This window comes from Scyliorhinus canicula, chromosome 17, assembly GCF_902713615.1.
Source record: "Scyliorhinus canicula chromosome 17, sScyCan1.1, whole genome shotgun sequence".
NCBI classification, from domain to species: Eukaryota; Metazoa; Chordata; class Chondrichthyes; order Carcharhiniformes; family Scyliorhinidae; genus Scyliorhinus; species Scyliorhinus canicula.
The window spans coordinates 41,041,260-41,113,348 of record NC_052162.1 but is presented as its reverse complement, the minus strand read 5'-3'; the positions used below and the strand labels follow the sequence as shown (position 1 = coordinate 41,113,348).

General features: G+C 49.2%; 1 long non-coding RNA gene across 3 annotated transcripts; it reads left to right on the top strand.

Annotated features, from left to right (window-relative positions):
- The first annotated feature begins 20,861 nt into the window (after positions 1 to 20,861).
- Positions 20,862 to 71,706, top strand: LOC119952345. 3 transcript variants are annotated; one of them, XR_005457833.1, is made up of 3 exons: positions 20,862 to 20,876; positions 67,112 to 67,358; positions 70,064 to 71,706. It is a non-coding gene; the product is annotated as an uncharacterized LOC119952345 (long non-coding RNA). The 3 variants fall into 3 exon arrangements; XR_005457834.1 differs by lacking the exon at positions 20,862 to 20,876 and adding an exon at positions 25,088 to 25,102; XR_005457832.1 differs by lacking the exon at positions 20,862 to 20,876 and having other exon boundaries at positions 66,564 to 67,358.
- The last annotated feature ends 383 nt before the right edge of the window (positions 71,707 to 72,089 follow it).

The window sequence follows — 72,089 nt, the reverse complement described above, 5'->3', positions numbered from 1 at the left end:
AATCCCGCCCCAGATCTCTCCAGCAAGATTGGTTACCCAAAACTCTGCAGTCCGGAACTGAGGTCGGCACCATCACACATGGTGACGTGGGGTAGCACAAACGGAAAAAAAATAGCTGGTCCAGGGGAAGGAATTGAAAAAGTAATGTAAATAACTTCAAACAAAGCCGTTTTTAACAGCTTTGCAGCATTTATGAAATAATTATAGAGTCTAGCTGAGAGTTCCCCAGGGAGAGACAATGACCACAGCAGGTTTCAGTGGGGGGCTGAAAGCATTGAATACTGGCAGGAAAACATCTGGCAAACCATCTAAAAGCTTAGGAAATTGAAGAAGAGGAGCAAAAATATTTAATTGATCTCAGAGCTCAGTTTAGATAGAAATCTCGCCGCAAACTGTACGGGATTCTGGCAGTGCTTCACACTGTACCTCACAGCAATGGGCAATGGAAGAAAGATCCGCAGATACAGTCTTCCCTCTTTCTTCGTTCAACAGAGGAAGAAGCCCAGGAGGTTTATAACACATTGATCTTTGAAAGGGATGAAAAACAAAATGACTGAAAAGCAATAATGGAGAAATTCAAACCATACTGCAAGCCCAATGAAAAACATCACCGACTGGAATCTCCGCACCCCGTGACAAATCGCGGCCGGCACCGGGGCGGAGAATCCAGTTTGACGCCAAAATCGGGCCCGGTGCCAGTTTGGCGCTTTTACAGGCACCGAAAAGCAGCGTCACCGGGGAGTACGGTGTGCCGCTGGGGGCCATTGCCAGAGGGCAGCTCCGTCATCCTCCGCCCCCGACCGGCCAAGTTGCCGACGGCGTGGAACTAACCTGGTATTGCCGGTTGGGGTCCTTGCGTGGCGGCTGCAGCCTCAGTCCATGGCCGCCCTGGGTGGGGGCAGGACGATCGGAGGCCCGGGGGCCTTACAGGCGGCCGGGGAGTGCTTGTGCGGGGTTTGAGGGTCGGGCGCGCGGCTGATTTGGGGAGGTCTCTTTTCTGAACGAACGGATTTGAGAAGAGTGGATCTCATGCAGGAGAAAGCAAGAAATATCTGCAGAGTGGCAGAGATAAGAAAATGCCAGTTTAGGCAGATGACGGAAGATGATAAAACTCCACTGGGTCAAGTAGCTCCATGCACTTGAACAGAAACAGTGCTGGGGAAAAAACATATATAGACAGCTTGAAGTAAAGGAACAAAACTGTTATTAAAATATTTAAATACAGTCGATGCAAAACAGAGCATTTACCACATAGTTGTCCACTCTATGGACAGCAATGTAAGAACTGCGATAACTAAATAATTTTGCTCCGATGTGTTAATTGAAAAAATGCACATGATGCAGATGATGACACAAACACATGGGCCGTGATTCTTCAGCCTCATTACGCTCTCGCTTGGGCAGAATAAGGCCAGTAAATAGCGGGAGAAGCCAAAAATGAGAACCGTACCAGGCGCCAATAAGTTTGTGACGCCACCGGCCTGCTCCCGTAGGCTAAATCGGGATCTCGCCCTGGTGAGACACCAAATATCACCACTTAAGCCCTATTTCCATACAATTAACAGGAGTGACCCCTTACCCAGTCTCCCGTGGTTCAGTGGCCTTCCTAACAAGTGGTCCTTTTCAAAAATGTGAACCTGGCGGAAGGGTTTCTATGGGGAGCCAAGAAAGTGAGTCGCCTTCTTTGGTGAAGTGAGCAATTCACACAACACTGATTCCCATCGGTGGGAGTGGCATGTAGCACATGGGAGATATTGCCTAGCATCCTATTCAGACCATGATGCCTGGACACTGTGCCTGAACACTGCAGAAGGCAACACCATACAAGCAGCAATCAACATCAGAACACCCAGAGGATGGGACACAGCTCCGGGGACATGTCCATGGCTAGAGGGTGGATGAGTACAATGGGGAGGGGAGCAGCACCCAGTCCAGGTGACGTTATGAGCATGTGTAAGGGGACAGGGGCTGGGATCCTGTGCGAGGGGCCATCTGCGGCTGGGAGCGTGTGGGCAGGGCAGTCCTGGTGGGGGGTGTGGGGGTGGGAGGGGAGGAATCAATGGGGGAATGGTGGGAGCCATTGTTTGTCAATCTAACACCCTCTCCAAATGCCTCACAGATATTGAACACTATAGCAGGAATTTTGGACCCAATACTTGCCTTCATGATGCTGTGAGGCTGGGCACAGACTCCAGAGATGGCAGTAGCAGCAGTAGCAGCGTCAGCAGATGCCCGAGGCAGTGGCCCACATGCCAGGCCGTGCCCCACACCCTGAGGACCCGGACACCCATCAGGCCAGAGAGGGACCCAGAGGATGAGTCTCGCAACGGCCCAGGGTGTGCAAGCATTGTCATAGATGAGGGTCAAGGCCCAGGGTGTGCAAGCGTCGTTGGTCATTGAAACAGATGATGGACAGGGCGTCTGCAGGAGGCTCCGCCTCAAAAAGGAGATGGTGTGGCTCTGCGCTCACGCAGACATGGAACCACATTGAGGAGCAGGATACCCGCCCACTGTCACCGTCAAGGTCACTGCAGCCCTGAACTTTCACGCCTCAGGATCTTCCAGGGCTCAAGCCAGAACCTGTGTGGCATCTCGCAGGCCACAGACCACAGGTGTATCCAACAATGGAAAACTACATCAACTTTGACATGGACCAAGCCCAACAGGATGTCCAACAGGTGGGCAGAGTTTCCGCCATCAGGATGCCACAGGACTAGGGGTTAGTGGATGGCACGCATGTTGCCCTGCACTCACCGGGCTATCTTGGAGTGCCCTACATTAACAGAAAGGGGCTCCACTCCCTGAACATACAGCTCGTGTGTGACCACAACATGAAGATTATGCACCTGTGTGCTCACTTCCCGGGGAGCGTCCATGGCGACTACTTCCTGGGGCAGTTGGTCATCCCTGGCCTTTTCGAGGGCTACCCCAGGATGGGCGGCTGGCTCTTGGGGGAAATGGGGTACCCGCTGAGGACCTTGCTAACGACACTAACAGGGAGGTGGGAGGCCAGAGACCGAAGGTGAGACCTGGTAAAACGAGGCCCATGTGACCACCTGGCCTGTGATCGAACGGTGCATCGGATTCCGCAAGATGCGGTTCCGATATCTCGACCGCTCTGGTGGTGCACTCCAGTACCTCCCCGGAGGGTTGCCCGCTTTGTGGTGGTCTGCAACCTCGCACAGAAGCAGGGCGATGAAATGGAGGTTGGTGATGAGGAACATGTGGCCACCGAGGAGGAGGAGGAGGAGGTGGATAAGGATGGTGAGGCGGCGCCAGACCTGCAGGGGCTGGAGGATGAACCCAGGAAGGAATTGGAGGACCAGCCATAGGCCTCCCCTCCCCACCCCCATTCCTCACCTCCACACCACCCCACCCCCTACCTATCCCTCTCCCCCGATGCCCTCAGTGATCCTCGATGTGCTTAGCTTTCCTAGCTCTACTGCTATGTCTAGGTGTCTCGCCAGGGTACACATCAAAGGTGGAGGCAGCCAGCTGCTTACCTCACCCTTTGGCCTTCGATGCCCCTGGCGGGCATCCTTGGGGGGCACTGGGGCCGGAGGGCCCTGCCCTGCGCACTTGTTCGCGTGCTGACTGTGAGACACGGCCTCATCAGAGGGGTGTAATTGAAGGGAGCTCGTGCCCTCTGTTGCCACTCCATGGGATGGGTCTGGATTGCCACCCAGCGCCCTCTCCTCACGATCGGTGCCCATGGGGTGCTGGGTTCGCCTTGGGACAGAGAGGTAGCTGGTTCAAGTACCGGCTGCTCCAGCCAGCCCTGGTGGCTCCCTGATGTCTGCACCATTGCGTTGACACCTTCGGCAATGCTCCTCAGTGACTGGGACATGCTCTGCAACACCTCGGCAATGGCCACCTGCGACATGAACAAGATCCGCAGCGCCTTGGCCAGTCCTATCTGAGAGCGGGACAAGTTCTGCAGCACATCAAGGTCAGCCTGGTACTGGGTGACAATCCCCAGCGAGTCAGATATTCTGCCGAGGCCCTCAGCCATGGCCGTCACCGATTGCACGAGACCTTGAACACCTTCACAAATGGTGCCGACATCATGCTCCAGGCTCACCACTGCAGTGTTGACCTCGATGACACAGATTACTGGTGACATCTCCTGCACCTGTATCCTCTGGGACTCCTCCAATCAGCTATGGATCTGCTGGAGTGTCCCTGACATCTCCCTCTGAATGTCCCGTTTGCTCCCTATCATCTCCATCAGCTCCAGGATGATCTCTTCCAGAGACTCAGCATCAGGCTGGGACGTAGCTGGATCCTGGGATCCAGCAGATCTCTGACTGCTGTCTCGCCTTGGGGTTCCTTCTTCCACCTGATGTACATCAGCAGCTGTGTGGTGCTTATCAGATTGTGCCACAGAAGTCTGACCACTAACATTTCCAACAGAGGTGCATGTATCTGCACTGGTGAGGATGGGAATGACAGCTTTGACGCCTCAATCATGTTTTCCTCTGAGCTCCTCTGCAAGTGGTCTCCTGGGAGGCTGGAGAGGGTGCTGCCCGTGATGGGCCAGCGCCATCGGCTGGAGGACCTGCGGGAGAATGGACATGTGGATAGTGGGAGGGATGGGTCAGTCTGTATGGCAATAACAACTCACATTTCATAGAGAGCATCATCAGCCGCATGTGTGGTTCACAATGATGGGAGTGGGGGTGTGAAGGTTGGGGGTCGCATGGAGAGTTGGGAAGGATGGGTGCTCACGTGGAGACAGAAAGGTCGGGGGGGGGGGTGTTGGTGTCTTCTCACTCGTGCTGCCCAGCCATTTCTCTGGTCACACACCCAGAGCTTACAGCCACCGCCACCTCGTCCCAGGCAGCTCTGGCTGCTCTGTGGCTAACCCTCTGGGACCCTCTGGGGAACAGGACATCTCTCCTGGCCTCCATTATGTCTAGGCTACATCTCTCCTGGCCTCACAGGTCTGCATCACCGAATCTTGGGGCTGTTCTCCTGGGCACCATTGTTGCGAGCTGATGGGGGTGGATGGGCAAGTGCAGCTTAATTGCTGCTCAACCTTGTTCGCGGGGAGGGAGTTGCTGGCGAGCAAGGAGCTGGCGAATCAGCTGGCGGACCTTCATTTGCTGTGAGAAGCCTGTGGGCCCTTGTTAATTGAACCAATTAACGTTGAATAGCGTTGCCGGCCTAGCTGGGCCAAGCGCCGGGATCTCGCACCAGCTCTCGCTCACTACCACACTTAGAAATCTTTCCGGAAAATTGCGCCAATAAGCTGAACTTTTCATTGGTACAGTAACAGCAAATTCTAAAGAAGACTGTTTTAAAACAGCCAATATGCTGGTGAATTTCAAGCTTGACACTGGTGCACAATCAAATGTCATTCCCATAAGCCTGTATCGTAAGATAAGTAAAGCAAAACAGCTAACTAAACAAAATTGAAGCTGTCTGCTCACACAGGTGAAGAGATTGCAATAGAGGACAAAGGGACACTTACAGTGAATTACAGAAAGCAGTCTCAAGCACTTTAATTCACAATGGTGAAAAATGATGCAGCACCCATTTTGGGGATCAACGCGTGTGAAAATCGGCAGCCCAGCAAGAGAATCATGACTGTTACCTCTGATGGCATCCTGAGTGAGCACAAAGATATGTTGCCTAAAGAGAGAATACGCTGTCAAGATTTAAAAAAAAGAAATTTAGAGTACCCAATTCATTTTTTCCAATTAAGGGGCAATTTAGTGTGGCTAATCAACCTACCCTGTGAAACCCACGCAAACACGGGGAGAATGTACAAACTCCACATGGACAGTGACCCAGAGCCGGGATCGAACTTGGGACCTCGGCACCGTGAGGCAGCAGTGGTAACCACTGTGCCATCGTGCTGCCCTTCCACTGTCAAGATTGGCGAAATTGTGATACCCAAAATACACCCGCCCAAAAAGGTACCAGTAATGCTGAGAAACCAAGTTGGACAGAATGAGTTGGATAGTCAGAGACTTTTTTCCAGGGTAAAGGGGTCAATTATTAGGGGGCATAGGTTTAAGATGCGAGGGGCAAGGTTTTGAGGAGATGTACGAGGCAAGTTTTTTACACAGAGGGTAGTGGGTTCCTGGAACCCGCTGCCGGAGAAGGTGGTGGAAGCAGGGACGATAGTGACATTTAAGGGGCACCTTGACAAATACATGAATAGGATGGGAATACAGGGATATGGACCCTGGAAGTGTAGAAGATTTTAGTTTAGACGGGCAGCATGGTCGGCACAGGCTTGGAGGGCCGAAGTGCCTGTTCCTGTGCCGTATTTTTCTTTGATCTTTGTTTAATGGAGAAGGTCACATCATCAAGAAAATTGAAGAACAGATCAGGTGGGTTAACCCAATTGTAATTGTACAAAAATAAGATGAGGATCTGTTAGTCTGTCTGGATCACAGAGGCCCAAACCAGGTAGTTCAAAGAGAACATTATCAATTGCCCACAGCAGAAGAGATCACGTGTAAGCTAGTTCATAGAATCATAGAATCTACAGTGCAGAAGGAGGCCATTTGGCCCATCAAGTCTGCACTGGCCCTTGGTTACAGCACCCTACTTAAGCCCAGGCTTCCATCCTATCCCCCTAAACCAGTAACCTGATGGACACCAAAGGGCAATTTTCCATGGCTAATCCACCTAACCTGCACATCTTTGCTGATGTTAAACACTATTCAGTCTTGGATGCGAGTTCAGGCTTCAAGCAGGTCAAGTTGGATGAACGCAACTCCTGTCTCTGTACCTTCAACACACAACTGCAAGGCATCTGCAGCATTGTTACAACCATCTCTAGCAGATCTTAAACCTCAGGTCTGGTAAACCCATGAAGTTCAGAGTGTACCATAGTGTATCCAATACTGAAGTCCACAACCACAATCACCCTATTATCATAACAGTATATGCTTTCTGTACATAGAAACCAGAGGCATCCTATGAATCATACATTTGGAAGAACCAGATGTTAAGTCAGAAATTAATAGAGAACCAGAGACTGCAACTCTCATTGTAAATCATCCAAGTCAAGAAAAAGAAGTTTGAAGATTGATGACTGATCTTCCAAGTCTCACAAGAACATAAACCCATCTGGGTTCACTATGTCCTTTAGAGAAGAAAATCTGCCATCCTTACCTGATCTGGCCTACATGTTACTCCAGACCCACAGTGCGTGGTTTACTCTGAAATACCCTCTGAAATAGCCTAGCACTCAGTTTTAGGGCACTTAGGGCTGGGCAATAAATGCTGGCCCAGCCAGCGATGCCCACATTCCCTCAGCAAATAAAACAAATAATAATCATTAAGAGTTGTGAAGCCTCTTGTCAGATTGAATCTGTGATGTCAGAGACATGGGTCGGGGGTGGGGGGGATGGATAATATATTAAAATGTATGAATAAAAAGGATTAAGACCTGTAAGGAGATATAGTATTAGTTTTTATATCGGTTTAATATGTGGGATTAAATAGCACCTCCTGTTATTATGATGATGTGGAGATGCTGGCGTTGGACTGGGGTGTGCACAGTAAGTCTTACAACACCAGGCTTAAGTCCAACATGTTTGTTTCAAACACTAGCTTTCGGAGCACTGCTCCTTCCTCAGGTGAAACTGAGGAAGGAGCAGTGCTCCGAAAGCTAGTGTTTGAAACAAACATGTTGGACTTTAACCTGGTGTGTTATTATGATGTAAGAGAACACAAGGCAAGGAATTGAGGGGAGATTGTTCATGGTTCCAACGGTTAACACCTAGTCAAGTACTGCTGCACATAGTTGTAACTAATAAACCAGTTACTGTTCAGACATACCAATGTCTCAGCCATAATTCCTCAGCTAGACTAACCAACTCACAACATGTACCATCTACAAGATACACTGCAGCACCTCACCAAAGTTCCTGCTGCAAATCCTTTCAAATCCTCGACTTCTGTCACTCAGAAGGAGCAGAAGGCTGGGAATGGCACCAGCTGCAGGTTCCCCTCCAGTCCTCCAGACTCTGACCTTGCCTCGCTGTTGGGTCTCAAAATGCACTGGACTCTTTCGCTGTAGGTCAATGGAAAATAGGTCAGGAACAGGAGAATGTTGCAGCTAATCTAACCTGCTGCTTTTATGATGGATGGATAGGTTAAAATTACTCCCCCAGCCTTGGCTGGCGACTAAATATTTGGCTTCCAGCCAGTAAGCAGCCAGGTACAGCCAAATATTTCGCACGAATTCCAAGTGGAACTAAAGGGAAGAAGGGCTGCTGTTACTGCATTGATGCAGAGTAACACTGTCAGAAATAATGGAGATAGGGCGGCACGTGGCATAGTTGTTAGCACTGCAGCCTACTCTGCTGAGGACCTGGGTTCGAATCCCGGCTCTGGGTCACTGTCCGTGTGGGGTTTGCACGTTCTCCCTGTGTCTGCATGGGTTTCACCCACAAAACCCAAAGATGTGCAAGTTAGGAGGATTGGCTATGTTAAACTGCCCATTAATTGGAGAAAAAAATAATTGGGTACTCTAAATTTTTTTTTTAAATGGAGATAGCAAAAATGCCTTATTCAGCCTTGAATCGAGTGCTTCGAGTCTGCAGCCCTGGTAGAAACACTTGAAGTTATCTGTAAATTAGCTAACATTTATCAGTTTAGCTGAAAGACTCTTAGAGAGGATCTGTTAAATCAAAGTTAGTATGCTCAAACCTCCCATATTTAACTGAACTAATTGGATTAATATCTCTTTCTAATATTTAAAAAAAAAAGAAAATGGCACAGAAAGTTACTCAATCTTAATCGTACAAAAATTAGTATCTATGATCATGAGAAATATCAATCTCCACCGAACACAACAGAAGCCACCTGATAGTGGATTTGCTACATGTGTTGATTTAAATAACGATTACGACCTGTGGAACCTATATGGCAAAGAAAGAAAGAATGAATGGAAAAGTTGTCTACCCTTGATCTATTGGCATGAAGATCATGTCAGCTTCTAGTTATTAATTTAGGTGAAAATTCAGCAGAATTGCAAGTCAGTGAACCAAGAAAATACACCGCGAGCCCAAGTAAAGCAATCAGTAAATTGATGTGTAGCTCGATGAGTCAGTCCACCACATTGCCCTGGTATCCCTGTACAAAACTGAGCATCTCAATCTCCTGAGCTCCACAATGCCTCTGAGAATAAACTGCTGATTAACAAAATTAAACTCTATCAAATTGAAATGTCAGCTATGTTTAGTATGGCCAATGATGCAATAAGAAGCTTCTGAGAACTGACACTGTAGATAGAATATAGTGCTGCCTGTAAATGTCACACTGTAGTGGTTGAGATCCATATGTAGTATCAACTGAACTTCAATTTGTTTGATAATTGATATCCAATAGGTATCAAAATTCTTCGAAATAGATGAGTTGAGAAAATACAATCCATTAAACCCATGCACCAAGGTCCACCAAGTAGAATACACTTCATTCCTTGAAGGCAAAAAATAACATCACCCATTTCTTTCAAAATGGTAGATATACTAAATTGTTTATAAATATTTTTATATCAAAAGAGAAATACTAAGGGGGGGGGGGGGGGGATTTTCAGTGCAAAGTACTGGCTCAATGCGGTCAATGAAAAAAGTGAATTATTATCGATTATGAATGATCTTTTTCTTCAATTCTCACAACAATCTGTACAATGTATTCAGGAGCAGTAATGAATGTCACCATCTTAGGTAAACAGAGAGTTCATCATCAAGGCTTCCATGGCAGTAGCTTAGACAGGCTTTCTCATTTTTCTTGAATATGGAAGTGCCAGCAATTTAAAAAGTTAAAACTGAACACTGGCGGAGAACAGTTGAGCCTTTGGCCAGCCACTGAATTTTAAAAAAATATTTGCCACCGCCAGAATAATATCGAAGACCAAGAACAACATGGATTCACACTACTGCAATGGAATCACTAAATGATACCAAACAATTAGATTTTCATCATATTATCATCAAGCGATAAAAACAAAAAGAATTACCTTCACAGCTTGAAAATGCACAAACTCCTGTCCAATTTCTTAGCTGGAGCCTCTGATTGAAGTAGGAATAGTGCCCACTGGATGCTTGCAGTCCACTGATATGTAATGCATTTGACCACTTTTGATACCAAAATCAAGATAATGGATTGAAAAGGCTATTCAACTGCGTGAGGGTGCTGGCGTTGTCTCATCTTTACTGTAAGATTTTACCATTTTACATGTACACATTATTGAATAGCTGTAACAATCAGGAACACAGCTGAATATGTTTCCCCTTGCTAATATAGGGCACCAACACCAAATGTGACCAACTCTATTGCTGCTCTAACTGAGATTGGTTACCACGGCAGGAATTCGAGAATTCAAATGTGGTGCCTGTGGACCTTTACCCACAAAACTATAGGAAAACCTCTTAGTAACTACATGAGGGAGAGAATGTTCAGTGCTGAAAGTGCAGCAATGGACTTCTATTAATATCTTTTGAAAAATGGACAAAAAACGTTTGTCTGATTTGCATATTTTGAAATCTCCCGTCTTGTTGATGGTTCGAAAACAATTAATAAAAATGCAGATTTTAACACAGCCTACAAAGCCATGAGTACGACATTAATATTTGAAGCGGATATGTGAACTGTTTGCATAACTACAATTAGATTAATATGGAGAAAATTTTCATTACATTGCAAGATTATATGCTTCCATTTAAGATACAGCATTAGATTACTGAAGAATACAGTGGACCATTGAAAGTGCTGCTAATTTATATGGTAATTGGCTTCACTTTACAGAAGTCTTCCCTATTAAATATAAAATCCCATCTGGCTCTTTTGATTTTTGCCAGTGCAGTGTTCACATTAATTGCAGAATGCGAACCTGATGTCAGACTTACTTTATCATGTGTGACACTGAAAATGAGCAGGCTTAAGCTGTATTCTTCCATTTATAATACACATATTAAAATAATGCAATTCTTACTAACTTTGAGGGATTCTACATCTATCAAAATGGTTATATGAATACTCGTATTATTGTCTTAAATACCATTTTCAATTGGTATGTAGCCACTACATATTTAAATGCTGCAGTTGCTAAATCACAACATTAATGAATATCATTGCCTGGCTTTTTGCATATGAATTAAAATGTTCAGATTACTTTGAAACATTTTGTGAATATTGCAGCCATCAACCGTTATTGTCTGCCTGTCTTTTGCCTTAAGCTGTAAGAGCGGCACAAGATATAATATGTTCTGGGTAACAAAACATAAACATTGAACTAGAAGTCGTGGCCGCAATTTCGGGTTGTTGAAGAATGATTTTGTGTGCAGATTGGAGTGAAAGTGACAGCTTAAATGTGAAGTCAGGACCCCTTCTGACACACAATCCACTATTGCCAACAGATGCCCATTGGCAGACCTTCTCATGCCAGGTTAATTTCACCATCCTCCGCTGTCTGCAGTGTCCCTCCAATTTGTTGTGAAGCTGCCACTTAAAAGTCCAGCTGAATTTTCTGGGAGCCTTTAAACCTTATGTGAAATCTTTTTAATCTTAGGCGAAGATGAATGCTCCTGCCTACACTCTCCACATTAAAAATAAATTTCCTGACAAGCAGAGTTCTCTCATGTATTGAACTCACACAGTTCTTCTGTTGCTGACCTCAATTTGGGGAGTATAATTCTCCATCTGACGACTGCACATCACACTCCAGGGAGAGCAAGACAAGAATAATAGCGGCCGTGCAACAATCTTTGTTATAACATGTATTGTACTTACTCCCTTAGGTACACGAAACCCAATACAAAGCAACCTTTTAATAGTGTATAATGATTGTAAACATTTTCTTATGTAGGGCGGTTCCTGAACTAGTATAGAAGCTCAAACCTGAAAAGGGTTTGCTTGGATTCTGCCATAAAACAAAGCCTGCATTTATATAGCATCTTTTACAACCTCTGGAATCAGTATGGTGTGGTATGGGATGTAAAGGCTTCTGATCTTTGATTTTAACCAGTGGGGCACAATAAAACACTACAAAACTAAACATTTTGCAGTCAGTCCTTAGATCAGTGACAATGATAAAATCGCACAGAAGTAAAGAAAAACAGAAAAATGGTAAAGGGTGTGATCTAATGGCCGTGTCACACTCACGCTCAAGCGCAGCACAGCTGTTAGATCGCAGGATCGGCCAAAATCGGGAACCTCGCTGGGCGGCGATTGGTCCATTGGCGAGATGACAATCCTGCTGTGGCATGGTGAGAAACCAATGATCACCACTTAAAGCCAGACCCAAGGGGGGGAAATGGCCTCAGTCAGCGGGGCGGGGGGACCACCATCGGTGGAGGTGTCACCACTGAGGGGGCAGTGGCTGTGCCAATGCCCAAGGGTCCGCCATGCCATTATCTGGATCATCTATATCCATAACAGGGGCAGCTCTGCCTACCTGTCCCACCGACCAGCCTTAACCCCCACCGACCATGGCAGCCTCCACAGCACAGCTGCTAATAGGAAATTGGCAATCGTAGTAATGTGAGCACTTCACAGCTCCCAATTGGATTTCATTGTATATATGTGTCATGTCGCAGGTGAGAGTTATTGCCTAGCATTCCAACCAGACCGTGAGGCCTGGACACCTTGTTTGAACACTGGAGGCTTCAACATGACAGAGGCAGAAATTAACATACAGCCACTCAAGAGCTGAGCCTCAGCACTGGGGACACCCCTGCAACCCGATGGTGGGATTGGGCACCGGGGAAGAAACCAGCCCCTGGTCCAGTTAGTTACCAGCGGGTGTCTGAGGTACAGGATCTGGGGTCCGGTACCCAGGGGCTCCTGCTGCGGCCGGGGGTGCATGTGCAAGGTATACTGGATGGCATCCTGAGCGATGGTACAGGACGTGAGGGGGTAGCCATGGGGGACCGGAGGGTACCAGGCTGGAAGCTATAGCAGGTTCTGTATCCATCACCCTTGTCAATCCCGTACAGATATTACACTATGGATGACATCTTGGACCCTGCAGAAGCAGCCCTACAGTGTGGGTGGCAGACCAGGCGGTCAGACGCCAGAAAAGGCCATGGCGGCAGCAGCATCGACAGAGTTTCGAAGCATGTGGCCCATGTGCAGGGACCTGCCCCATACCCTGAGGACTCTGCTGCCCATCAGGCCAGGGAGGGACGCAGAGGGGGAAGTCGGCAATAGCTGGTTATTCGAACAGATGAGGGACAGCGTGTGCCACAGGAGCCTCTGCCTCAACAAGGGAATGGGCAGCAGCTGTGTCATGTCCTTGCGGTCTTGGCACCTCATGGAGGAGGGGGATACCCCTTCCTGGAGGCTGTCAAGGTCATCGCAGGATCATTCCAGGGCTCGAGCGTGGACATGTATGGTGCATACGAACCATCAGCGAACTATATAAAAGTTGACCTGTACTAAGCCTATCTGGAAGACTGGACCGCAGGATTCTTCACCATTGCCTGGATGTCCCAGGTCTAGGGATTAATAGATGGCACGCATGTCACCTTACACGCACCGGAGCATCAGGGAACACCCTTCATCAACAGGAAGGGGTTCCACACCCCAAATGTCCAACTTGTATGTAACCACCACATGAATCATGCATGTGTCTTCACGTTTCCCAGGGAGTGTGCCCAGCGCCGGCCCTAGGGTTGCTGGCGCCCCGGGCAAGCTGAACTTCGGCGCCCTTGGGGGGGGGGGGGGGGGGGGGCCGAGAGGGGGGCGGGGCCGAGAGGGGGCGGGGCCGAGGGAGGCTGAGGGGGGGGCGGGGCCGAGAGGGGCGGGCGAGAGGGGGGGGCCGAGAGGGGGGGCGGGGCCGAGAGGGGGGCGGGGCTGAGGGGGGGCGGACCCGGGGGGGGGGGCGGACCCGTGAGGGGGGGACCCGAGGGGAGGGCGGGGGGAGCGGACCCGAGGGGGGCGGGGCGGGGGGGGCGGACCCGAGGGGGGGGCGGGGTGGGCGGACCCGAGGGGGGGGCGGGGGGATGGACCCGAGGCGGGGGGGGGAGCGGACCGAGCGGGGGGGGCGGACCGAGGGGACAGACCGGGGGGGGGCCGCCCTGGGGGAGTGTGGCCGCCCTGGGGGAGTGCGGCCACCGCGCATGCGCTGGTTGGCGCCGGCCCAACTGCGCATGTGCGGGACCCGAGTCTGGCGCCCCCTAGCACATGGCGCCCCGGGCGACAGCCCGAGTTGCCGGTGCCTTGAGCCGGCCCTGAGTGTGCCTGACAGCTGCATCCTGGGGCAGTCAGAGATGCCCAACCTCTTCGAGGGACACCCCAGTGTGACTAGTTGGCTCTTGATGGATAAGGGGTACCTGCTGAGGACATGGCTAATGACACCAATACGAAGGCTGGAGACCGAGGCGCAGGCCCGATATACTAAGGCCATTTGGCCACTCGGGCTGTCATTAAGTCGTGCATCAGACTGCTTAAAATGCGGCATTCTCCATGGAGGAGGTCAGGGAGGTACCAGACCAGAAGGGGCTGGAGGATGAGCCTGAGGAGGACCCAAAGGATCAGCGGAGGATGGAAGATAGGTGGCAGCGGCGAGGGTGCTGCATGCCCAGAGGCCCTCATCCTTGACTGCTCCACATTGGACATGGCTATGTCCATCATCTCACCCCCCACCCCACTTCCCACCCATCATCCCACTATTTTTCCACGCCCCCCCCCTGCCCCTACCCATTTCCCCCCCCAATTGCTCTTTTCTATCCTTTCAGGATCTGTGCTACGTCTCTCCAGGGTGATGGGCCTATGTCAACACTGTCAGTACGTCAATGTCGAAGGCAGGAGGGTGATGATAACATGCTGTGAGCAAAGCACTGGTGCTCCTCACTCTATGCCATAATCTGATTCCTGTTTATCTGCTAAGTGCGTGCTCACGATCATCACTGCACATGGTATGCCTTGGGTGGGAGGGGGAGGCAAAATCAGGACTGCCATGCCCGGGGTCTGGGGCAAGGGGTGAAGGGCGGTCTGCATTGCAGAATAATGTGCCAAAGGCTTCACATGTCTCGGGTGCAACGTGTTCTTTTATTGCACAATTGTGACCCCTAACGGTGTTGCCTGCCCTTCCCTGCCCCCACTCACACCCCCTACCATGGTGGCAATGCCCTCAGCGGTGCCCCTCCGTGAGCGGGCTATGCTCGTCAATGCTTCCCCAATGACTACCTGTCAGTGACGAGGACATGCTCTGGAACACCTCAGCACTGTCCACCTGAGAGTGGGACATGCTCTGCAGCATCCGGCAAGGTCCACCTGAGACTGTCACATGCTCCGCAGCACCTTGGAAAGGTCCAGCTGTGAGGGACACTTCCCCCAACAACTCGGACATGCTATCACTGTCACTGACGGAGCTACTCCTTGGACACCACCACTCATGGTGCTGGCATTGTGCTCAAAGCTTTCCACTGCAGTCACCACCCTAGCAGTGTTGGCCTCGGTGCCACACATTGCTAGCACTATCTGCTGCAAACGCAGCCTTTGGGTCTTCTCCAATTGGCTGTGGACCTGCTGTAGTGTCGCTGACATCCCCCTCTGAATCTCTCGCCTGCACCCTATAGACTGCATCTACTCCGGATAATCCTGGTCCAGAGGCTCAGCATCTGACTGGGACTCAGCTGGGTCCTGGGATCCAGCAGATCTCCGACTGCTGTCCTCCCTGGAAGTTCATCAGCATGGTGCTCACCAGATTATGCCCCAGAAGCCTGTCCACTACTTTTGCGCTCCGAGCTGTGTGTCTCTACACTGGTGGAGGGTGGGGATGACAGCTGTAACACGATTAAGGTGGCACCCTCGGAGCTCTCCTCCGAGGTGTTCTCTTGGGAAACAGGGTGGGGTCGGGACCACCCCGGTGGGTCGGCACCCAAATTGCGATCCTGTGGGAGAATGTGGTCAGTCGGAGGGAAGGATCAACATGCTGGCAGGTCATCTGGGTGGGGGCAGGTGGATACTTATCTCTGCGGCGTATTGGTGACCGATTTGTCTTCGGCCACCCCCGGGGCCTCCAGGGCCCGTTTCTCTTCAGCGATGAGGACTTTGATGTATGGCATCCCGCCGCCCATCTGTTGTGGGCCAACATCTCCTGAGGGGACTCAGAGAGGGCATTGTGAGCAGCGCACATCATAGATCACGAGGGGGGCATGGGGGAGGCAGGCATAGGCACGACTGCTGGTCATGGGTGGGTTGGATAACGGTATTGTGCTGAACGAGGGCAGTGCCAAGCACATGGTCATCGGGGGGGGGGGGGGGGGGGGGGGCAGAGGTGACAGGTGGGACTGGTGCCGGAGGTCAATGCCAACTCACTCATGCGGCCCAGTAGAGGCCCTTTGGCTACTTGCGACATTGGGTGGCAGTCCCCCTTGTCACACATTCTGAGCTGACGTCCACTGCCACTTCTTCCCAGGTGGACAGGGCTGCCCAGTGGCTGACCCTCAGGGGAACAGGGTATTCCGTCTGGACTTCATTGCTTCCAATATTCTGGACAGGCCTGCATCTCTAAATCTTGGAGCTGGTCTGCACGTGGCATGACTGCGTGCTGTGTGCGATTTGCTCTGTGTATCCTCATTTGCTCACTGTCCTCATTAACGGGGATCTGCCAGGCGCAGTCCCAGAGAAACAGTCATTTGTGGCGTGGAGCCCATGGGGCCTCGTTAAGTGGACCACTTAGCGTCAGATACCCGGTGATGCCATCGCCGGGTGTTGGCTATCGGGAAACATCCGGCATTTCCCGCTTGCTACCAAACTCCAAACAAATTTGGATAGATCGCGTCCGACGATAATTTCAGATTTCCCCAATAACTTAGCAGCAAAAATTCTCAGCATGATCTAAAATTTAAATTAATTCCTGTCGGCACAAAGCACTTCACAGCCAATGAAGGTGTTTCAGGGAAATAAGCGTAGCCACTATTGCACTGCAGGAAACTCGCGGTAACAAATTTACAGACTGCAACATCGCACTAACAGGGATATGAATGCAGAGAATTACATTCTTACAGCTGAATAATTCAAAGAGGTTTATTTTCCTGAAATGTCTTTTACACACTAAAATAAATACTGCGACATGACATTTAATCAAATATTGAATTCACTCAATAACCTCATTGGCTCACTTGTCACACAATTGAACCATAGCGTTTTTTTAAATCCTAAATTTAATTTGCACTCTGCCAATTTAGTTGATTTCAGTCAGTAAGGCAGTAAGGGCGATTACACATTATTGATCTTCTGTGGGCCTGAGCTAGTGAATGGAAAAATCAGTATGGATTCTCACCCAGTGACCCCTGCTGGAACATTTGTTGGGGCAATGAATGAAAACAGGGATCAATTTGGCAGTGATGCACCTCTAATTGAATTGCCTAGCTGAGAACAGATAAAGAATGACCACTGTGATGAACAATACTAGAAAATGACTAGCACAAATGGAAAGGCACCATACCCCACAGAGAGGTAGTGTCATCAGAAGAGCCAGAGGGGAGAAAATTGTCAAAAGAAAACCAGTGAGAGTACGGTTGTCATAGGGGTGTTTCTCCCAGGCTTTTATAAATAGATGCCTGACATGAGACAGCTAATGGTTGTTTTTACAGCAGTTTACACAGTGACAGGTCTATTTTCAAACATTCAATTGCTAGTCTTTGTGTTTAATCCCAAGCGTTGAATCACAGTACAGTTAGAAAGTGAAAAATAGTGCCACTTATTCATTTACAAGAAATCACTGAAGGCAATAAAAAAATGTTTTTAAACCTAGTGTCGGAATAAGTTCATCCTCTTCAGCTAAAGTTGATTCAGTGACTGGAATCTGTATGGATGGTATGGGAGAGGGCAGGAGAATGGGAATGAGAAACATGTCAGTCATGATTGAATGGCGGAACAGGCTTGATGGGCCAAATGGCCCAATTCTGCTCCTGTGTTGTATCATCATATGGTATGGGATACAAAGGGTTCTGATCTTTGATGATAACCAATGGAGCACAATCAAACACTAAAACGGTAATATTTTTGCAATCAGTCCTTATTTTCATGACACTGATAAATTCTCACAGGAATAAATTCAAAAAGATAAAGATAATTTCCGATTTCCACAATATCTTGGCAGCAAAAATTCACCAGTCTGATCTAAAATTTTAATTAATTCCTGCCGGCACAACTGCACCAATAATATCATGAATAAGAGATACATTCTTTTCTAAGTCTATGTGGTTTTGTTCTGATTTAAACAAATCTTGCACCAAACACCAGTACCGAAGCTAAATAATGTGGACGGTAGAAATCTGAAATAAAATCAGAAAATGCTGGTATTCCTCTGCTGGCCTGGCAGCATCTGTGGAGAGAAAAAGCTCAGTTCTGGCAAAAGGTCATCAACTTGTTTTTTAAAAATAAATTTAGAGTACCCAATTATGTTTTTCCTAATTAAGGGGCAATTTAGCGTGGGCCAATCTACCTACCCTGCACATCTTTGGGTTGTGGGGGGTGAAACCCATGCAGACTCGGAGAATGTGCAAACTCCACACAGAAGTGACCCGTGGCCGGGATCGAACCTTGGTCCTCAGCGCCGTAGGCAGCAGTGCTAACCACTGTGCCACTGTGCCGCCCAGGTCATCAACTTGTAAACTGCGTTTCTTTCCTCACAAATGCCGCCAGTCCGGTTGAATAATTCCGGCATTTTCAATTTTTATTGCACAAAAGACCATTCACTGGTAACAAAGCAAAATTTACACTTAAAGGTGGATGCTGAATGCTTAATAGACATTCATATGTGTCATCAGAGTTATCTAGCAGTTGAACAGCAGATGATGAGTAGACAGAATCACTCAATAAAATTGGGTGGCAAATGTTACACAGACAATTCAGTGCATTACAGTTAATCAACAGATGCCAGGCATTAACTTCAATAGTGACCAAGGGCCAAGGATATAAATTGGTGAGATTACTTTAAGGATAATTCCTTAGAGGTTAACAGTTAACAGTTTTACAATATCTATTAAATAGCTCAAGACTTCTCCTCACAAATAGTACATTGAGTCAATCTTCTTCCTTCCCTGGGACATTGATTTTAGCTTCTGAAGTGTTGAGTTGATGCCATGGTTTTCTATTCCATTTGTATCTTGGCTTATTGAACTCACCCTATGCTTGAACATTCTGAGTTGCCTTCACTTCCACCTTTCTTTGACTTCAGGCACATAGAACATTATTTTGCCCATACTTGTACAGCTTCACAGGTCAACTTAATATCTCCCCCCTTGTCCCACTTGCAAAGGCATCTTGTCGCTTCAAATAGATTAAAGTTCTCACAGAACAGAACATGCCTAATGAAGTAATAAAGAGACTGCTTCTCCTACAAAGAGAAAGAGAGATAGCTTTCTTTATCAGAAAGGATTTTACAGACTGTTATTCCTACTGACTACCAATTCTCAAACCAACCTGACGGGTACAGAATGCTCTATTTTAAGATATTGATTTTAAAGATAGGTCTTCCGACATTCACTTAACCAATCAGGATGGCACCTGTACTAGAATGTCTTGTACTACATCACCACCCACATCCCCCCACCCCTTCTGCCAATCAAATCTGCATGCATTCATTTGAAATCTGTGAAATGTAAGAACATGAGGACTCACAGCATTTCCATTATTAAACACAAATATAAATATCCTGCTAACAATTCTGCAGACCCTTCAAAGAGGCAGAGAGTGGTGTACGAGGATTTGGGGCCACCTTTTTTGCTGTTCTGTTAATTTGTCCCCTAAATCTTGGACAACGGTGCAACAGAAGCAACAACCACACAGTGGAGATGGGAATCGGAATGTCAGTGCTCCAGAAATGGCTGAAAGAATAATTGCCACAGATTGTTTAGCCTCATCCTCAGGAAGATGGAGGCCCTCCTAAGGCAAAGTCACAATTAACTCTTCAAGTTGTCTGAGGCCATTCTCCAGCTCAGTAAATGACCAAGCAGGACAAGTTCAGTTGCATTTCTGTTGTGTTTACCAGCTTGCTATGTATTTTATATCACAGAGAACAGCAGAGATGACACACAAGATTTTATGTGTCAGAAACTTATTTACAAGAGTTTCTCAAAGTGTGACAACTCAAAATGTCTACTTCATACTTCCAGTCAGCTTCCAATAGATTCTGCAGTTTGTTTACTCTTCTCCAAGTCACCACTCAAGGCTTAACTAATCAAGCACAGTGAGCATTAATAGTTACAGGCTTACATAATCAACCACAGAACAATTGAACCATTAACCACAACATTCTCCAGTCACACACCCAAAATCAATTTGTGGCATGAAGGCAAAGGCCTAAACAATGTATCCACCCCATCCACGCAATATAATTTAATTATAATAATAATCAATAATCTTTATTATTGTCACAAGACTTACATTAACACTCCAATAAAGTTACTGTGAAAAGCTCCTAGTCGCCACATTCCGGCCCCTGTTTGGGTACACAGAGGGAGAATTCAGAATGTCTAATTCACCTGATAAGCACATCTTTCGGGACTTGTGGGGGGAAGCCGGAGCACCCGGAGGAAACCCAAGCAGACACAGGGAGAATGTGCAGACTCCTCGCAGACAGTGACACAAGCCGGGAATCTAATCTGGGACCCTGGTGCTGTGCTACTGTGCCGCCCGTCCGAGGGGCAAATTTATTTTGATGCATGTAAAAATGATGCAGCGCGCTTTGAAGAACATAGAAGTGTAGAAATAAAACCTAAAACGTTAACATTTTTATTGCAGAGCAGTGAAACCTATGACTATAGATGCACTAATGTGTAATAGTGTGATTTGAGAAGGTTACATGCGAGATATTGGCCTGGATTGTTCTGCCCCACCCGCCGCAAGATCGCCACAAGCGGGACGCGGACCATGTAAAGGCGTACTGACCTCGGGTAGGAATTTTCAGTCACTGGCGGGTGCGGCCAGAGAATCCCGCCCATTATGTATGAGGTATGGAATACAACAATGAAGAGCCAATGATGAATCTATACGAGAGCCTAGTCAGACAACCATTGGAGTATTGTAGGTGGTTTGGGAAGCCTGTCGGAAACATATTGGGCCAAGACAGACTGGCCTCTCAAGGTTAATGAAGGGAAATTAAAAAACACGAGGCCTGTATTTACCAGAACAGAGAAATCTAGAGAGATAATCTAATTGTATTTTCAAAGTAATGAAAGAACTTAAATGTTTTAATTTTAAAAATGAGAGCAGATAGTGAAAGAATATTTCCGCTTGTGACAAGTGGCCATAAACCCAGGGTTAGTAATGAAGGGATAAAAGAGGAGATTAGCTTGATTATTTTCTTTGCGTGCGAAAGGTTATGAGGACATAGAATTGTGCTATCAATAGAAGACACAGAGCTATGGGAAGAGATCAGAGCCGTGGATTTGGTTTTAATTAGTTCAGCAATGGTTTAGCATAAACAAGTTGGTTCACATGACCTCCTTTGTTTCTATTCTTTTTAATGGTTTATTGCAACTGAAGTTAAACAAATCACAAAGTTAAGAGGGAATTAGATAAACACCTGTAGATATTATGGTGTAAGGCAAAAGGGTGAACACTTAGATTAGAATGCAAACTACTGGAGCAAGCACAATTGTGCCCTATTGGACTGATATTTTAGGAAGGGTGAACCTCAATCTCTACCGTTAGCTTTCACTGGAGGCTTGTGTTGAAGATCATTGAAGTTGAACCAGAAATCCTTCCAGGCCGTCACCTTAAAGCCCGAACAGCACCCTCTTGCGTTCATTGTTTTCTGCATTGAAATATAGGTTCATAGGCAATGATCATCACAGTGTGACAGGAGGGGTCAGAGCTTGCAGACCTAACCGTATACTCGCAAATAAGGTCAGAGTAAGACAAATTGTAAAATGATCGAATTAAAGGTCTTTATCTGAATCACACCGCAACCATAACACCATAATAAGAAGATGAATTAATGACACACATAAAAGTAAATGACTATGATATGATAGCATTTACATAGATATGGTTTCAAGGTGACCAAGGCAGGAGACTGAATGATCAAGGGTATTTGGTATTTCAAAAGGATGGGAATAAGGGAAAGGAGATGGGGTAGTCCAGTAAAGGATGTTATCAGTACAGTAGTGAGAACTTATCTTGGCTTAAAGGGTCAAAATGTAGCATCTTGGCCACACTTCGAAAAATTGGACCATAAGACGGTGCTCCTTCTCCCGGTATACAAGCAGAACCTTAAGCGGGAGAACCCGGTTAAGAAGGCTGTGCAATGCTGGTCTAAGGCAACTGAAGAGCTCCTATGTGACTGCTTGGAGTCAGTGGACTGGTCCATATTCACAAACTCAGTGGACAACCTAAATGAGTATGTCACCACTGTCACAGACTTCATCAACAAAAGTGTAGAAGATTGCCTTCCAAAAAAGGTAGAACATATGTTCCCCAACCAGAAACCATGGTTTAATCGGCAGATTCACTCCCTATTGAAGGCCAGGTCTGAGCCGTTCAAGACAGGCGACCCTGACCTACACAGGAAATCTAGGTACAACCTCCGCAAAGCCATCAGGGATGCCAAGAATCAATACAGTACAAAGCTAGAGTTACAGACTAACGACATGGATTCCCGTCGGTTGTGGCAAAGCTTAAACATAACAGGCTACAAAACAAAGCTGAGTATAAACTCCAGCAGCAGCGCACCCCTCCCCATGAACTCAATGCATTCAAGCAGGAAATCATTAAGCCGTTTTCAACTGCCCCAGCAGATCCGGACCCACCCATACCCACCGTCATAGTTTCCGAAGTCAGATCGGCCTTCACGAAAGTGAACACTTGGAAAGCAACAGCCCTGACAGAGTCCCTGGTCATGCACTCAGATCCTGCACGGACCAACTGGCAGGGGTGTTCGCGAATATCTTCAAACTATCCCTACTCCATTCCAAAGTTCCCATCTGCTTCAAGAAGGCAACCATCATGCCGCTGCGAAAGAAGAACCAGGCAATGGGCCTCAACGACTACCGTCTGGTGGCCTTGACATCTATCATTATGAAGTGTTTCAAGAGGTTGGTCATGAGACACATCAACTCCATCCTCCCAGAATGCCTTGATCCACTGCAATTCACATACCGCCACAACCGGTTCACAGCAGATGCCATTTCCCTGACCTACACTCATCCCTGGAGCACCTCGACAACAAGGACGCCTACGTCAAACTCCTATTCATTGACTACAACTCCGCCTTCAACACCATAATCCAAGCCAAATTCATATTAAAACTCCAAACCTAGGACTTGGCTCCTCCCTCTGCAACTGGACCCTCGACTTACGGATCCATAGACCACAATCAGTAAGGATAAACAAGAACACCTCCTCCACGAAAGTCTTCAATGATGGAGCCCTACAAGGCTGCATACTTAGCCCCCTACTATATTCCCTATACACACGACTGTATGGCAAAATTTGGCTCCAACTTCATCTACAAGTGCTGATGACACGACCGTAGTGGGTTGGAATTTGAACAGCGATGTTCAATGGCTTCACAGCTCCAGGGTCCCAGGTTTGATTCCGGCTTGGGTCACTTTCTGTGCGGAGTCTGCACATCCTCCCCGTGTGTGCGTGGGTTTCCTCCGGGTGCTCCGCTTTACTCCCACAGTCCAAAGATATGCAGGTTAGGTGGATTGACCATGATAAATTGCCCTTAGTGTCCAAAGTTGAGTTTGGTGTTGGGTGGGGTTACTGGGTTATGGGGATAGGGTGGGGGTGTTGACCTTGGGTAGGGTGCTCTTTCCAAGAGTCGGTGTAGACTCGATGGGCCGAATGGCCTCCTTCTGCACTGTAAATTCTATGATATCTATGATATCTATGTGTCACATTACAGGAGGGAGATAGAGAATCTAGTGGAGTTCTAACTACAACAATCTCCCCCTCAATGTCAGCAAAACTAAAGAGCTCGTCATTGACTTCAGGAAGCAAAGTATCGTACACACCTCTGTCTGCATCAATGGTGCCAAGGTGGAGATGGTTGACAGCTTCAAATTCCTAGGTGTACATGTCACCAACAATCTATCCTGGTCCACCCACGTTGACGCTATGGCCAAGAAAGCACAACAGCGCCTATACTTTCTCAGGAAACTGAGGGAATTCAGCATGTCCACATTGACCCTTACCTATTTTTACAGATGCACCATGCAAAGCATCCTATCTGGCTGCATCACAGCCTGGGATGGCAACTGCTCGGCCCAAGACCATAAGAAACTACAGAGAGTTGTGAAAACAGTCCAGTCCATCACACAAACCCCCCTCCCATCCACCTCCCGCTGCCTTGGGAAAGAGGGCAGCATAACCAAAGACCCCTCCCACCCGGCTTACTCACTCTTCCAACTTCTTCCATCAAGTCCCGCAAGACAGTCCAATGTGTCCCAGTCCCCCACTCAATCCCCGTAGCCCTGCAAGTTTATTTCCTCCAAGTGGCCATCCAATCTCCTTTGGGAATCATTGATTGTTTTAATTTCCACCACTCTGGTGAGTAGCATAGGTATCTTCATAATGCATTTGTGCGTTTGAAGTTTGAATTAATTTACACGTAAAAGATAGAGCAGTTTACCAAATTAGTGATGCATGTAGTAATTCAACATTTCTTCAGGACTTTGGCTGCATTTCAATTCATTAAAATAATGGAATTTATAAAATGGCTACACTAGTTCAAACTATATTGATTCAAATAATTAATAGTTGTCATTTGTCTAGCTTCTGCTGCTTTGGATGACAGCTGTTAGCTGTCCCAACCTTTTCAATAAGACACTCTAAAGTAATCTGGTGTGATGTTTTTGTTCAATCTTAAGAACGTGGATAGAATTTTCACCTCTAATCTAGACATTGAGACCAAGGTGTGATATAGCAAAAGAGTTTTCAATTATTATTTCAACTACTGTGTTGTCTCAATAGCTAACTGGTGTAAGCAATACTTCAATGCTCTCCTTTCTCTTACAATGTGTTGCAGAATTCCCTATTGTTGCTTCATGATCAGATTTTTTGTTTGTTTCAAACCAGCACTTGGTTCCTCATCGTAGCTATGGATTTGAGTTATATTTTGTCGCTGCTTTACTTTGGGTGCGATCTACCCGACAGGGTAACAGTCCCATAACAGGTGCGTTTGACCAGGTTTTTCCGGCACTCACAAAGGGCAACTCTGCGCTTGATATCCGTCACGAGGAAAATGCCAGCTTGCCACCTTAGAGCTGCCAGCCTGGCACCCTGGCAGTGCCACGTCAGCTGGCAATACCACCTGAGTACCTTAGCAATGCTGGGCTGGCACTGCCAGGGTGTCAGGCAGCCAGTGCAAAGGTGGCACCAGCAGTGCCCAGGTGCCAAGAGGCCAAGCACCTAGGGTGCTCAAATCCCCTAGGAGGTGCCCACGAGTGCCATTCTGTCTGCTTCCCATTTGTGAAGACCAACACTGAACGGTATTCAGTGAACACCCGAGATCTCCACACAGTGGTTAGATCATGGGGTCCATATTAGAATGAGACTAGTTGTCTCGCTCTAACATGCAAATTTGCTAAAATGTGATCCACCCACAATGATCATAGAATTTATAGTGCAGAAGGAGGCCATCCGGCCCATCGAGTCTGCACCGGCCCTTGGAAAGAGCACCCTACCTAACCCCACACTTCCACCCCATCCCTGTAACTCTACCCAACCTTTTTGGACACTAAGGTCAATTTAGCATGGCCAATCCACCTAACCTGCACGTCTTTGGACTGTGGGAGGAAACTGGAGCAACCGGAGGACACCCACGCAGACATGGGGAGGACGTGCAGACTCTTCACAGACAGTGACCCTGCACAGAATTGAACCTAGGACCCTGGCGCTGTGAAGCAACTGTGCTAAGCACTGTGCTACTGTGCTGCCCATGGGATGGGCGGGATTCACATTGTGATATCTTGCGAACTCGCACTAGATCTTGCGAGGCATGGAGAACTGTACAGACCCCAGAAGAGGGACCTCCCTGCATCTACCAGCCGGGTCGCACCACACTGCCTTTGGGCATAAGGTGTCTGGTCGGTTGCACCCATCGTTCCCCATATATACCTGGAACTAATTTTATAGTTCAGTCACAATGGAAACTATTTATTTGTATTGCTTTACATTTTTATCTTTGTTTCGCTGAACAATCTATTTTTTGATTCATATTTGGTTATATTTTTGCCTTTTATAAAACTTTGATCTAAGTTCTGGTTACTTGTGGGTTCATTGTAACACTGGGCGCAATCTAACAGAAGAATTTCTAACTGTGATAGCGAGCGGGAACTGCTTCCCAAAATATGAACCTCATTGATTTCCAATCATTTATTTTCTTCCCTCAACATTATAGTTTTGGAATGAACATCACCAGGCTTTCTGTTGGTGTCAGAATCTGGACCAGGATTCTCCCCTACCCGGAAGGGCGGGGGATCCCGGAGGGATGGTGTGGCGTGAACCACTTCGGCGTCGGGCCGCCCCAAAGGTGCAGAAGTCTCCGCACCTTTAGGGGCCAAGCCCTAACATTGAGGGGCTAGGCCCTCGCCGGAGTGGTTCCCGCTCCGCCGGCTGACGTGAACGGCCTTTGGCGCCATGTCAGCCGGGGCCGAAGGGACTTCCCCGGCCGGCGGAAGTCTGTGCATGCGCCGGACCGTCAGCAGCTGCTGACGTCATCCCCGCGCATGCGCAGGGGAGGGGGTCACTTCCGCCTCCGCCATCGTGAAGACGGAAGGAAAAGAGTGCCCCCACGGCACAGGCCCGCCCGCCGATCGGTGGGCCCCGATCGCGGGCCAGGCCACCGTGGGGGCACCCCCCAGGGCCAGATCGCCCTGCGCCCACCCCACCCCCCCCCCCCCCCCGCCCCCCCCCAGGACCCCGGAGCCCGCCCGCGCTGCTTGGTCCCGTCGGTAAGTGGTTTGATTCCTGCCGGCGGGACCGGCATGACAACGGTGGGACTTCGGCCCATCGCGGGCCGGAGAATCACCTAGGGGGGGCCCGCCGACAGGCGCGGCGCAATTCCCGCCCCCGCCGAATCTCTGGTGCCGGAGACTTCGGGACACGGCGAGGGCGGGATTGACGCCGGGTCCCGGCGATTCTCCGACTCGGCGGGGAGTCAGAGAATCCCACCCGTGATCTTCTATATCTGACCAATCTAATCTATAAATCTATTTGGGAGGCTGGAGTGTCTGAAGTGATTGTTTGATGATTGTTTTTATGAACCTCTTGGCCTTTGTTTTCTGTTGTCAGTTGGTACCTAAGTTCAGAGATGGACCGCCTGCAAGTTGCATCGGTCACGTGTATAGTTATCTGACCTGACTGGATAGGAAGGGATGTGCTTGACTTGATGTAATGAATGGCAATAGGATCATATATAAGGTTTTTAAAAATTGATGAATGGAGATTTATCGGTTCACTTGTTTGCAATACCCCTGGAATATCCCGTACGAAAGGTCGGCCAGTAGGCACCGACCAGAAACAGACTCTGTTGGGATCTACCGGGATGTGTCTGTATCATAATTGTAAATAAATCAAAGTTCTTTACCTTACTCAGTGTATCCTTATTAGCACCCCCCCACCCACCCCACCCCCACCCCAGCATCCCCATCGTAAACCACATCAGGTCCTCGAGACTTAACCATATAACAAAAAAGAATACTGTAAATGATGTGTACAGAAAGTTTATTAACAAGTCAGAAAGATAAAAAAACAAAGAATCAATTAACAGCAATTAGCAGTAATTAACAGTAAGAGGAGAAAGCTTAACTTTAACAATTGAACAGTCATGAAGTGACAACTCCGAAGAACATTGAAAACAGCTCTCAGCACATCTCCATAAACATCACTCTGTTCCCAACTCTCCTCTTCTATGCTTCTGTCTTCCATAAACATCTCTTTCTCCCCCTCGTTTCCCACATCTTTCTGTTTACATCTCTCTTCACATCTCGCATCACATCTCTCTCTCTCTCTCTCCCCCCCTCTCTCTCACTCTCTCTCTCTGACTCTGCCCATCCTTACCCAAAATGCCTTCTCGGGCGCCCTTTCTATACATTACAAATTTAAAGCCTCATAACCAATTGTTGGAAAATAGCCAATTGGTCCATAACTTGTAATAATAATAATAATCTTTATTGTCACAAGTAGGCTTACATTAACATTGCAATGAAGTTACTGTGAAAATCCCCTAGTTAGCACATTCCGGCGCCTGTTCGGGTACACAGAGGGAGAATTAAAAATATCCAAATTACCTAACAGCATGTCTTTAGGGACTTGTGAGAGGAGACTGGAGCACCCGGGGAAACCCACGCAGACACGGGGAGAACATGCAGATTCCACACAGACAGTGACCCAAGGCAGGAATCGAACCCGGGACCCTGGTGCTGTGAAGCAACAGTGCTAACCGTTCTGAAGCGGGGAGGGAAAGATCGGGACTGCCGCACAAAATGTCAGTAATTAAATAAGAATTAGTCCATTATTTTTTAGTTAAATATACACGTTGTCTCAGATTTAAGCTTCTTCTCAAACGATCCCACAATTCAGCGGACTCAAGTTACATTCTGGTGAACGGCAATTTAGCGGTGTTTCTTGGCTGCAGTGCAGAGGAACACCCCTCTATCCAACGGCACTTTCCCATTTTCTTTGGCAGCGGGGAGTTTTTCCCCGCCAAGGCTGCACTTAGAAGGGTTTCGTGCGGAAAGACTCCTCACAATTGGTCGTCATTTGGTCCGGCAGCCACAATCTTTCCCATCCCCCTTCAGGCCCCCTCCTGCTTTTTTGAACCCCCTCCCGCACAACCTTGGCGCGGGCCCGGGCACCCCCCTCATTTTCCCTGTACTTAGCAAGGCACCCTCCCAGGCCAGACCCCTGGCACTGCCAACCTTCCACCTGGGCACTCTGGCACTGCCAGCCTGGCTGTGCCCCAGGCACCTTGGCACTGCCATATGGGCACCCTGGCAGTGCTAGAGTAGCAAGGGGCATGTCAGGGTTCCAGCCTGCCCTGTCCCCGACCACCCGGCCATCTCCAATGGCCTTGGGGGTCGTCCCCCCCCTCAGATGCCATTACCCTGGTTCACGTTTGTGTGGATCAGTATTAAACGGCGCCCTGGCTAGATCTCCCAGGCGTGACTGTGGGTTCCAGGTGTCAGGTGAATCCGATATTGGGTATTTAGAGGAGCCGTAAACAAAGGTGAGATCCAGATTACGCCAGACGGAGCGAGTCAGTTGACTCACAATCTGCCTGAGCCCCGGCGCAGAGCCTGATTTGGGGCTTGCGCACGACACACCGGATCTGCAACGTGCGCAATGGCATCACTGAATCAGCCCCTATATTTCTTATCTTGAGGTAGGCTTGAATGTCGACCAATAATTCATCAACATAGCGGCCTGTCATTTGTCGTTGAGGACCCTTAGACAAGGGCCTATTCAGTCCTCCTCCTAGTCAAGGTAACACTCATGTTATCTCTTTATCTGTGGCCTAAGCACACAATAGTCTTATTAAGAGTTTGTGTTAATAACAAAGTGTTAATAACATGGCCATAATCATAAAAGTTATAAACATTTGTGTTCCAAATTACATTTCCAGCCTTTCTAAAATATCTATTAATTAATCGTTTATTCTTTAATTGTCTCATAATTAAGGCTGTCTACTTAACTAATCTGGCTGGTTTCCAATCATGTTGGTTTAGTTTTTATTAAAATTGCTTCCATCAATTTTAGCAGAAAATGCTGAAGAACATATTAAATCAAACTGCAGAATGATAGTCACATTTAAACAAATGATTTTTCAAACTAGCAACACGTGTGAGCACCCTCCTGCTAGTGCCAGTAATACAGGCTTTGGGAGACCTTTACTGTGGAACATGAACCACATTTTACAATTAGATCAGTGAAGCTATGACTCATCAAAGTTTTGTGCAGCCGAGACATGACTTTACTTCAATGGTGGGTGGGGGGGGGGGGGGGGGGGGGTTGCTGTTGTCTCTTCAGCATTGGGTTACTGCTTACAAGCAACCATAAGGCAAAACTTCACTGAAATATTTTTAAATAGTTGGAGCGCTGTCCGTTTGTGGAAATGATTTTTGTATTCCAATGCACCATACACAGATGAAGCACCTTGTTCCTCTGACTAGCCCAGTGGTAAATCAATGGGAAATATGAAATGCTGCATCTGGTGTGCACTTCCAAACTGTTTTATTTTTTTATTTGCCGTCCAGTATTCTGAAAATGCCTTATTTAAATTTCATGTGACACTGATAAGACAAGACAACACCTGGACAACTGTGAGCCATTCGAGGCAGTGCGCATTTGAGGGGACACATTGGACTTTTAGGGAGTGCAGCACAGATGTAGCAACTTTCCTTGCTTTGGCAAAGTGATTGCAATCTGACACCCCCAAGACAGGGGGCGCGATTGTCCGATGTCACGCCGGTTCGGAGAATAGCGTGCCGTGCCGTTTTTTTCACGCGACGGCGGTCCGACGCCCTCCCGCTATTCTCCCCACCGGCCAAATGTCCGTGATCGGGTTCCTCGCGCAAAACCACGGAGGGTCGCCCGACGGAGGCAAAATGCCGACTCTCCAGCACCCCCGCTATTCTCCGGCCCGGATGGGCCGAAGTGCCAACGTCGTGACGCCATGTCACGCGTCGCCGTCCACACCTGCTTTTAAAAGTCGCCAGTCGTGCTGGCTGACGAGGAGTGAGGAGGTGAGCGGACCGTCCCAGGGTCTCCACGAATTGGGGAAGGCATCCCCGAGAACGCTGTGGCCAGTGGGTGGGGGGAGAGGGAGAAGTGGGAGAGGGGGGGGAGAAGTGAGGGGGGGGGAGAGAGAGAGGGAGGGAGAAGTGGGAGGGGGGAGAGAGAGAGAGGGAGGGAGAAGTGGGGGAGGAGAAGTGGGAGGGGGGAGAAGTGGGAGGGGGGAAGAAGTGGGAGGGGGAGAGAGAGAGGGAGGGAGAAATGGGAGGGGGGAGAGAGAGAGAGGGAGGGAGAAGTGGGGGAGGAGAAGTGGGAGGGGGGAGAAGTGGGAGGGGGAGAGAGAGAGGGAGGGAGAAGTGGGAGGGGGAGAAATGGGAGGGGGGAGAAGTGGGAGGGGAGAGAGAGAGGGAGGGAGAAGTGGGAGGGGGAGGGAGAAGTGGGAGGGGGGAGAGAGAGGGGGGAGAAGTGGAAGGGGGAGAGAGGGAGGGAGGGAGAAGTGGGAGGGGGAGAGAGACGGGGGGGGAGAAGTGGGAGGGGGGAAAGTGGGAGAGGGTGAAAGTGGGAGGGGGGGAGAAGTGGGAGGGGGGAGAGAGAGAGAGAGGGAGGGAGAGAGAGAGGGAGGGAGAAGTGGGAGGGGGGAGAAGTGGGATGGGGAGAAGTGGGAGGGGGGAGAAGTGGGAGGGGGGAGAAGTGGGAGGGGGGAGGAGTGGGAGGGGGAGAAGTGGGGAGGGGAGGGGAGTAGTAGTGGGAGGGGGGGAGAGAAGTGCCCCAGGGGAGAAGTGGGAGGGGGGAGAAGTGGGAGGGGGGAGCAGTGGGAGGGGGAGGGAAGTAGTGGGAGGGGGGAGAAGTGGGTGGGGGAGGGAGACGTGGGGGGGGGGAGAAGTGGGAGGGGGAGGGAGAAGTGGGAGGGGCCGGAGAGTGAGTAGTGGAGGGGGAGGGGGGAGGGAGTAGTGGGAGGGGGGGAGTAGTGAGTGGGGGGAGGGAGACGTGGGGGGGGGGAAGAAGTGGGAGGGGGAGGGAGAAGTAGGAGGGGGCCGGAGAGTGAGTAGTGGAGGGGGAGAGGGCCGCTGCTCGATCTCCAACTGCAGTGCAGCGGTCCCAACCACTGCGCTGAACATAGTGGTTCTGTTTCAATACATTGTGCTAACCTACAGAAGGGTGGTGGGGGGGCAGAGAAACGACATGTTAGACGGAGGTTAGTCGGCACCTCGGCAGCCGCCTGCCACGGGATACCTGTGTGTCCCTGGTGGCCTGGTCGCGCTGCTGACACGCGGCCAGCCTAACCCCATGTCACTTCTCCCTCCCCCCCCCACTTCTTCCCCCCCCCCCCCCCCCCCCCACGTCTCCCTCCCCCCACTCACTACTCCCCCCCTCCCACTCTGGGACGGTCCGCTCACCTCCTCGTCAGCCAGCACGACTGGCTGGCGACTTATAAAAGCAGGTGTGGATGGCGACGCCGTGACATGGCGTCACGACGTTGGGACTTCGGCCCATTCGGGCCGGAGAATAGCGGGGGTGCTGGAGAGTCACCATTTTGCCTCCGTCGGGTGACTCTCCGTGGTTTTGCGCGAGGAACCCGATCACGGACATTTGGCCGGTGGGGAGAATAGTGGGAGCGCGTCGGACTGCCGTCGCGTGAAAAAACGGCACGGCACGCTATTCTCCGAACCGGCGTGACATCGGACAATCGCGCCCCCTGTCTTGGGGGTGTCAGATTGCAATCACTTTGCCAAAGCAAGGAAAGTCATTAAGCTATTGTGGCATTGCACCCAATATTCTGGACAACACTGCAGCTCGTGACATTTTCTGCACCTTCCAGCTAGAAGGTTATTGGCTGAGTGCCATTCCCCTGTCACCCTCCAGGAACAAGACTCCTTCACCATTGTGCCCCCAACACAATTCCAGTCCTCTGCCTCTCCTGCTGACCTCAGGCCCCCGTATAACAAAGCAAAACAGCTGCCGCAAATAACTGCTGTCAAAGACATGCGGGTTAGGTAGTTTGGCCATGCTAAATTGCCTTTAATGTCCAAAAAAGGTTAGGTGGGGATAGGGTGGAGGTTGGGGCTTTAGTAGGGTGCTCATTCCAAGGGCTGGTGCAGACCCGATGGGCCGAATGGCCTCTTTCTGCACTGTAAAATCTATGAAATATACCTTCAAATAAAGCCCACATTTTACCTGCCTCCATCCCAAGCCTCCAGCCATTTTGCAGCCCACCTCAGAGAACATTGTTAGACGGAGGTTAGTCGACACCTCGGCAGCTGCCTGCAACGGGATACATGTGTGTCCCGGTGGCCTATTCGCGCTGCTCACACGCGGCCAGCCTAACCCCTGGTCACTTTCTGCGTCCAACGGGCAGTTAACAACACGTCCTCCTCACCGGGGCGTCAGTGTCCTGTGACCATAAGCCACAGGGCAACCAGCGGACGTGTCCTCGTGACCGTCCTGCCATGGCAGGGCGGCTGACATGTTGCATCCGGGGGTGGACGACCCAATCCACTCCACTCACTGAGTAGTGTGGGGGGAGGGGGGAGGGAGTAGTGGGAGGGGGGGAGAAGTGGGTGGGGGAGGGAGACGTGGGGGGGGAGAAGTGGGAGGGGGGGAGAAGTGGGGGGGGGGAGAAGTGGGTGGGGGGAGGGAGACGTGGGGGGGGGGAGAAGTGGGAGGGGGGGGGAGAAGTGGGAGGGGGCCGGAGAGTGAGTAGTGGAGGAGGAGGGGGGAGGGAGTAGTGGGAGGGGGGGAGAAGTGGGTGGGGGGAGGGAGACGCGGGGGGGGGGGGAAGAAGTGGGAGGGGGAGGGAGAAGTGGGAGGGGGCCGGAGAGTGAGTAGTGGAGGGGGAGGGGGAGAGGAATTGGGAGCAGAGGGAATGGCCGTGGAGTTGCCCTTCGTCGAGCAGCATGAGGGTGAGGAGGAGGAGGCATTGATGGTGGAGCCAAGGCGCCAGAGGCGACGACCGAGGCCTAGGATTTGCCAACGTGGCCGGGATACCGATGGTGCAGGGTGTAATTGATTGTGTTCACGTCCCCATGCGCCCGCCTGCAGGCAACAGGGAGGTGTTCACAAACAGGAGGGGGACATACTCCATGAACATCCAGGTGGTATGCGACACCCACATGAAGACCATGCACGTGTGCGCAAGGTTCCCTGGCAGTGTGCATGATGCGTACATTCTTGCGCAGTCGTACATCCCTGCTCTGTTTGAGGGACGGCCCCCCCGGCTGAGGGGCTGGTTGCTGGGCGACAGGGGTTATCCGCTGAGGTCGTGGCTGATGACGCCTATACGGAGGCCTCAGACTAACGCGGAGACCCTTTACAATGAGGCCCATGCAGCAACCAGGGGTGTGGTGGAGCGCTGCTTTGAGATTCAGGTGCCTGGACCGCTCCGGAGGGGCCCTGCAATACCAGCCTGAGAGGGTCGCTCGCATTGTTGTGGTCTGCTGTGCGCTGCACAACATAGCGATGCAGAGGGGAGATGCCCTGGTGGAGGAGGCAGAGGGAGAAGTCGGTGGCAGTGGTGCCAACACGGAGGAGGAGAAGGAGGAGGAGGAGATGGAGGAGGAGGTTGGTGGAGTGGCGGGCGCAGCACGCAGACAGGACCCGGGTGCTGGTAATGTCCAGGAGATGGCACAACGGCACCGGCGAGGACAGCGGGCACGCGACACGTTGGTGGCAGCAATATTCACGCACCGCGCGCGATGTCACCGCTGACACCAACACAACCACCTGCATCGCCAGTCGCGCAGACGGTCAACACACAACTCCCACCATCATCCCCCCCCCCCCCCCCCCCCCCCCCCCCCCCCCCCACCACCCCCACCCCCGCTCTGCGTACACTGCTCCAGTTCTACATCACCCTTACCACTGTGGCCAGACGGTATGGCACGACATTGATGGCTGTGTCAGTGGGTGTGATCAGTGCCATGTTGAATGATGACGGCCCGCTCTGCGATGAGCTGTGAGCTCAGAATCGTTAGACAAAGTCTGACTCATGGCAATAGCTGAACCATCCATCTCGGTGGATGCTGAGTTCATCAGGGACAATCCATCACGTGTCAGCGTGGGCTAGCTGTGGGAGGGGGTGGGGGGGGGGAAGGGACTGCACACCCGGCACCGAAGTTTCACCGCTCGTCAACCCCAGCGACACTCGGTCACCATCACGATCCCTGTGGCAGCGGAAAAATCACACACAGTCTTACAAGTTAGGTGCAACAGTGAGTTTAATGGTTAACATTATGTACAGATGCCCTGGCCTCTACAACTAATCTGTGCCCTTCACCCGTGCCAACTTACTATGTGTCCCTCTTCATTGCCTTACTACGTCTAAGTGGATCCCCAGATGATACAGCAGGCGAGGGCAGCATGATGGCCTAGTGGTTAGCACAGCTGCCTCACGACGCTGAGGTCCCAGGTTCGATCCCGGGTCTGGGTCACTGTCCGTGTGGAGTTTGCACATTCTCCCCGTGTCTGCGTGGGTTTCGCCCCCACAACCCAAAAACAAATATGTAGATTAGGTGGATTGGCCACGCTAAATTGCCCCTTAATTGGAAAAGATAATTGGTTAATCTAAATTTATAAAAAAAAGGAGTGGAGGCGGACTGCTGAGAATTACCCCCTGTGACATGTCTCCTCGTCGGCACTCGTTTCCTGGGGTGACCTGACCTTGTTGGGCCAGGCTGCTCCGCGGGTGTTTCGGATGACGTGGTGCCACCCTGCTCTGCCCGCTGCCCACCTGATGCATCAGGGATGGGACGGGGGGGAGGCCAAGCGTTCAGGGACATCCCGTGATGGAGTTAATGGAACAGGCCCCAGAACCACCTCCTCCCACGGGGAGCCCGGTGGCCCCCGGGCCTCACTGTGGGACGGAGGTGCGAGCGGGGAGGTGCCCCATCGTTCCACCGACACCTGGCGCTGCCAGTCCTGGAGGCCTGCAACCGTATTGACCACGGTCCGAAGGTTCGCAGAGACGGAGTCCAGGGAGTGAGGCATTCCCGCCAGGGACTGTGCGACCTCAACCTGTGAGTGCGCGATGCCATCCAGCACGTGCGTCAGGCGGTTGATGCTCTCCGCGACTGACTGCTGGGACTGTGCCATGGCATGCTAGGACTGGGCCATGACCTGCTGAGACTCGGCCAGGGCCCGTAGCGCGCCGGCAATGTCATGCTGGCTCTGGCCCATTGCTGCCTGTGAGAGGGCAACCCTTTCCAGGGCCATGGATGACGCGTGCACATTAAGCCCAACGCCTTGCATAACCTGACCCATGGCCGAAACCGTTTCACCCATTGCCTCGACCGCGGACGCCACCCGTGCGGTGTCGGCCTGGGTGGCTGCCATGAGCGGCACCACTCCCTGCTCCTGGACGCGGTTTGACTCCTCTAACTGTGTCTGCAGCTGCTGGAAGACAGCCCTCATCCCGTCATTGTGTCCCTGGGTTTCAAAATGCATCGGCTGTGCGGGTGGGTCGAGGTAAATCAGGAACCCGGGAAACGTCTGGGAGCCAGCTGGATGCTGGGGTCTGGGCTGCCCTCCGACCGGCCAGCCCCTCGGCTGCTCCGACCTCCACCTGCTGTACCGGCTCAGCTGTGTGGGCACACCAGGCCGTGACCCAGGAGCCTCATCACTTAATTGGCCAACCGAGGTGAGTGTCTCTGGGATGGTGGATGGTGTGGGAGGCAGCAGTGCCGCAAGCTCTAGGTCCTAGTCTGTCATTATTCCGCAGTGTCATCGTCCCAATCATACCCGGCCGCAGGGCGTACGCGGCCCATGTCTTCTTCTCCCTCATTGAGTCTGTTGAAGGGCAGCACGGTGGCCTAGTGGTTAGCACGGCTGCCTCACGGCGCTGAGGTCCCAGGTTCGATCCCGGCTCTGGGTCACTGTCCGTGTGGGAGTTTGCACATTCTCCCCGTGTCTGCATGGGTTTCGCACCCACAACCCAAAAGCTGTGCAGATAGGTGGATTGGCCACACTAAATTGCCCCCTTAATTGGTAAAAATAATTGGGTAATCTAAATTTTTTTTTTTTTAATTTGAGTCTGCTGACTGTGTCGCCGTGTGTGTGTTCCTGCTCGACGGTTCCCGGGTTGGGAGGATGGCATTCCTTGTTGACCTCTTGCCACCCTCTGGCGTGCGGCCCTGGGTGTGGTGGTGGTGGATGTCCGGCTGGGTGTAGCAGCAGACGTCCCTGGATGTTCGGCAGCACGCCCTAGAGAACAGAATAAGACGGGGTTATTTAGACACGCTCGGCCGGGCGTTGGATGGTCCAGTGGGCTGAGTTTGAGGGGAGAGAGGATGGGGGTGTCCAGTGGGCTGAGTGTGAGGGGAGAGAGGATGGGGGGGTCCAGTGGGCTGAGTGTGAGGGGAGAGAGGATGGGGGGGTCCAGGGGGCTGAGTGTGAGGGGAGAGAGGATGGGGGGGTCCAGTGGGCTGAGTGTGAGGGGAGAGAGGATGGGGGGGTCCAGTGGGCTGAGTGTGAGGGGAGAGAGGATGGGCTGGGGGGAGGGGGTTGTCATGCAGGGTTGTTTCACTTGGTTCTGCACCTCCAACCTCGCATTGCGCGACCTCCTGGGTGCCAGATCCCCCAGCAAGGTCCAGTGCCCTCGCTCAAAGGCGTTCAGGGGGTGCATTATGGGACAACCCCCTCCGGTCTTGTAGCGCTCCCGGTTGTTGTGCGCAGTCTTGTCCTGTTGGGGGAGGGAATAGATAGATCAGTACAATTCCGCAGGTATCAGCAGGCGGTTCAGATATTGGCACAGGTTGGGGGGAAAGTTGCAGCTAAACCATGGAATCTCTCCAGGGGGTCGCAGCACTCATGTGGGTCTGTGACAATTTGGATAACCACCCTCCACTCACTCTCGCCCCCACTCCTCCCCCTCGTGCCCGGGGGGGGGGGGGGGGGGGGGGGGGGAGGTGGGTGACGAGGGACATGGGGGGGGGGGTGGTATTGTGACCCAGGGGCACCCTCTTGGCACTTACCCTGGCAGCCCTGGTGAGGTCGTGGAGCTTCTTCCGGCATTGCTACCCAGACCGAGGGGTCTGCCCCACAGCAGTCACTGCCATGCCCACCTCACGCCAGGCCCGTTGCACAACGCTGGCAGGGTGGCGATGCCCTCTTCTAGGGCAGATGATGCCCCTCCGTTGCTCCTACTCATCAAGGAGGGTCTCGAAGTCAGTCTCTCCGAATCTCGGGGCAGCCCTCCGTGGCTCCGTCATCTTCTCTCCGTCTGTTGATTTTGTCGCCCGCGCCTTTTTACGACGCGGAGCGGCGTCATACTGCCGTCACTCAGGCGTCGCACGCTTCTGGTGTCATCGCCCACGTGGTTCCCGCGGCCCCGCTCCTAGCCCATTTCCGGGGCCTGAATCGCTCGAGAACGGGGCCGTGGGGAGCCGTCGTGAAACTCAGCTGAGTTCACGACGGCCTTCCTGATTTTTCGCGGGAGCGGAGAATTCCGCCCAGGGTTCCAGGTCTACAGACATCAACAGACACTGAACAGCCTGAGGCCATATGGTTCTTCTGAACCTGGAAGATATGTGTGCCCAGCATAATTATTAATTTAAAATAAAATCCTTTGGATTCTGGAAGTCTGAAATTAAAACAGGAAATATTGGAAATACTCAGCAGCTCTGACGGCATGTGTGAAGAGAGAAGCGGAGATAACAGGCAGAATGACTAAGGCCCAGATTCACCAGTTACTCCCACTGGAAGCAGGATTCACGATCAGGTGTGGAATAGAGTGTCGACCCAAAATCAGGATTTGCACCGGGCGTCAGGTCCATCGTGAGTCTCTAAGCCTGCCTCGCCGGCCATAACGGGAATCCCGCTCCGCCACAGCGGGAACAGGCAAAGTATTACCAAGTATTCATTTGAGTGCAATTAACAGGTAGAAACCCAATGAACCAGCTGCCCATGATGCCTTGCCAGGAGTCACGTGGACAAGTATTTAAAAATGGGTTCCTGGCGCCAGGGCCTTTGAGGGGAAATAAGGTGGTAAGTGACTTTCACTTTTGTTTCTGGCTGCTGAGGGGTGTATGCCTGGTGAGCTGGCGGTAGCGGGGATGGATTTGGTGACAAGGCTTTGTACTTGCTGAGGCCCCTCGGGACAGGGTGCCATGGCTGAAGCTCCGACTGCAGTTGTGAAAGGCTAGCAACTCACTCTGACATGTTACTTTCAGGCTTCTGACTGTTTACACTGTTGAATGCTGTCACTGTCATTGGAAAGCCCTGAGGTCTCTGGCTCATGTGGATTTCAAATTACCCCACCCAACTGGAAAGCCTCGGGGTGAATTCTCTGTTTCAGAGTGATGCACTATCAATTACGAGGCGAGAGTAAAGAATAATCGAGGCTTTATTATGCAGAGATGTGAAGCCTCCCGCAGCTGCTGCCAAAATGGCTGCAGCTTGGAGAGCCCACAGATTTATACTCCGCCTACTGGGCGGAGCCAGCAGGCAGGGGTCTACCCCCGTACCTATAGTACAGGGGCCTTACCGTAATACCCCTCGTATGCAGTATATAATACAACAGTGGTGACTACCACAGAGAGACTAAGTGCTGATGCTGGCACTGAATCACAAGTGCTCTATGTGGACAAAAGCAGTGCCAATGCCAGAGAGATTCAAGTCCTGTTAATGAGCCAGCACTGGCACTATGTAGAACTCACGCAATTCAAATGCATGCCGATCCTCATCCCAGCCAAGGTGATGGCATTGGTTCTGTTGGAGCATGCATCCCATTGATGGGATAGCTGGGGCCAGAGGGTACCTAGGGGAGTGGCCTGGGGGCACCCATACGACCTATGACGCTAAGTTCCCAGTGGGCTGTCGGCTTCGTGCGTGGACGCATGATCCCTTGCAAGTTGCGGCAATGGCGGTCTGTGCCCGGCCACCCCGACCCTACGGCCCACCTCCTAGCCGCATCCCCGATACTCCCCCCGACCCTGGTAGTTGCCCTCCGGCCAGGGCACAACTATAGCGATGTTGGACACTGTCCCCTCTCACACACCTTCAGCAGCCACGGCGCCTGTGTCCCAATTTCAAATACCACAAATGAACCTCACCGTGGCTAATTCCTACTGACAGAGGGAGAGCATTGCGGAAGGCCCGGAAAATGCTGGGTCGGGCACGTTAATGATAAAGCCAATGGCCTTTACTGTGCAATTTACTGTACAGTTCTGCCCCACATTAAGTCCTATCTACAACCCTAGTTATGCAATTAGCCAAGACTCTGGTCCTAGCTTGATTCAGGTGAAGACAGGACAGCTCCCTCCTTCCCCAGTACTGGTGCCAATGTTCCATGAACTCAACCCCATTTCTCCCACACCAACCTTTGAACTACGCATTTATCTCTTTAATCTTATTGACCCTGTACCAATTAGATCTTGACTCAGGTTGTAATCCAGAAATTATTACTTTTTTGGATCTGCTTATTAATTTAGCCCCTAGGTGCTCATATTCCTTCAGCAGAACATCTATTCTCGTTTTACCTATGTGGACCACGATAACTAGATCTTTACACTTCCATTCAAAGTCCCTCAGCTGCCCAGATGAGATATCTCGAAATCGAGCACCAGGCTGGCAACACAACCCTGGGGGGTCTAGATCCTGGTCACAGTGCCTATGCCCCTAACTATACTATCCCCAATTATGACTACATTTGTTTTCTCTCTGCCAACTTGAATGACTCCCTGTACCACGGTGATGTGGTCAGTTTGCTCATCCTCCCTGCAGCCCCTGTTCCTGTCCACACAGGGAGCAAGAATCTCAAATCTGTTGGATAATGTCAAGGGCTGAGGCTCTTGCAGCCCTACCTCCTGGATCCCTCTGCCTGCCTCACTCACCCCCACACCCTCCTGCCCTGATCACTGGCCGAATTCAAGTTAATTCGTCTAAGGTGTGTAACTGCCTCCTGAAACACAGTATCCAGGTAACCCGCCCCTCTCTGATGTGTCGCAGCGTCTGAAGCTCAGCTCATCGACTCTTGAGGCGGAATTCCTGAAGCAACGTGGCTAGCACTGTGGCCTCACAGCGCCAGGGTCCCAGGTTCGATTCCCTGCTGGCTCACTGTCTATGCAGAGTCTGCACGTTCTCCCCGTGTCTGCGTGGGTTTCCTCTGGGTGCTCCGGTTTCCTCCCACAGTCCAAAGACATGCAGGTTAGGTGGATTGGCCATGATAAATTGCCCCTTAGTGTCCAAAAAGTTTAGGAGGGGTTATTGGGTTATGGGGATAGATTGGAAGTGAGGGCTTAAGTGCAGACTTGGTGGGCCGAATGGCCTCCTTCTGCACTGTATGTTCTATGTATGTAACTAACACTTGCTACCACAATGGGGTCCACCAGTTCCCACATCATGCAGAAACAATAAGTCACCTGGCATCTCTATTTTATTTAATTCAATTTGGGTTTTTTTAAATTTCCAACTAGTTTTACTCTTTCCAATCTGTAAAATATTTCTCTTTTTACCTTTAATCTGAAAGCAACTTGGAATAGGTAATGGAATTTAGTTAGTTACATACCAGCCAATGAACTGGTCTACCCACATCAATGCTACCACCAAGAAAGCACAACAGTGCCTATACTTCCTCAGGAAACTAAGAAAATTCGGCATGTCCACATAACCCTTACCAACTTTTACACATGCACCACAGAAAACATCCTATCTGGCTGCATTACAGCCTGGTATGGCAACTGCTCAGCCCAGGACCACAAGGAACTTCAGAGAGTCGTGAACACCGCCTAGTCCATCACACGAACCTGCCTCACATCCATTGACTCCATTTACCCCTCCCGCTGCCTGGGGAAAGTGGGCAGCATAAGCAAAGGCCCCTCCCACCCGGCTTACTCACCCTTCCATTGGGCAGGAGATACAGAAGTCTGAGAACACGCACAAACAGACTCAAAACAGCTTCTTCCCCGCTGTTATCAGACTCCTAAATGACCCTCTTATGGACTGACCTGATTAACACTACACCCCTGTATGCTTTATCCGCTGCCGGTGCTTATGTAGTTACATTGTATTCCTTGTGTTGCACTATTATGTATTTTCTTTTATTCCCTTTTCTTCCCATGTACTTAATGATCTGTTGAGCTGCTCGCAGAAAAATACTTTTCACTGTACCTCGGTAATAAACAAATCCAACCCAATCCAATCCAAACTTACTGTTTTTCTATGATGTCACTCCAGGATAACTTTTTGAAACTAAGCCCACTGCCCAGAGGCCAGAGGTGTCCCTCTCATCTCAAATATCTCAAATATCCCATCTCAAAATGCCTTTTATATCCCCGCTCCGACCCCCAGCTCCCAACCTTTTTAAATCTCTGCTCTGACTTTCAGCTCCCACTGGTTTTAAATCCCCGCTCTGACTCACAGCTCCCAATCCTTTTAAATCTCCGCTCTGACTCTCAGCTCCCACTCCTTTTAAATCTCCGCTCTGACTCTCAGCTCCCACTTGATGCATAATCAATTGCACAAAGACAAGAGTTGGATTCAACCTAGGCTTTATTGCTCTAAGATATGTGGCCTCCCACAGCAGCTGGTGAAATGGCTGCAGCATGGAGGACACGCATATTTATACTCCGCCTACTGGGCAGAGCCAGCAGACAGGGACGACAGGCATACCTGCAGTACAGGTCCTACCATACATCACCTAATATAGGTGCAACAGTAGTTTACCACATTCACCCCCTGTTAAAATTGAGTCCGGTGGGGTGGTGGAGAACTATATACAACAAATTAGTTATACATTTACAATATTGGATAGAAAAAAATGTCTTTTGAAGTTCAGTGGACCAGTTAGAGGTTAACCGGTCCGGGGCCTTGATGTGCCGCTGGGAGCAATGCAGTGGTGGCGGCGATACCGATGCTGGTCCGATCTTCGGTGACTCCAGGAGCGTGCCGAAATCCTCTTCATCCTCTGGCGTGGGCAGGGGGAGGACGGATGGTCCTGGGGGGGGGGGGGGTTTCTGCTGGGAGCGCCGGGCCGGAGGTGTGTGTGTGTGTAGAACCTGCTGGTGTCAGGACCCTGAGGGAGACAGTATCCTGGCGGCCGTCGGGGTATGCCACGTAGGCATACTGGGGGTTCGCATGGAGCAACTTCACCCTCTCCACCAATGGGCCCGCCTTGTGGAGTCGGAAGTGCCTACGGAGCAGGACCGGTCCTGGAGCTGCAAGCCAAGTCGGGAGCGACACCCCGGATGTGGACTTCCTGGGGAAGGCAAAAAGACGTTCATGGGGTGTGTTGTTAATGGCGCTGCACAGTAGTGACCGAATGGAGTCTAGTCCATCAGGAAGGACCTCCTGCCAGCGGGAGGCCGGGAGGTTCCTGGACCGTAAGGCCAGTTGGACTGCCCTCCATACCATCCCATTCTCTCTCTCTACCTGTCCGTTTCCCCGGTGGTTATAGCTTGCCGTCCTGCTGGAGGCGATACCCCTGCTGAGCAGGAACTGACGTAGCTCATCACTCATGAATGAGGATCCCCTGTCACTACGGATGTAGGTGGGGAAGCCGAACAGAGCGAAGAATGTGTTGAGGGCTTTGATGATCGTGGCAGACGTCACGTCGGGGCATGGGATGGCGAAGGGAAATCCGGAGTACTCATCGACCACACTAAGAAAACACGTGTTACGGTCGGTGGAGGGGAGGGGCCCTTTGAAATCCACACTGAAGCGCTCAAAGGGGTGGGAGGCCTTCACCAGGCGTGCGTGGTCCGGCTGGTAGAAGTGCGGCTTGCACTCAGCACAGATCTGGCAGTCCCTGGTGATTGTCCGTACTTCCTCGACGGAGTTGGGCAGATTGCAGGCCTTTATAAAATGGCACACCCATGTGACTCCCGGGTGACAAAGGCTGTCGTGCAGGGCCCAGAGTTGGTCTACTTGTGCGCTGGTACATGTATCTCGGGATAGGGCATCTGGGGGCTCGTTAATCTTGCCGAGACAATACAAAATCTCGTAATTGTAGGTGGAGAGCTCGATTCTCCACCTTAAGATCTTATCATTCTTGATCTTGCCCCGCTGAGTGTTATTGAACATGAAGGCTACCGACCGTTAGTCAGTGAGGAGAGTAAATCTCCTGCTGGCCAGGTAATGCCTCCAATGCCGCACAGCTTCAACGATTGCTTGGGCCTCTTTTTCAAAGGCTGAGTGCCGAATATTTGAGGCATGAAGGGTGCGGGAAAAGAATGCCACGGGTCTGCCTGCCTAATTGAGCGTGGTGGCTAGGGCGACGTCTGATGCGTCACTCTCTACTTGAAAGGGCAGTGTCTCGTCTACTGCGTACATCCCAGCATTGACGATATCGGCTCTGATACGGGCCCAGGCCTGTTGGGCCTCGGCCATCAGGGGAAAATGGGTGGACTGTATGAGTGAGCGGGCCTTGTCCGCATAGTTTGGTACCCACTGGGCGTAGTATGAAAGAACCTCAGGCAGCATTTGAGAGCCTTGGGGGAGGGGGAGCTCCATGAGGGGGCGCATGCGGTCGGGATCGGGCCTCAGAACTCCGTTCTGGGCCACTTAGCTGAGGATGGCTAAGTGGGTCGTGCTAAACACGCACTTCTCCTTGTTGGAGGTGAGGTTTAGGAGAGTGGCGGTGTGGAGAAATTTGGCAAGGTTGGCATCGTGGTCCTGCTGAACATCGATCGACCATTTGGTCCAACTCCCTTTGGAAGTCCGAGACCCCATTGGTGACGACGAAAGGAACCCTGACGAAGTGATAGAGGCGACCGTCTGCCTCAAAGGCAGTATATGGACGGTCCGATTTACGAATGGGGAGCTGGTGGTAGGCGGATTTGAGGTCTATCGTTGAGAAGACCCGGTACTGTGCAATCTGATTGACCATATCAGATATGCGTGGGAGGGGGTACGGGTCGAGCTGCGTGTACCGATTGATGGTCTGGCTGTAGTCCACAACCATTCTGTGTTTCTCCCCAGTTTTAACTACTACCACTTGGGCTCTCCAGGGGCTGTTGATGGCCTCGATGATGCCTTCCCGAAGCAGTCGCTGGACCTCGGACCTGATGAAGGTCCTGTCCTGGGTGCTGTACAATCTGCTCCTGGTGGCGACGGGTTTGCAATCCGGGGTTAGATTTGCGAAGAGGGAAGGTGGATCGACCTTTAGGGTCACGAGGCCGCACACAGTAAGGGGTAGTAGGGACCCACCAAATTTCAGGGTTAAGCTCTGGAGGTTGCACTGGAAGTCCAGGCCGAGTAGTAGGGCAGCGCAGAGGTTAGGGATGACGTAGAGGCGGAAGCCGCTGAATTTTACGCCCTGGACCGTGAGTGTGACCATACAGTACCCCCGGATCGCCACGGAATGAGATACGGAGGCCAGGGAGATTCTTTGGTTGGTGGGGTGTACCGCAAGGGAGCAGTGCCTTACTGTATCCAGGTGGATGAAGCTTTCAGTGCTCCGGGAGTCCAGCAGGCAAGAGGTCACTTGTCCGTTGATTTTCACGCTGGTCGATGTGGTGGCCAGGTTGTGCGGGCGAGACTGGTCAATGGTCACTGAGGTGAGTCGTGGTCAGTTGTCGCTGGTGTCAGATGATGGGGAGCCCGGGGGGCACAAGTCCTGGAACGCTGGCGGTGCCCACGTGCCATGGGAGAGACAAGATGGCGGTGCCTGAAGATCTTGAGGAGAACACAATGGTGGCGTCCATGGGCCGCACATGGTGGGGGTTGAACAAGATGGCGGCGCCCATGGGCCCACTGGCCACGCTTGGTCTGCGGGGGAGAAGACGGCGGTGCCCACTGGCCGCCTGTGGTCTGAGGGGGAGAAGATGGCGGCGCCCACTGGCTGCGCGTAGTCCGGGGAGGTGAAGATGGTGGCGCCCATTGTCCGTAAACGAGGGGGGTGGGGGCGATTGCGGAGACTGCACGGGTCTGGCACACCGCGGCAAAGTGCCCCTTCTTACCGCAAGCCTTACAAAGGGCAGCGCGGGCTGGGCAGCATTGGCGGGGGTGCTTCTGCTGGCCGCAAAAGTAATATTGAGGACCCCGGGGTTCGCTGGCTGGCGTGTGGCGCAGGCGTATTGGCTGGGTAAGGCCCCCGCTGGGGTGGACGTCTGTGGGGTCCACGATGCATAGGAGGGGTGGGCCGCACGGCTGGGGGTGTAGGCCCGAATGTTGCGCCAGGCGACCATCATAGAGAGCGCCAGCTTCTTTGCCTCTGTGAGATCGAGCGTGGCCCCTTCTAACAGTCGCTGGCGTTTGAGGTCCGACCCAATCCCCGTAACAAAAGCGTCCCGCATAAGGAGGTTTGAATGTTCCGTAGCCTAACAGCCTGACAGTCACAGACCCGGACGAGTGGGATTAGGGCCTGTCAGAATGGTCTCACCAGGGAGTTGAGAGCAAGTGTCGAGTACGTGCCTGGCGAAGAGCGTGTTCGTCTTCTAAGCGTAATTTTCTTTGAAAAGCATCATGGCTTTGGTGTAGTTTGGCGCGTCCTAGATCAGCGGAAAGACGTTGGAGCTCAACCTTGAGTATCTGTATTTTCTGAGCCTCTGAGACAGGGCTTGACGCTGAGTTGATGTACGCCTCGAAACAAGCTAGCCAGTGCTGTAAGATCCTTTTGGTGTCACTTGATTGCGGATCCAGCTGCAGGTGATCCGGCTTGATACGGAGGTCCACCTTTTGACAATCTTAGAGCAATAAATTGATGCACGATCAATTGCACAAAGACGAGAGTTGGATACAACCGAGGCTTTATTGCTCAAAGATGTGTGGCCTCGCACAGCAGCTGGTGAAATGGCTGCAGCATGGAGGCCACACACATTTATACTCCGCCTACTGGGCGGAGCCAGCAGGCAGGGACTACCATCGTACCTGTAGTACAGGTCCTACCATACATCACCTAATATAGATGCAACAGTGGTTTACCACACCACTCCTTTTAAATCTCCGCTCCTACTCTCAGCGCTCACTCCTTTTAAATCCCCGCTCCGACTCTCATTTCCCACTCCTTTGAAATCTCCGCTCCGATTCTCAGCTCCCACTCCTTTTAAATCTCTGCTCCGACTCTCAGCTCCCACTCCTTTTATATCCCCGCTCCGACTCTCAGCTCCCACTCCTTTTAAATCTCTGCTCCGACTCTCAGCTCCCACTCCTTTTATATCCCCGCTCCAACTCTCAGCTCCCACTCCTTTTAAATCTCTGCTCCGACTCTCAGCTCCCACTCCTTTTAAATCCCTGTGACTTGGACATGTCCGTTGGTGCCTTGGACATGTGCCTCTATGACTGTGTTGTGTCCCTTCATGCCCCCCCACTTCATGCCCCCCTTTATGGCTATGACCCATTTCAGCCCCCTTTGTGGCTATGCTTTCTTTTGGGCCCTAACCCTTGGCAGTGGCTCTTGGCACCCTAGCCGTGCCAGATTGAAACTGTCAGGGTGCCACGGTATTCCAGTGTTTTCCGAGCTCCCAATTGTGGTATCATGTTTGGTGTCCAGTGGTGGAGACTAGCAGTGATTGCCGCCAGCCTCAGCTGCGGCGGCAGTGTGGTAGAGAACCGCGAGACTCCACTTTGAACGGTCTGAGCATATTTAAATACTAATTGAAGTATGTTCATCTAGTTCACGCCCAGCGAGGATGTGAACCAGATTATGTCAGTGTGGTAAACACCATTAGTAACACATTGCATGTAATACGGTACTGCCCATGTATTACAGGTACCATAGTAAATCCCAGCCTGCTGGCTCCTCCCAGCAGTCGGCGTATAAAAGTGTGTGCTCTTCTGCGCTGCTCCCATTCTGGTTCCAGCTGCTGGAGGCACAACATCTTGTGCAATAAAGCCTTGATTGTTTCTTGTCTCGTGGTAATTGACGGTACATCAATTTATTGCACAAGATTTTAAAAGATGAACACCTTAATCAAGCCTGATCACCTGGAGCTGAGCCAACGCCACATCCACCTTCGACCACTGGCTAGCCTGCTTCGAAGGCTACCTCAGAGCAACCACTGAAGAACTCTCGGACCCACAGAAGCTTTAGGTCCTCTAATCACGGGTCAGCCCTGATATTTTCCCCTCATCCGGGATGCGCCCACCTACACAGAAGCGATGACGCTACTAATGGGACATTACATTAAGCCGGTGAATCAAGTGTACGCCAGACACCTCCTGGCCACGAGACGGCAACTCACGGGAGAGACTCTGGTTGATTTCTTGCATCCCTACAGATTCTCGGTAGGAACTGTGACTGTCAGGCAGCTTCGGCAGTCCAACACACCGAATTATTAATCAGAGACCCTTATGTCATGGGCATGAAGTCTATGTATGTTCGGCAGCGACTATTGGAAGGGGGTACGCTCGATCTTGCAGAGTCTAGGCAGCTTGCTAATTCACTAGGCGTGGTCTCCCGTAATCTGGAGGCCTACACCTCCGACCACACGGCACCCTCGTGGGCATCGTGGGCCCCATCAGCTGCCAACTCGAGCTCACCGCAAGCCTGCGCCGCGCGGCCAGAGCAAACATCCCAGGCAGCGCTGCCCGGCGCGGAGTGCAATCTGCAACAGGTGCAGGAAGAAAGGCCACTTTGTTTCCGTTTGCCAGGCCCGGTCGGACGCCGCTGTTTCCAGGCCCGGCATTGCTACGTGCAATCCAGGGGCACTTCCATCTTCTCCACCACAAGCCACATGGGCGCTGCCATCTTTGATGCCGCCCGCCATGTGCGCCCCGTGGGTGCCGCCATGTCCGGTGCCATTTTGGTCCGCGCCTCAGGACGCCTGCTCGTCTGGCCGTTCGCTGCCCACTGATACCTCCGCCACCGCATGAGACGACCTGCCTCTTTGACTCCGGGAGCACAGAGAGTTTCATCCACCCTGCTATGGTGCTCCCTCACGGTACTCCCCGTCACCCAGAAAATCTCCCTGGAGTCCGGATCTAATTGCGTGGAAATCCTGGGGTACTGTGTAGCGACCCTCACCGTTCAGGGCGTAGTGTTCAGCAACTTCAGGCTCTACGTCCTCCCCCACCTCTGCGCTGCCCTGTTACTAGGCCTTGATTTTCAATGCCACCTACAAAGCCTTACTTTGAAATTCGGCGGACCCCTGCGCCTCCTCACCGTCTGCGGCCGCATGACCCTTAAGGTCAATCCACCTTCGCTGTTTGCAAACCTCACCCCGGACTGCAAGCCCGTCGCCACTAGGAGCAGATGGTACAGTGCGCAGGACAGGACCTTTATCAAGTCGGAGGTCCAATGGCTTCTGCGGGAGGGGATCATTGAGGCCAGTAACAGCCCCTGGAGAGCTCAAGTGGTGGTAGTGAAGACTGGGGAGAAGCACAGGATGGTCATTGACTACAGTCAGACCATCAACTGGTACATGCAGCTCGAGGCGTACCCCCTCCCACGCATATCTGACATGGTCAATCAGATTGCACAGTATCGAGTCTTCTCCACAGTTGACTTGAATTCCCCCACCACACAGAAAGGTAGCTGAGATATTTTCTTCTGGGTTCTATGGGAAACGATTCTGAAAGTGTTCAGTTTGAATTTCCCAATTGAGTATCTCTTGGCATGGTACCATTGCAATGGGCAGGCGTGATGCTTTGAAACATAACTTTATAATTAAACACCAGCAATGAAACAGTTCTAGCTAACATAAAGTTAAATTATTCAATTCTAAATTGATTCCATCTGGAGTTTTACACATTGGTGGTTTATATTTAATGCAAGTGCAGTTCCCTTGTCCCCACACATGATTCTCAGCTGAGGTACACCATTTGGATTTTCTGAATTAAATCTGCTCTGAACCTCTGATCAAACTACACTAGCGGGCTTCCCCAGAAAGTTTTTCCAAGTCTGCTGGTTACATAATGCAATCAATAGTTATTCTATACTATTCTTCTCCTGTCTGCCACTCTGTAGTCCCCTCGGATCAGGTTACATCTTCCTATCATACTTTCAAATAATAATATTATCATCTCATTTTGCTTTCAAGCCCTGGAGCCCTTACTGTCTAATAAGCTATATTCAGAATTCCTCTGTTCAACTACAGACCTTCTTTCATTGCTTAGCACAATTCACCATTGATACCTTTTTTTTTAGTACAGTTAACCCTTCTTGGACCTCAGCTCTTTGTGCATTCTCACGCTGGAACTCTCTTGTAGTTAATGGCAGTGAACCGCTTAGCTTCAATTGCAGGTTACATGTTAGCCTGAAACCAGTTTGAATTTCCTACTCATATGTTTAGAGTGCAGTTTTGTAAATGGTGTTTCAAAGTACTTTGCTTCCGCACATTGTGTGAAAGGACTAGAGAGTGTCTGTTCAGCCTAGCAGAGGAACTGTTGGTTTTTATCCAGGTAGGCAGTATGGGTGATATTTATAGGAGGACAGGCTTTACCTGAATGAGAAAGTTTCAAGGGTTACTAGGCGCTGCCCCAATGACTGCTTGTCACTAGGATATCAAGATTTTCTTTGATACAAGGGATGATGCACTATCAATTACGACGAGACGAGAGTAGAATGTAATCGAGGCTTTATTACACTGAGATGTGTGGCCTCCTACAGCAGCTGACGAAATGGCTGCTGTACGGAGAACCCACACATTTATACTCTGCCTACTGGGCAGAGCTAGCAGGCAGGGATCTACCCCGTACCTGTAGTACAGGGGCCTTACCGTAAAACCCATATATACAATATAATACATCAGTGGTGACTACCACAAGGGGCATATGTGATGGGATCAAAAAGGTAACGGGTTCATCAGCAAAATAATCTACTCAATTGAACACAAGGGAGGGGTGGTCATCACTGACTGCAATAAACAGTAGGAGAGATGGTGGAACACTGCCTTGAATTGTACTCCGGGGAAAAACACTGTAGAGACTCGAGACACCATAAAGACCCTGCCTGTCTGAGGCACTCAATCTCATTGAAATAATATCATGACTGATCCACCTCATCACAGTCTCTTTGCCTCTTTCTCAGCTAATCGCAAACCCACCAGAACCAGGAAGTAGGTTCATTGCGGTGGGTCAGAGCTGATCCATTAATAAAAAATAGTGCAAACCAATCGGACTACAGGCTATAAATTTAGTTTAGTAGATGTTAGAAGAAAATTATTACTCAAACGCAGTAAAGATTTGGAATAATGCAGCAGGGTGGATTGTAGAGCTTTGAAAGGTGTTTTGGTAAATAATTAGGAGTGGATTATTATGTACTGCTACAACTCAGGGCGTAATTCTCCACAAAGATTTCTAAGCGTGGTAGCGAGGGCAACTGCCGCCAGGTTCCCGGTGCGAGGACCGGCGAGGCCGGGAATGTTAGTTAACATTAATTGGTCCACTAATGAGACCCCACAGGCTTCCCGTCGCAAGTGAAGGCTCACTAGCCGATTTTGCAGACTGCGCTCCCAGCCCCCTGCTAATAAGGTCAAGCAGCACAGCCAACCCCACTCAGCTCGCAGCCATGGCTCCGAGAAGCCAGGCCTCACGATTTGGAGAACCGGAGCTGGGGAGGCTGCTAAATGCGATGGAGGCCAGGAGGGATGTCCTATTCTCCAGAGGGTCTCAGAGGGTGAACCAAGAGGCAGCCAGTGCCGCCTGGGATCAAGTGGCGGCAGCCGTGAACTCGGGAAGTGTGATCAGGAGGACTGGCCTCCAGTGTCGCAAGAAGGTCAACAACCAACACTGGGCAGCACAGGTGAGTGGACACCATCGCCAGCCCCCCACGAAGTTTTTCAGTCCCCCCCAGGCGAGCATCACCCTTCCAACCCTCCATGCAGCCCCTAACCTTCCCTTAACCCTCCTCTCCTTTCAACTCCCTCCAACCCTTTTTCCACACACACCCCTTCCCACCACTGTGAACCAAGTGTGCGGCTAACAATGCCCTCTCTGAGTTTCCGCAGGAGAAGCTCTCACACAATCGCTGGGAGGGGGCCAAGACTGGCGGAGGGATGGCCAATGTATGAATCCTCACCCTCTTTGAAGAACGGGTCCTGGCTGTGACTGGGGTTGCTGAAACAGAACGGTCACCAATCCGGAAGGTGGCGCATGCCGCAGATGGGAGGATCCACCAGCCTCCACCCAGACGTGAGTTGCTATTGCCTTACAGACTGACCCACCCCTCCCACTGACCACATGTCCATTCTCCCACAGGTCCTCCAGCTGACGGCGCCGGCCCATCCCGGGTGGCCCACTCACCTGGCTCCCATGAGATCACCTCGGAGGAGAGCTTCAAGGATGTCACGATCGACGCGTCACAACTGTCAGCGCCACACTCATCAGCACAGGGACAAGCACACTGTGGGAAACATTCGTGGCCAGGCTTCTGGAGCACAATCTGGTGAGCACCACACAGTTGCGGATGTACATCAGCTGGAGGCAGGAACATCCAGGCGAGACAGCAGTCAGAGGTCTGCTTGGATTCCAGGACACAGCTGGGTCCCAGCCAGATGGAACAAGTTTGCCCAGAGCTAATGGAGACAATAGGGAGCAGCCATGACATTCAGAAGGAAATGTCAGTGACACTACAGCAAGACAATAGCCGATTGGAGGAGTCTCAGAGGCTACGGGTGCATGAGATGTGTCCAGCAATGCCTGGCACCAAAGTCAACATTGCTAGGGTGGCGACTGCAGTGGAGAGCCTGGTGCACAACGTCGGCACCATTAGTGAAGGTGTCCACGGCGTCGCACAGTCGGTGCCGGCCATAGCTGAGGGCCTCTGCAGAATGTTCGACTTGCTGGGGGACATGACCCAGCAGGCTGACCTTGATCAGATTCCGCGGGACATGGCCCACTATCAGGTGGGAATGGCCGAGGTGCTGCGGAGCTTGTCCACGTCATAGGTGAGCATTGCTGAGGCGCTGCAGAGCATATCCCAGTCACTGAGGAGATGTGTCCCAGTCATTGAGGAGCATTGTCGAGGACATCGACACAATGGTGCAGACATCTCTCCAGGTATCTCCCCTCCCCACGCACACCACATGCAGGTGATGGGTGGGAGCAAACACTCAGCAGACAGGCAGTGGTCAGACTGGCATAGATTGAGAGCATTAGCGTCAATTCTCTGCGGGTTATCATCACGCCCTGTCCTCATCATAGACCCGCCAATGGTGCCGGCAAACCCCCAGTACCCGGAAGTGAAGTGAGACTGACCCTGGGAGGATGGAAATGGGGGTGGAGGGTGGGCAAGATACCAATGACAGGCCAGGCCACACCCTATGTGAAACGGGTGAGTATGAGGGCCTCTGGCTAGTCCTCTGGCTAGTCCTCTGGTTTATCCGCAGGCCCTGCTGGTCTGGCACCTCCTCATTTTCCTCCTTGTCCTCCTCCTCCTCCTAGGAGGTGGGCACATGTTCCTCATTCCAAACCTCCAGCACATCGCTCTGTTGCTTTTCCAGGACCTAGCAGACCACCACAAAGTGGCTGTCCCTCCAGGTGGTGTACTGCAGTGTTATCTGCCTGGGCAAACAGGGTATCCATGACCTGTCGGATGCATCTGTGGGCTATGGTTTGCAAGATGACACACAGGTCCCCGCCCGAGCCCTGGAGGTTCCCAAAGTTTAAAGGCTCAGAGCTGCGGTGACCTTGACGGCCACTTCCTCCAGGTAGTGCCAAGTCCATGAGGATATTGCACAGATGCCGCACCATCTCCTTGTTGAGGCAGAGCCTTCTGCGGCATGCACTGTCCATCATCTGTTCAAAGGACCAGCGACACCTGTACACCCTGGGCATCATGGGCCTCTCCCTCTGGGTCCCTCCCTGGCCTGATAGGCGGCCGGATCCTCAGGGTGTGGGACAGGTCCCTGCACATGGGCCGCTGTCTTGAGCATCTGAAGACACTGCTGCTGTCACCGTGTCCGGCATCTGGCTGCCTGGCCTAGCAGCAGCACCACTAGGGCCTGTTGTGCAGGCTCCAAAATACCATCCATACCGTTCAATATCTGTAAGGAATTGGGAGAGGGTGTTAGACTGAGAAACAGTGGGGCTTCCACCCCGGGACACTCCACTCCCCCATTGATCTCCCCGTCCCCCTTCTTGCATGCTTGGAATGCCTGCCCGTGCACTCACAGCCACACGGGCCCCCTCAATGGACTCCAGACCTTGTACCCAAGAGACCCGCACATAATGTCACCTGGACCGGGCGCTGGTCTTCTCCCTAGTGCACTCATCCACCCTCCAGCCTTGGACATGTCCCCGGAGCTGTGTCCAATCCCCTGGGTGTTCGGGTGTTGGCTGTTGCCTGTGTGATGTTGCCTCCCACAGTTTTCAGGCACAGTGCCTGTGCACCATGGTCTGATTGGGATGCAGGGTAATGACCCCGGCATTCTACAAGGTCCGCCCACTCATGGGAATCCACTTGGGTTGTGTGAAGTGCTCACTGAATTACGATTGCCAATTCCCGATTAGCATATATTTCATTTTCAACAAAAAAAGGAGAAACAAAAAGTTTATTCTGTGAATGCCAACAAAGCACAGGGCTGGAATTCCCCATCCCCCAGCCCTGTTTTCTGGCACGCACACCCCTACTGGTAGCGGGATTCTCCGGTCGCATAGCCGGCCAATGGGGTTACCATTGTGGGCCACCCCATGGCATCGGGAATCGTGTGGGTGTGGATGCACTGCCGGCGGGGCGAAGGATCCTGTCGACGGAGAATCCTACAGAAGGTCTTCAAACTAGGACTCACTGACCTCAGAGGGTCCGTGCAGGGCCTATTGTGAACCGTGACCAAAGTGCCTTGACAATTACGCATTCTATAATTACTCTGTGCCTGTTGATTAATCAACACATTAATTTGGTGCTTTGGGTATTCTAATTAAGATAATTTCCGCATCGTGTTCCTTTGAGTAATAAACAGTGTTTCTCAAAGGTTAAAATAAGGGACTGGGGAGAATATTATTGTTTGAAAGGGGTCCCTGGGAAATTGCCAATAGCTGCAGTGGGTCTGAGGAGTGTATTAACATGCACCAGGGAGTTCCAAACACTAGTTCCACATGTGTCGAGTTTCTTCAGGAGAATGTGAATATTTGTTCACCACATGGAAAAATCTGAAACCCACAGTCATGAAGTAAAGGCACAGCAAATAAACAGATAAATGATCTAAAATGAATCAAAAAATTATTTGCAGTCATACAAGATCCAAAAGATCCAAACAGGCAAAGTCTTTTAACACGGGATGTTTCTCTAGTGGTTTACAGGGTTAATGGCACTGACCAACAAGTCTTAGGATAGACCCTGTCTTTGCAGCTAGGTGGTCTTAGGCAGTGCAGTTGCTGGACAGATGCAATAGGAAACACAGCAGTCCTGGCTTCAGGAGGGAGGGTAGCCAGGTTTACTGCTCCTGCTTGCTTTCCTGTATTGACTATTCACAATTACAGGCATTGGCTATGGAGGAGAATAAGCTTCCCAGATCAGAAGGCCTACTGATACTCATTGTCATTGTTGACACATAAAGAAAGGACACTTGGGGTGCGGGAGACACTCAAGCTCACTTAGAGGTCGGGGCGCCCTTTCAAAATGGCGGCCCAATATCTGAAGAGCCAGTCTCACGGGCATGTTCAGCTCCCCACTGGTGAAAAGTGTGGCTAGACCAGGGAGAAACTCACCAAGGCCCAAAATAATGGGCGCAATCTTTCCAAAGGGAACAAGGTTCCCAAACGAGCGCGTAAGGCCATAGGCTTCTCAGCACTCTCATGCACCCCGGCCCGATTGCACGCAAGCAAACAAATGCCAGCTGGGCACCTTGGCAGTACCAGGCTGGCACCCAGGTGGCACCAGCATTGCCAGGGTACCACCCTGTCAAAAGGGCATGGAGCTGGGGGCTTCCGATCCATTTGGAGAGCCCCACAAGTCCCTTTTGTGGGGACCAGTACCAAATGGCATTCGCCCATGATCCCCAAGGCAAAGAGATTGAATCCCAAAACCTGAGGCACCTCAGGAATCAGCACATTAGATTGCCTCACTCTAGTATGCAGATTTGGCAAAAGGTGATCCCGCCTATTGTGGGCAGGATTCACATTGCAATGTTTCGCGCGATTGTGTTGCATCCTGCTATGCTTGCAAGCTGGGTAGATCCCGGGAGCAGTGTCTCCTGGCTTTCAACGGTGATGCTGCACTGCAGTGAACTGCTTTTCCAGCGTAGCATGGCCAGAGGGTCACGCCCAATGACTGAAGCGTGGGTGAATCCATGTCTGAACCTCACCCAAAACACAGATGGGAAACACCTTGCCAAACCCGCCTAAAATAATACTTAGTCATTTATTCGGAGAATGGCGCCCAAAGTCCCCTTCCTTTGGTTCAATTGAACTAAATATATTATTTTAAAATATATTACTTTCTACTTTAAAAGCTTCTAGAATAACAATTTGTGTCTGTGGAGTTTTTCATTAGATCCCGGGAAATTAATTTAAAAAAATTATGAGCCTCAGAATCGTGACGAAAGATCTGCCTAGTTGTACTTGATTCTTTTATTGGAATGCTATCACCAGCTTTCGAGCCTTGGTTTCGATATGTAAGAAGCCTAACGGATGTGTTAACCAAGAGACCTGGACATGTAAAAGCTGCATGCTTTGAACATCAAAGCAGTTCTTGGATCGTAATCCTGGGAGCATTACTCTGGGTCTCCGGTTAACTAGTCCTGTGATTATCATAGAATTTACAGTGCAGAAGGAGGCCATTCGGCCCATCAAGTCTGGACCGGCTCTTGGAAAGAGCACCCTACCCAAAGTCAACACCTCCACCCTATCCCCATAACCCAGTAACCCCACCCAACACTAAGGGCAATTTTGGACACTAAGGGCAATTTATCATGGCCAATCCACCTAACCTGCACATCTTTGGACTGTGGGAGGAAACCAGAGCACCCGGAGAAAACCCATGCACACACGGGGAGGATGTGTAGACTCTGCACAGACAGTGACCCGAGCCAGAATCGAACCTGGGACCCTGGAGCTCTGAAGCAATTGTGCTATCCACAATGCTACTGTGCTGCCCCAAGACAAGATTAGGGCAGCTCGGTGGCGCAGTGGTTAGCACTGCTGCCTCACGGCACCGCGAGTAACAGGTTTGATCCTGGCTCTGGGTCACTGTCACTGAGTTTGCACATTCGTCCCGTGTTTGTGTGGGTTTCGCCCCCACAACCCAAAAAGATGTGCTGGGTAGTTGGATTGGGCCTTAATTGGCAAAATTAATTGGACACTCTAAATTTATTTTTTAAAAACTAGTCCAGTGACAATGCCACTACGCCACCCCCTCCACTATCTATGGAAATAGGCATACACTCCTAAATTTGTTATCAGCTAACGATGTGAAATCTAATCTCCAGGGTGGATGTTGGGTGGGGGGGCAGACTCTAGCAAAAAATCAATGAAGTGCGGGGCACAGTCTAAGATAAGAATTGCTGAGTACTCAGTCACCATCACCAAAGGGAGGAGAACCCTGCCCAAAACAAAAAAAATCAAAATGGACATATGAAAAAAACGATAAGTCTCTATCAAAAAGTACCAAGGATCCACCCACCCACCACCCCCAATCTGAGTCATAAAAGAAGAAAAAGCGCTGGCCATCCCCGATGGTTTGGAATGATCCCATCCAGGTTCTAAAACACAATTCAGGCCCCCAACTAAAATAAGTTGGTGTGAGTCAAGGTTGGGGAGGGGGGGGCGGCACGGTGGCACAGTGGTTAGCATTGCTGCCTACGGCGCTGAGGACCCGGGTTCGAATCCCGGCCCTGGGTCACTGTCTGTGAGGAGTTTGCACATTCTCCCCGTGTCTGCGTGGGTTTCACCCCCACAACCCAAAGATGTGCAGGGTAGGTGGATTGGCCACGCTAAATTGCCCCTTAATTGGAAAAAATGAATTGGATATTCTAAATTTAAAAAAAAAAGGTTGGGGAGGGAGACCAGAGAGTTACTAAAATTTATATCATCTCAGTTAGGGGCATGAATGTTGACCATGATGACCGGAGTGTTGAACAGGGAACCACAAACAATAACATATCGACAATTGGGGTCAGATATAATCTTATCCCTGGCCCTGCCATTGAAAGCTGAATGAAAAACCTGCCCAACCCACTTCTTGTGCAGCCTGGTCTCATGCCCGACTCGTCAGTGGGTCTCCGGCAAGAAAACAATATTGGAGTTTAAGCTCTCGAGATGTTCTCGACCATTTTACTGCCATTGAAATCTCTAACGTTCCAGGTGACCAAAAGAATTGGAGGTCTCCCACCATCCCTTAATCCGGAGTCAGCAATTCCCCCCAAGATAGATCGACCAAGTGACATTGAAAAGATAAAACAAAAAGATCCACCCAAGATGGCCACCAAGCCAAGTCAGAAGACTGGACAAAGGAAAACCAACAGACACCATCAGCAAACTAACCCCACCCCCTTCCCCTCTCATAAAACACTATCACCATTGAATATAACCATGCCCAAAGCAAATAAAAACAAATAAAGCAAACAAGGCAAACAAAGACTTACCCAAAAACTAAAACCAACATTTAACAAAACCAAACAAAACAAAAACTCTACACATATTTTCCAAATAAAACTACCATAATGAGCTGCAGCAAACCCTCCAAATCCACTCCCGTTATCTAACTTCCCAGTTAGCAGGAGACTCCCAACTGGAAGAAGAGGAAAACAGATATAAAAAAATTTTAAATTCCGATACCCAATTTAACTTGCATGCCCCATGTGCGACTCAATGTCACGTTGAACACAAAGTTTCCTAGATCATGCAGCTTGGCTCTTAGCAATTTATTCATTTCAGCCATCGAAGTCAGACCAGACCCCAGCACGGCAATCCAGTCATTATGGTCCAACAAAGCTACTTCCATACTTTTAATCGTCACTTCAGGGACTTTGATGGTCTCACTAGTTTTTCCTGCAGCCACTCGAATGGAGGCCAAGGCCTCTTCAATTGATCTTTTAAGCTCCTTCGACACAATTTGTCCGTGCTTCTCAAATTCTTTCAGCAAGATATTAGTGAGAACCTCTGCCATTAATGGGGTGGATGGAGAGAAAGAACCCACTCTATCATCTTATTCCCTATTGAGCCCCGAGAGGCTTCAGACTCTGTCAGTGAGTTTTTTGCTTAAAGCGTTCATACCTTTGTTTTTTTCTGAACATCTCAGCAAAGAGAGAACTCTACCTGACAACTATCATAACCATCATATTGAAGGCAGGGCCATGTAAACCCAACATGTGTCAAGCCCACCAAGTCATCCCTGCCTCCCCAACAATTAAATGGGAGGTTAGAGAGCTGTTGGTCTGTTCACCCACACTTGAAGCTATTGAGGGAACTCCTCCCTCCACTGGGCCCATTGGAGGCACTGTGTTCTCAAGTTCATCCCCCCTGCCCTGTTGAACACACCCCCCCCCCACCCCCACCCCCACTCCTCTGGCCATGGCTTGCTAATCTGCCCCCAATAATGTGAACCGAGTCCCCAATCTACCTAGGCCCTTCAGCGTGCTGGTACTGCCTGTAGTCCAAACAGTGGCATTGCTCCAGGTGGACCTACTTGGATTACAGAGCTGCTCACGATCTGATTGGTCAGCAATGCTCTGAGTTGGGACTTCCTTCAGAAAGATGGGTAGAAGTCCTGCCTCCAAATACTTAGCGCCGCTCCCAGCTCAAATGGCTGTGGGTCAAATTTGAGATTGTTTTAAACATGAGAGGAGGGACTACGGTGCCCCCTTAAATGCAGCCCCGTGTATATGTTCCAATATTTGATTTGCTCTCATAAATATTTTTTACAAATATTTTGATAATTTGTGCTTTTCGTTTCCTAGTTGGCTGCCTGTGAGAATTCTAAAATGTGATAGGCTGCTTCTCACTGAAGTTCAACATTGGGAATTCCCATTAAACTGCATTGTGATCAGTTGCAAATAAGAGAGTTAAAGATCTCTCCACTGAGATTAGAACATAGAACATAGAACAGTACAGCACAGAACAGGCCCTTCGGCCCTCAATGTTGTGCCGAGCCATGATCACCCTACTCAAACCCACGTATCCACCCTATACCCGTAACCCAACAACTGGGTTGGGTTAACCTTACTTTTATTAGCACACTACGGGCAATTTAGCATGGCCAATCCACCTAACCCGCACATCTTTGGACTGTGGGAGGAAACCGGAGCACCCGGAGGAAACCCACGCACACAGGGGGAGGACGTGCAGACTCCACACAGACAGTGACCCAGCCGGGAATCGAACCTGGGACCCTGGAGCTGTGAAGCATTTATGCTAACCACCATGCTACCCTGCTGCCCTGAGATTGTTGGCTCTCTCAGCACAGCTTTCATTGATGTAAGTGGCAAACGCCCTTGCTTTGCCATTGACCACAAAACATGAGCCTTTGTCTACTCCAGGGATTAGTATACTAATAATACACAATGATATGACAAAATTGGATATCACACAATTTGACTGGGCACAGTTGACAAAGCAGGTTGGCACTCTTGTCAAACTGCTCATTACCCAGGTATCAAAGTTGCAAGACTCGATTTCACAACGCTGGGATATTGTTTTTCAGAGCGCCAAAGACATAGGAGTCAAGGCAGTAAATTCTGCAAAAGCCAGAGTACATATTTTTATAAAACAGCATATTAGAACTAAATGTTTAGCACTAAATGGACTAGATGAGTAACCGAGCTAATCACGAACAATTCAGCTCAAGGGGCTGAGATGAAATTCAGCCCAATGAAAATCTCCTTTCTCTAATGGTGGTAAGTGGTTTGATGGGAAATGAACTCCAGTACAGTTGATACATTCCTGTGTAGAATGGATATGGTTTACAACATAGAATTGTTCCAAATTTGGCAATCTCACGCGTTCAGATTTCTGGGTGCCACAATTTACCAAATTTCTTGATTTCCACCATCTGTAAACAAGTCATTCTCAAAATATGGTTTGTGTTCTATTTTTGAAACACCAGTTAACATGTTCATATAAATTCTCGGTCATGATATTTTTTAGCTCAGTTAGTAAAATATTGATTTTAAATAGCCCAGAAACAACATTATAGCTGTGCAGAGAAACACACAGAAGAAAGAACACAGAAAAATTAACGTGATGGGATCAATCCTATTGTGCCCAGCTTGAATTTTATGGCTGAAGGTTCTGGTCAAGTTTTAGCCAGGCTAGTCTATGCTTCAATTAGGAATCGAATTGGCAGGGTGTCATGGTGGCACAGTGGTTAGCACTGCTGTCTCACGACGCTGAGGACCCGGGTTTGATCCCGGCACCAGGTCACTGTCTGTGTGGAGTTTGAACATTCTCCCCATGTCTGCCTGGGTTCTACACCCCATAGCCGAAAGATGTGCAGGGTAGGGGGATTGTCCACACTAAATTGCCCCGTAATGAGGTACTCGAAATTTATTTTTAAAAAAGGAATCTAATTGACCTCCATCTTGCTAATGCTTTATATGTGGTATGAAGGGAACAGCTTAAAACTATCACAAATAATGAATAAGTCCAAAAATTAACTAATGGGACTAAAGGCTGACAAGTCCCTGGATCTAGAACAGAGAATTTTGGACCTGATAGTCTAGGGCAATGCTTCCCTAATATTTTCCCACTGTGACTCTATTTTAATGTTTGAAAATTAGAGCAACCCCAGACTGAGAGCGGGGGCCAGTTCTCGAGTTCGGGTGGCGATGGCGTGGTGGTACGTTTGTTGAGCCATAGGTTGGGGTGGGAGTAGGTTGTTGAGTGTGCACATGATTTTGTCCAGAATTTTTGGAAAACTCTGATGAGGTCTTGGATCTGGGAATTCTACACATATATGTAATGGAGCCTCAGGAATGTCCTGGCAGATTCTCCACTTGACAGTTACCATTGCTGCCTCTGAGCCCACAACCTCAAACGATCATCCCATGACCCCAACAGAGGTTGTGATTTATGGCTTGGGAGTCCCTATCCTGGATTTTAAAAGTAATGGCTGCAGAGGCAGTGGATTCATTGGTTGTAATCTTCCAAAGTTCCCTAGATTCTGGAAAGGGCCCATTAAATTGCAAACTGCATATTTAGTACACCTTTTCAAGAAAGGAAGAAAACAGAAAGCAGGATTTTATAGGCCTATTAGTCTATCACATGCCATTGTGAAATGCTGGATCTATTATTAGAAAAGTAGCTTCAGGACATTTAGAATACAATGAAGCAGAGTCAACATGATTTTATAAAAAGTAAACCGTCTGGCAAATTTATTACAGTGCTTTGGGGATGTAACAAGAAGGGTGGACACAAGGGAACAAGTAGATGTAGTGGGCGGGATTCTCTCAGCCCACGCCGGGCCTGAGAATCGCCGGGCCGGGCGTGAATCGAGGTTCCGCCGCCCACATGTGGTCTTACCCGGAGGAACCTCGGCTTGTATCCTTTCAGGGGCAGCCTGGTGGGGGGAGGGGGGTCCGACCCCAGGGGGTGCCTCCGTTGTGGCCTGGCCCATGATTGGGGCCTACCGATCGGCAGGCCGGCCTCTCCGGCTGGGGGCCTCTTTTGTGCTGCGCCGGCCCCTGTAGCCCTATGCCATGTTGCGTTGTGGCCTGCGCAGACAAGAAAGCCGGTGATAAGAAAGCACAGTGCGCATGCGCAGACCCACGGCACCCATTTGAGGCTGGTGTTGGCAGCTGGAGCAGCGTGGGTCGCTCTAGTGCCATGCTGGCCTACTGAGGGGCTCAGAATCGCTGCTCCTGGGGGCCTGTTGACGCCGTCGTAAAACGCCTCAGGATCAGAGAATCCCACCCACTGTATTTGGATTTCCAAAAAAATATTTGATAAGATGCCACAGAAAAGGTTACTGCACAACATTCAAGCTCTTGGTGTTGGGGGGTATTATATTAGCATGAATAGGGATTGGCTCACTACCAAGAAACAGAAAGTTGGGATACATGGGCCTTTTTCAGGTTGACAAACTGTAACCAGTGGGATGCCACAGGGATCCGTGCTGGGGTCTCAACCATTCACATGCTATAATAATGATTTTAGTATTTTTTTCCAGAAATTTAGAGTACCCAATTCTTTTTTTTCCCAATTAACGGGCAATTTAGCGTAGCCAATTCAACTACCCTGCACATCTTTGAGTTGTGGGGTTAACACTCACGCAGACACAAGGGCCGGGATTCTCCAAAACCCCAGCCAAGTGTTGACGCCATCGTAAACACCGGAATGGTGTACGCCGGCGTCAACGGGCCTCCTGGCCCAGTTATTCTCCAGATTTCAGGGGGCTAGAACTGCCGGAGTGCTGTGCACCGCCCCGCCACCTAAAGCCAGCCCTACATGGCCGGCGCAGGGCCGCACATGCGCGCGACGGACGGAGCGGATCCACGCATGCCCGTGATGGACAGCGCAGGTCCACACATGAACGCGATAGCCATCTCCACACCAGCGCATGCGCGTGGTTTCCTTCCCCGTGCCGGCCCCCGCGCAACATGGTGGAGCCCTACACGGGCCCGGTGCGGAGGAACATAGGCCCCTCCTGGAATGAGCGCGCCTGTCGATCGGTAGCCCCCGATCGCGGGGCCTGGCCACCGTTGAGGCCCCCCGGAGTTGGATCCCCCCCCCCCGCTTTCCCCCCCACCCCCCAACCAGGATGGCCCCCACAGCCCGAACGCCAAGGTCCCGCTGGGTGGGACCATATGTGAACCACACTGGCGGAACCCGGTGGGCACATATCCCATCGAGCGCGGAGAATCGCCACGGGGCCGCTTTCATTGATTTAGAAGGGAGTCAAGGCTTTCTGGGGCATTCACGAATGTAAAGTTATGTCAGGAACTTATCAAATGATGGAGCAAACTCAAAGGACCTACTCCTGCTCCTAGTTCTTATGAGTTGCCGCAGTGCATCTTGTAGCTGAGGCACACTGCAGTGCCAGTGGTAGAGGGAGTTAATGTTCAGGCGATGGTTAGGGTGTCAATCAAGCAGGCTGCTTTCTCCTGAAGCGCATCAAATTTCTTTTAGTGTTGTTGGAGCTGCACTCAGCAGTAAAATTCTCATCCTTGCATTCAAAACCCTCCTCACCCTCCTTTCCTACATTTGGAACCTGACTTATGCCTTATAGTGGACAGGCTTTGGGGAATCAGGAGCTTCAGGGTTTCCTGCTCATATACTCCACCACATTATTATCCAGACAGATGATATGGTGCCCTTATTGCCACTGCACCATGTATAAATGAATATAGTTTAATGTAGGATTCATGCATGCAAATGGCTTTCCAAATCTATTATTAAGTGTATAGTGATGCTGTCACTGTTGCAACAGAAGGAGTTCAGTTTCATTTAATTGCAGGGTTCCATGATTTTACAGAATAAATCTCAGTCCAAATGCAATGATATCATCTTCGTAATTTCCTAAACTAGACACACAATTGTTTTTCACTGTGTTAGTCTTTTTTGGTGGTTAGAGATAAAAAATCATTAGTATCATGCACAAAGATAGATTTCTCTCTTCTACCCCTGGGGCTAATTTCTTCACTTTTGGAATATTGGACAGCAATCCTGTTTGCATGGCAATTAACTAGCAGCATCTGGTGTGACCCTAATGTGGGCCATACACTCAGATGCATGCTAATTTAACACCCTGTCCCACTTGAATTAGCAACAACAAAAAAACAAATCAGGACTCTGGTTTGTGGACACTTTTTCATTCATTCATGAGATGTGGGTGTCGCTGGCAAGGTAAGCATTTATTGCCCACCTCTAACTGCCTTTGAGAAGATGGTGCTGAGGTGCCTTCTGAAACAGCTGCAAACTACCTTTAAATCCTTGTGTTGTTACACCCACACTGCTGTTATGGAGGGAGTACCAGGTTCTTAATAATCTCAATAATAATCTTTATCATTGTCACAAGTAGGCTTATATTAACACTGCAATGAAGTTACTGTGAAAATCCCCTAGTCGCCACACTCCGGCACCTGTTCAGGTACAAATTACCTAACAGCATGTCTTTTGGGACTTGTGGGAGGAAACCGGAGCACTCGGAGGAAACCCACGCAGACACGGAGAGAACATGCAGACTCCGCAAAGACAGTGACCGAAGCCATGAATCGAACCTTGGGCCTTGGTGCTGTGAAGCAACAGTGCTAACCACTGTGCTACCATGCCACCCCTTGACCTAGCAACAGTGAAATAACGACAATATACGTCTGTGTCTACAATGGACCAATGAATAGGAGCGGCATGGTGGCACAGTGGTTAGCACTGCTGCCTCACAGCGCCAGGTTCAATTCCTGCCTCGGGTGACTATCAGTGTGGAGTTTGAACTTCCTCCACGTGACTGTGTGGGTTTCCTCCGGGTGCTCCGGCTTCCTCCCGCAGTCCAAAGATGTGCAGGTTAGGGTGGATTGACCATGCTAAATTGCCCCTTAGTGTCTAAAAGGGTAGGTGGGGTTACTGGGTTCCAGGAACAGGGTGGAAACATGGATTTAAGCTTAAGTAGAGTGCTCTTTCCAATGGCTGGTGCAGACTTGATGGGCTGAATGGCCTCCTTCTGCACTGCAGATTCCATGATTCTATTATTCTAATTGTTCAACGCATTGGTAAATATTTTTTAAAGAGAAGTGCTAATGATGATTGATTTAATTCTGAAATGCATGAACAGCTACCATTGCTTATGATGAACTGTTAAGGTGAACTGAACCATCACTATGAGTGACTGATGGACTAGACAAACTCAAAATGGGGCAGAAATGCAGGATGCCCAGTCAAGATGTGCACAAGGTCCAGGGAACTGTGAAAAATGCATATGCAGAGAGGCACAGCAGAGCAGGAGAAAGAAAGACTGGATTTATCAGGTCAGGTCGTAAAGAAACAGGGTATAAGGAAGGGTGAATTTTCTAATGAAAGGTGCAGAGCTAGAAATCACAGATGAGCGATTATATATGTTCTGTTTGTTACTGCTATAAATCACTACCTGAACACTGTGTTGATCTCTGCTGTGCGAAATTGCTGCAACATTTGGTTGTTTGATCCAAATCCCTTGCATGGAATTAATCTAATAGGAACTTCATTTTGAGAAAGCCAATGGCAGTGGTCACGTACCCGGCCCTTCCAGGGAGTGGAATCTCTTCTGATTGATGAAAATGCCTGGCTGCTCTGATGACAGCACATGGGTGAGGTGTACAGACCCTGGACCTGCAGAAACCCCTCGTGCAAAGTAAAGCCATCAATCCTTTGCGTTTGACTGGCCTTTTTGATAGAATCATAGAATTTACAGGGCAAAAGTTTTGTGCCTCTGCTCTAGTCTGGGCCAACCCAGCAACATACAATACTCAGTCAATATCTTCTTACACTGCACAGAGGACCATTCAGCCTCTCTAGCACCAATCTGGTGCTCAGGGTACAGTGCTACTTAAATAATGCTTTTTTTTTTGTTAATTTTGTGCTGATTGGGGTGACATTTTAATGCTGGACGTTTTCATTTCAAGCACCGCATAACTCTATGTAGAATATACATTGGTAAATATTTTTTAAAGAGAAGTGCTAATGATCAGTCATATGCCTTGGAACCGGCCAAAGAGGTACCAATTGCAACACCAATTTTGATAGCACCTTTATTAGTCCCATTCAGGAATGCAACCCAAAACGCATTGCCACAACTGTCTGAACCGCCAAGTGCATGTCCAACAGGACTCTGCTCAGAGTGCCAGTTTTTAGTTGAATGAAAAAAAATCACCACCAACGTTCTTTTATGGCACTGATCTCCAGGGCAGTACTGCATGAGAGATTGCAGGGAAAGGATTAGCAGTAAGCACCAGGAATCATGGGGTTATTCCCTTCTGTTCAGTCGGTTACACGTTCAACTCGGGCAACTGAGAAATTGATCACTTTATCCAGGTCTCATTATTATCCCTTTTATGCATATCGTGTTCATTACCATAAAGATGGGCATTAAAGGATGTGGAGTAATGTAAGGATTGGGCTCATTAGCGATGTTCTCCATGATTGAATAGCCAACATTCACTGACTTGGCTCACACATGGTGGGTGACCTGCCAGCGCACAGCCAGTGTTGCATTGAGCGCCAGTCAGTGAGAGACAATGGACACGGACAATGTTCAGGATTTCAGAGAGCAACAAATCCAGCCTGACTTTTGTCTTACAATGCAGACGGATTTTATTCGTAAAGACTCTGACTTGCTTCTGCTATGCTAACGATTTACATGTTTTGCGGCTGAGATCCCCAGCTTCCCCCCAGCATTAAATAATTGTGCACGGTATCCTCAGGTAACCCAGGCTTGTCTCGCACTTTTTCCTTCGTCAATGTTAGATCTGCGCGATTACAGAGAGAGAGGCGAGGGGACCTTCATACCCGGAGAACATTGGTATTGAGCAGGGCTTGTCTCGATCCAAACGCAATTGCACAGCAGTATGTGTTGGCTTTCAACGCCGCTCAATTAAACTTTTAACCTCTCCGGTTGCCTGTACCATTTGGTGTGGAGCTCGGAGTCTGGGAGCTCTGCTTTGTCGCGCCCCTTGCTGCATCTCTGATCCTCTCCCTCCACTCCTCCCTCGCTGTCTGAATCATTGCCATGTCTTCCCAGGATCTGGTATTGGACCGTACCACTCCATTCACGTGATGTGATCCTGAATAAACTAAAGTAAAGTTGAAAAGCGGGGAGCAAGGGAGACGCCGGTAAGGATTCATCGCTGAATGTTTGATCAATCTGGAATAAATGCTGGGTCATTTTAACGCCGGCGCTGTGAGACTGCAGCAGCGGAGATCGCCTGTTCGCCACCACATTCCTCTTTCTAGCTGTTGCGGATCTTTCAAACACAGCAGCAGCTCAGGTAACGATTTTATCATTTGAAATGCAGCCTTGCGTCGTTCATGGTTTAATACGAAATTCTGGAACCGACAAGGCGGTGTTTATAATGTTTAAAAATGGAACGTTCTTATTTTCTGAAATGCAAAAAAAACCACTTATGTTTTAAAACCTGGTTATGTTGCAATTCACGATGTGCGAATCCGGCGTTAAAACATTTTAAAAATAGATTCCAGGTCGAATATGCCGAGCCTTCAGTAAATCCTTAGCAATCGCAGAGATCCTCCAATGCACATTCGGTGTTACCAGAATTAATAGCCTGAACGGTTTAATCAATTTATATTTCCTCAAATGTCTAATCTATTGTCCTAAAGAGGTTCAATTGCTTTACTTCCTACCGTACATTCATCACCCCTCATGTACACACACAAACATGCATTCCCCGTGGCTATTTAATCATGATGCAAAACTGCTGGACATATTTCCAAGTCTAAATTGGTTTGGTTAGGTTATTCTGCGCCTCATTCAAAAATAAATTAACCATTTTTCTGATGCAGTATTTAGATTTACAGAAGTTTTTTTTTTAAAGAATAAGATTCGGTAATGAAGAGGTTAACATGTAGCTAACTGAAATAATTGTGTGTGGGGGAAATGACTTATATTTGTCTCACTGGACAGTGGGTGTTGGCAAGGGTACAGAAATAAATGCAATACCATCTCAATTGTCCATCCTGCTAATCCGTTCTCCTGCTGCTAACAATGAGATTGGGCTATGCCAGCAAAAAGAAACTACCTGATTTAAACTGTGGATCAATATAACTATTTGTTAAACAGTGGCACGTAGGAAGTCTGAATATCAGTTTACATCAATAAAATTCCATTAAACTTTTATTACATTTGAAGAATTAACCCTATGAATTTAAGATTATTACAATACAATTTGCCATTTAAAAAAAAATAATGAAAAAATAATTACCTTCCCAACAAGCTTTCCCACCACCACCCCCTCCTCAAAAATGTCATTTGAGTAAATTAGTTTAAGTTCTATTCAGACCACGTTTCAAAGTTTTGAATAACTGTTTTTGATTCCAATTGGTTAAACAACTGAACAGCAATGTCTCTGGTGAGCTGATAGCCTGACATTCCAGAGTCACCAACAGCAGATTAATATTAACAGATATCAACGTTCAGAGGGAAAACATCAGAATAGAACTAAGCCATTTGCTTTGAGGTATATTATAATATTTTGGCATGTCTTCTTAGTTATCAATGTACCAATATATATATACATACAAAGACAATAAATAATAAGAGCAGAATTTTCTTTTAAATCAGTACCTCTAATTGTTCCTCATTAGAGCACATGCAGACTATTTTAATATAAGAAGTCCATGATTAAATTCTAAAATTGAATAGTTTCCTGTTCTCCCTGGATACGGCAGATTTCAAACAATTCCCTTCTTAAATCGATAATTATTGCAAAATAACTTCCAATGTCTCACAAATTACTGTTGCTGGCTGCAATGAAATTTAAACAAAGTACAAAGCTGGTGTTTAGACATGACTCAAGATTATTTCAGGGAGAAGGTAGCAGAAAGTAAATGCTACAAATGTTTCTCCGCTGTTCAAGTTTAATCCCTCCAAATTTAATTGTACAACAGCATATTATCAGAAGAAATGTTTTCTATTCTAGTGTGGTGACCACTTTTTGACCGAACACTGCTGAAATAGGGGGTCAGCATTTATTTAGAGAAAGGGACCTTATAGTATAAATAGTTCCTGTGCAATTGTAAGCCTGGCACATTTCTCAGGCATTTCTCACAATTTCAGAATTATTTTGTACATATTTGCAAGTTTCATATTTCCTCCAAGTTCTTGACTTGGCATGTATTTTTCTGCATAGCTTCTCAGTGATTATTTTTCCTAAAGATGGAGAGCACAACATAACTGATCCTTTTTTTAAAAACTCAGTATCGATATTGTTAATGGTTTTAGAAAGTAAATATACATGTTTAATAATTTAAAAACTTAATTTCAGTTATCCAATCAACATTAAACGCATCGAACAAAACTGATCATTTCTCTCATGAATTTTACAGAAATTTTCACCTGGGCTGATCAAGCTCAATTTTCGACAACTTGATTAAATCAGTCTGCCTAATGAGATCAGCTTTTTATTGCATCAGTGTGATATTTTTATTTCCTACATTCTCCGGCCCTGGGTCTTTTCTGATTGAAATGCTAAGTTGATGTCCCTTTTTTATATATGTACACACTGGAATTTGCTAGGCAGCTCATCTCATATTGGGTCAGTAAAAGCTGTCAGAGGCATGACGTCAGCATCTCTCTCATCTGTCTGCGATGAAATTCATCCTGGTTCCCAGGGTGAAAGGATAGCGTTCTACCACATTTCAGTTCAGTTCGCTACCAACATCTCACCCTGTTGCTGCACAATTACTAGCTAGGCAAATGGAAAAGATACTTAGATTTGAACCTTATAAATGACTTTTACCCCCACATTCACAGGTAATCTACTTACTCCATAGCATGGAACAAGATTCTTGATTGAGTGCCGTTAGAATTTAACAATATATTATGCAGGTAGCAATGCTTTTAAAATGTATCACTTTTCAGCTGCATATTTTGTCTAAGAAAAACGTTATTGATTTTATGTACATGCCAAAAACAGAATCAAATGTATATTTTAAATTGATTTTTTTCCCTTTCTAGGCTGACGCTTCAAGCATCACATTGGAAACTCCGCACTTTTCCCAACAACAGCCTCAAAACTATGTGTGGATCCAACTTAAGGACTACTTAAGACCGGTTTGAAAATAAGAGAAGAGACCTTTACTTTTGACAAAGCTGGTTTGTGACAATGGAAGGCCTCTTATGTTGACTATGTCATCTAGCACAAACACTTTCTAATCTCTCAATTTGTCTATGTTAATTTGTTAATATTAACCATAACCTGACACTCTGTTGATGGAGGCACATTGTTGAATCAATCCATTTGCAGAGGTTAATCCTAAAATCACGTTCATGTTTTATGAAGAACCCACATGTGAGGGATTTTGAACCTTTGTATTCAAAATGTATTCCAAATTTCATAAAGTTTCAATGCCTATGTTGTTGCCAAGCAACCAAAATGAAAACATTTCAAAATTTAACTCAACTAGTGATGGGGACCCAAAGCGTCTGGAGGAAAGTATCTCTTCCTTTGTGGCACTGGTTATCCTGCTGGCTTTAATAGTCACTTTGCTATCTACGTCTCTTGCGACTTTTCATTTCCATAAATGGAAACTGAAAAGCAAAAAAATACTGCGAGCCCAAGAAGAGTATGAAAAAGACCAAGGGAATTCCAAACTATGTGACTCCACTTGAATGATCCTGAAGCTCAGTTGTTGGAAAACCAGGAAGCATCTTTCAGCACCAGGAATATTTGAAGGCAGACTTGTCTGTTTATATAGACATGCTTCTGATTCTAACTCTTTTGAAAGCAAACCATTTAGTCTTAAGCTTGCCTGCATAGACATAGTATGGGTAAGATATTTTTACAAATGGAAGCAAGAAAACTGCGATTATCATATACATAAATACTGACAGTGGTAAGATAATAAAATATTTATTGCATTTACATTGTTTTGTTCTGCTTAAGCTGTAATGTTTGCATGAATGTAAGTTTATATTCCTTATTTATTTGATTCTACACTGGACCAGTCACCTGGGAGATCCACAAAGGAGCTTAACACATGTCAGCATTGTCATGATTCTATTTTTACAATTCAAATACTTGCAAACATCATATTAAAAGAATTGCCTAATATTACTGACACTTAAAAAAAAAGTTTTCCAGGAAATTTGCAGTCAATTGCTAATTGTGCTTCTTTGAAACTTATTTTCTATGAGAAAAGTTGCAATATAAAAATAATTTGTAAGTTCTGTTTTTTGCTCCAGTGCATTGTTTTCCTTATGTTCGCATGGGAGAAGAAGGAATATTAAAATTAACACATATAATAATATATGTATACATATATATATACACTAGAGTACTTTCGCACACTATATTGTTTATAAAGAAATATTATTGAATTGCTTTTTCCTCAATTATCTTAATAGTATTCTATTATAATTTTAATGAATATATGCTTCTTGCAAATGCAAAGTATTAGATAATATCTAATTTGAGGCAAGACATAACTTGTGTGGAAACTTCTCTTTATTGAAAGCTTAAGCAATAAGGTCAAATGATAATTTAAATGATGAAGGACCATGGTTTAGAATACCTGGGCTTCATTGGAATCTGCTTAACAGGTAAAATGGAAAATATGAATGTACTTACCCTTAATGAAAATTAAATTCATCTTACTATGTTCTCTGTGATTTTTTTTGTCAGGTGATGGTAAGTGTTTTAATTCAAGTATTTTTTAAAAAGTAATATTCAATATATATCTTTCTGGAGCAACTGCATAGAGCATAGTGCACAGGTGTGGTATACTATTTAATCTTAAATGTATTATATTTAAAATAAAATTATTGCACAGTTTTTAACTTTTAGTTTCTGGCTTTGCTATTTGTATGCTCCATTTCAAAGGCTAATAGATGGTATTTCACCACATATTCTCCAGTTGCAAACAAAAACAGAAAGTTAAGGGAATACACAGCACCCCCTGCAAATAGGACACCTTAGAAACTAAGCTGCAATCTGGATAGCCATGTATCCACAAATGGACTGCGGAAGGCCCCACCAAAAGGG